The sequence below is a fragment of the Phascolarctos cinereus genome, unplaced genomic scaffold, assembly GCF_003287225.1.
Source record: "Phascolarctos cinereus isolate Bilbo 61053 unplaced genomic scaffold, phaCin_HiC Scaffold_3;HRSCAF=262, whole genome shotgun sequence".
Classification (NCBI taxonomy): Eukaryota; Metazoa; Chordata; class Mammalia; order Diprotodontia; family Phascolarctidae; genus Phascolarctos; species Phascolarctos cinereus.
This window is the reverse complement of record NW_027555736.1, coordinates 30,779,809-30,841,910: the sequence shown is the minus strand read 5'-3', so window position 1 is coordinate 30,841,910 and position 62,102 is coordinate 30,779,809. Positions and strand designations below refer to the sequence as shown.

At 46.1% G+C, this 62,102-nt stretch overlaps 2 protein-coding genes across 3 annotated transcripts; both read right to left on the bottom strand.

Moving 5' to 3' along the window:
- Positions 1 to 1,455: 1,455 nt before the first annotated feature.
- Positions 1,456 to 24,428, bottom strand: SUPV3L1 (Suv3 like RNA helicase). Its single transcript, XM_020975173.2, has 15 exons — positions 24,122 to 24,428; positions 15,417 to 15,494; positions 13,924 to 14,031; positions 13,017 to 13,131; positions 11,316 to 11,484; positions 10,676 to 10,787; positions 9,720 to 9,797; positions 9,420 to 9,511; positions 7,342 to 7,522; positions 6,752 to 6,845; positions 5,966 to 6,185; positions 4,458 to 4,538; positions 3,904 to 4,080; positions 3,411 to 3,559; positions 1,456 to 2,272 (listed from the first exon to the last, which is right to left on the bottom strand). The coding sequence occupies exons 1-15, from the start codon at positions 24,396 to 24,398 to the stop codon at positions 1,864 to 1,866; spliced, it is 2,340 nt and encodes a 779-aa protein (XP_020830832.1). The 5' UTR covers positions 24,399 to 24,428; the 3' UTR covers positions 1,456 to 1,863.
- Positions 24,429 to 32,433: 8,005 nt separating this feature from the next.
- Positions 32,434 to 53,880, bottom strand: VPS26A (VPS26 retromer complex component A). Of its 2 annotated transcripts, none has more exons than XM_020975157.2 (9): positions 53,743 to 53,880; positions 46,679 to 46,828; positions 43,274 to 43,349; positions 41,944 to 42,100; positions 40,535 to 40,699; positions 39,393 to 39,499; positions 38,534 to 38,602; positions 37,209 to 37,351; positions 32,434 to 34,024 (listed from the first exon to the last, which is right to left on the bottom strand). In XM_020975157.2, the coding sequence occupies exons 1-9, from the start codon at positions 53,743 to 53,745 to the stop codon at positions 33,911 to 33,913; spliced, it is 984 nt and encodes a 327-aa protein (XP_020830816.1). In that variant the 5' UTR covers positions 53,746 to 53,880; the 3' UTR covers positions 32,434 to 33,910. The 2 variants fall into 2 exon arrangements, with proteins under 2 accessions (XP_020830816.1, XP_020830815.1); XM_020975156.2 differs by lacking the exon at positions 53,743 to 53,880 and adding an exon at positions 53,558 to 53,732.
- Positions 53,881 to 62,102: the final 8,222 nt, after the last annotated feature.

Below are 62,102 nucleotides of genomic sequence, written 5' to 3'. Positions count from 1 at the left end.
ACCTACTTCAGCAAACTCATGATTTAAGGAGTGGTTCTTTCTCCTTGACTCAAGGGCAACAAAAGAACTATTTCTCCAAGCTTTTTGGCTACCTGTCCAATTGCGTTGAAGCCCTTCCTCATGGCCCCTTCTCCAACTCACACCCTTGACACCCAGGTTTCAGGGACTTCCCCAAGTCACAGTATGAGTCCTCACCTCTAAAACAATTAGTGTGTGGAGTGGGAAGTGGGCTGGAAGAACCCTTACTTCAAAAATGCATTTCATCACAATTAATAAATGCAATAGAGTCATTCTATGGGATGGGGGGTTAATCCCGTTCTAAATATTTTCCAGAGACGAAGAAGATGACTTTCTATTATGCTCCAAAGCAGAGGAAACGCCACATGAACTCCAGAGGCTAAGGAGTTTGGCCAGACACAGAAGGGTAGAACCACACCCCTTCCAAATGTTTCAATGCCATGCAGAGGCATATTCAGCCCTTAGTTCCTCAGAAGGCAAAGGTTAGAAGACTGGTGATTGTCATCTCAGTTAAACATTATATTACCATTCATGACGTACTCTTATCAATGAACTCTGCACTACTGAATGGTATCCATAGGAAGGGAATGGTGTCTACCCCAACCAAGGCCAGTTCAGTTCTAGAGCACATGGAGGCCCATCCCGAAAGCAGAGAACAGCTGACAGGCAGGATTGAGAGCCAGGAGGGGATGATGGCCCACAGAGCTCCTCTAGAGACACCAACATCCAGAAAGGTCAGCTCGCATCTTGCGGCCACAAGGAGCGAGTAACCCAACCAGAAGGTAAGTCTAGCTCTTGTGGACCCAAACCCGCAGGCCTTCCCATCACTTCACCATGTGAAAGGTGAATCCCAGGCGCTGAAGGTCTACCTTGCATCAGACCAGTTTCACCACAGCCTTTCAGTTCTGATTTTAACTAGGGATGAACCCAAGTTTTCTTGGATCCTAGAGGGATACAATACTGCTAATCAGGATTTCATTTTAAAGTATTCAAAGCATAGTCTGAAAACATGGCAGAAAGCTGGGAGAAGAGGTCCCGGAAATGGATCTTTAAACAAGCAATATACCGGGACCCAATGTAATGGTCTTAAGGACTGACCAGTTAATATAATCCTCCAGCTACAGAAATGTTCTTTTACAGTGCTTCAGAGGCTTTCAAATGAAGAAACCCAAGATAAACAACCATGTGAAAAAATGCTCCAAATCATTAATAAACTAGAAATATGCAAATTAAAACAATTCTAAGCCGCCACCTCCCACCCTTCAGACTGGCAAAGAAGGAAAATGACAATCATTGGAAGAGCTGCAGCAAAGCAGGTACACTAAGCTGAACACGGGCCAGACATTGTGAGAACTGGAGCTACGACCCACGAGTCACTGAACTGTGCATACCCTTTGACCCAGAGATACCAAGAAAGACCAAAGCGAAAGAAGAGGATCCGTAGGTATAAAAGTATTTATAGCAGCTCCTTTTGTAGTAGCAAAAAGCTGGACAAGAAGGGGTGCCCATCCATCAGGGGACAGTGAACAAATGATGGTCTAAGAATATAACGGAGCGTCACTGCACTGGAATCGAGGATGAAAGGGAAGGTTTCAGGGAAACGTGGGCAGATTTGTGGGATACGAGAACAGTTCACACGATGGTCTAAAGACAGGGCCGGTGACATACATACCACACATCTCTGTTACTCAGGACAAATCTCATGGTCCAAGACAACGTGGGGTGAAGGGGCCCCATGACCTCTGTCCACAGGCGGGGGCCCACCCACAAGGGAGAGCAGCCAGTACCAAAATCGAACCAGAAAAGGCTTTCAAAACAGACGCTGTTTTTATTTTGTACTAAAACCTAGTGAGCTTTCGGGTTGCTTTTCTTCCTCCTCATGCTCTCTAAGTGGCTGCCGTCCTCGACCCTGGCCTTCTCCTCCTCCATCTGCTGCTTCAGCCACTCTTTCTGCAGCTGCTTCAGCATGTGCGGGGTGAGCCGCCCTTGTCGCACCAGCTTCGAGGCCAGGGACTTTGAAGCCAGACCCTCAGCCTCGGGAGCCTCCACGGCTCCTCCCGAGCTGGGCTGTGCAGCTCCTGGCAGCTGGGCCTGCTTCCCTGCTGGGGAACTGTCCAGGTTCAACATACGCTGGGACTCAGACATGCGAATCAGCCTCGTGATGTTGTGCACACCCTTCTGAATGATGCCATCGAGTTCTTTCTGGAGGTCTCTGATGAGGCTGGCATCGGGGAACATGTCCACAAACCGGTAGCTGAAAGAAAGAAGGCATTACACTGGGGCCCCAACACTGGGTTCAACCAGAGTGACCAGGGTAAAGGTTGCTTCAGTCCTGAGGCCGCTGCCTGCCGCGTGGACACGGCCACGTTCTGTCTTACTTCAAACCCAGGTCTTTGTGCCCACCTAACAGCTATCTAATGGTGGGAAGGCTTCACAAGGACTGCCTCGGAACAGCCAGGGCACCAGGCTGGGCTTGGGGGCCTCCTGGGCTAAGGACAAAAAGCCCCCTGCACATCAGCTCGGGGCACACTAAGCGCTGACTCCTCTTGAGGCCTGTGGTGAAATTCTCAACCACCACGGGGCCTCCAACCTGGCAGAGCAACAATGAAGACTATTCATGATGAAAACCAGGGCAAGGAGAGACATTTTCCCCAGCACTTCATGGAGCACAAGGCGGTTTCTTCTCAAAAGCTCCACGAGGTCCACAGTGTAAGTATCATGACCTCAATCAATAAGCATTTACTTCTTAGACATGAAACCCAGAGCAGCAGCTACTCCTCGAGTGAGGACATTCTAACTCCACTGCACAGGTGAGGACACTCAGGCTCACAGGTGAGGGGGCAGCTGACGCTCGGGGACCCACGTCTGCTCCGTTGTCTCCTAAAGCTCCCACGGAGCCTGCAGTGGCCACCGTCTTACTCTTTCCATCACCATCGCTTCCTCCCTTGTGGCCAGAGGTCAGGCCACGCAGTCTCACTGGCCTCAGGAGCCAGGGACCTGCTCAAAAAGCCCCTCGCTGGGTAGTTGGACATGGGCTGACAGAAGGCCCAGGGGAGGCTGGACTGGGAGACCTCTAAGGGCCTTCCAGTTATAAATCTCTGATCACGTGACCAGGCCTTCACTCGAGTGAAGATGCATGCTGAGTACAGCGCTCAAAGTCGGGCAAGCCAAGGTTGAACACCACCAGCCCCAGTGTCACATAGCTCAGTCACTTAGCCTGGATGGTCCTCAGGCACCTCATACTGAAATAATGACACTTGTTATTAGCTTTCTCTGAGACCAATGTGAAAATAATCACGGTCACCCTTAAAGCACAAGAGATTCCAGCTGTTTCCAAAAGCTTTTCGATTTGCCCCAAACTGGAGAGGCGCTTGCTGCCACACGGCCATTACCTGAACCACAGGTAGAGATCCAGAACGTCGTGGATGGCTTCCAGTTCCACGAGGTCCTTGATGTTTTTTGGCGGCTGTAAGGGCCACCTGGTGTATCGGCGTATCCAGGCAAACGTCAGTGGCTCATTCCGACTGAACTGCCTCGCAAACTAGGAGCACAAAGACAAAGGCTCAAGAGGGGAAGAGGCCGGCTGCACGGCCTTCCTCCCAGGAACCACTGTGCCCACACCCCAACTTGCTCCCCCTCCTCAGTCTCCATCTGCTCTTGCAGCCACCCTCCCTCACTAGCACTGACCTGCCAGGAAGGACCTTGCCGCTTACAGACCTGAGTGGCTCCGCGCCTTTTCCCACTTCACCTCTCCCCCAACCGGACGCTCACTGACCACCTCCATTCTAAGGCTCTAAGTACTCTCGAGGCCACGCCACTCAGACCCAAGGCCGACGCTACTCCCTCCCAAGGACCTGAGGAGCACAGGGGAGGGAGGAGGCTCACCTGTAACAGGGAAGAGCAGACAAACGGCAGCTTCTTGTTGATGGGGGCCGTGCAGAACACGTACCTCACCCGCAGGCTCAGGGGGATGTGCTGGATAAGGTCTGCTGAGAACTTGAAATCATCCATGTTGCAGACAAAATACTGCCCGTCAACCTGGGAGAAGTCCACAAAGATATCCTAGGACAGGACAGAAAAAGACGCGACACCGAGTCAAGGCAAGCAGCGCCCAAACCCTACACTGATGGAGTACCCAGGCCCACACAAGGCACTCGCTACAGCCCCAGGCAATGTGAGCTCTCTGCCCCCCAAATATTCTGAGAGAGGCAGCTCTAGTTCCAAAGTCCCCGATGATTAGTGAAAAAAGAAAAAAACCTAAGGCGATATTTTGAAGACAGAACCTCCAAGCCTGCAACACTAGAAAAAGTTATATAATGAATTAAAGCAAATCCAGCTATCCCAAACACACTCATGATGAGAACCAGTAACTACCATACATTTAACATTATTGTTGAGATGTAACACAAATAAAAAATTAAAAATCAGTGTCGACTTACGATAAGATTGGCAAGAGTCGTATCTGGGAGATGGTAGGCAAACATTTCAATCTGGTCAGCAGTAGGATGAAGGCCAGCTGCCTTTAAGGTGGGTTAAATAAAGAGAGAATTAATGAATCAACCAAAGAACGTGAGAAGCCTCTTCTGTAACAAGGCAGCAGTCACCTAATAAACATTTGCAGAAATGACTCAAGATTTCATATTCAGAGTGGAAACTGCGCCTCCAAATGGCTCCCAACACATCCCTCACACTGCAGTGACTTCTGGGTCACTCCCCCCATTCCTAAGGCCTCTACCACTCTGGCAGACTATCAGAAAATGGTCCAAGAGTAGGAAACGTCTACAAGTCTCACTGCTGACCAGTGACCAGTGACCAATAGTGGGGACGGAAAAATCAGAGGGAAACAGGAAAAGACCACAGCACTGGAGACCAGCAGCCTCTTCAGCCCTTCGCTTGACCCACCGGGCCACGGAATGCCCACGGTCTAAGAAGCAGGAGAAAAGGGAAAAAAAGAAGGGAGGGGAAAATGTAGGAGGCACACCAAGGAAAAGCAGAGCCATGACAGAACAGAAGGATCTCTGGATAAGGACCCAAGGAGCCTCAGACTGTGCCCTGGCCTCGTCACTCACGCCACGTGACCTCTTCTCGGGGCCCCAGCAAGGACGTGGGACTGGCCAGCCTCCAAGGTCCCTTCCAGCTCCTGTGACTCAACAGCAAGAGCTGCCCGCCCTGGCCTTAGGCAAGCAGACGTAAGCTTGCTTCTGTGGCAGCTTCTACCCAATGCAGTAAAGGCTCACGTTACCAAGAAACACGAATGAGGCGCCTGGCCAAGAGGACTTCCCGCGTCACCGACACTCAACAAAACACAAAGCCAGCTCCCATCTCTGAAGCCCATGTTCCTGAACCGCCCTCACACTGAGCCACTCCCTTAGTGAGATGAAGCCCTCTTAAGGTGTCAGTCCGTCCCAAATGGCTCCAGAGAACTACATGAGAACACGGACAGAACTGACCTCTGCTGCCCCTTCTCCAGGTATCATTTCGAGCAGCTCTTGGACCCTGACAGGCCCCCTCTACCTACCTCCTACCTTCAATCACCCCAGTCTCCAGCCTCATCATCGCACTTTTCTCCCACAAGCCTGTGAGATGTGCAGTACAAGTATCATTCATACTGTTTTACACACAAGAAAACTGAGGCCTGTCCAGGGTGACACAGTGAGGACACAGTGAGGACTAGGCAGAGCTAAGAAGGAAGGCTAGGCTTCCTGACCAGAAGCCCAAGGGACTCTCTCCTTTGCTGCAGGATGGACGGCCAAGTGACTGCCAGTCAACAGTCTCTGGCCACAGGAACCTCCTCCTCGAGAGGCCTGCGGTACACGGGCCTGATGATCGCTCCATCTCCACAGCCCAGAGGCCCTCTTGACCGCCTTCATTCTAGGTAGTGTGGCGATGCCCTGGACACCTCACCAAGCAGGGCAGTGAGGACAGGCACACGCTTGGGCCAACTTACCCCTATAGGCTCCACGGGCTTATTCAGAATCTCCTTCAGTAATTTCAAGTCTTCTGGATACATGGTAGTAACCTCCCCTTCCTTAAACTTGGAGCTGAATCTGCCGGCTCTGCCCGAGATCTGCAGAGCCTGCGAGGTGCTGATTGGTTCCATTTCCTTCTCCCCCTTCTCATTGATACTGGGCTTTATGAGAGAGTTAAAAATAATTCTTTTTATGCTCCTGCAACAAAGTCAAACAAGAGAGATCACAGAGTAACCTCAACAGCTCAGGGTGCAGCCACCATCTGCAAGACGAGAACAGGGAGAGAGACCTGGGACCCTTCTGTCCCTTTCAAGGTACAGACTTGGAACACCCAGACTATGAGTGCCCCGTGGATGAGGCTGGTGGCCAGTTGTTACTAAGGAACTCCACAGCCTCTGAATTCAAAAGAAAGCCTTCTGCACCATCCCCGCGAGGCAGACGCACACTGCTATCTCAAGGTGACGCTCATAATGTGGACACGGCCCCCATGATATCAGGGTCCAAAAAGAAAAAAGTTGGCCAACTGACAGAAGATAAGGGACGTGGCTTGTCCACAGCCCCAGTGGATCAGTGGTATATAAGAAGGGGAGCCTCCTTAATAGGAGAGTTCTACCATTCTCTCTGTGCCTGCTAAGAGTCAGCGACAAGCCAGAACACCTCAGGTCTACCTGGTAAGGAGCCTCGTCCCAGAGGACTACAACAGGCTGGCTGCATAGCCCATGGAAAACCATTCACTTCCCCTTTGTTCACAACCAAGTACTCACAAGTTCAGCCCCATGCCAATTGCATCGGTAGCCACCAGGATTTTGCACGGATCATCAGGATCATTAAACTTTTTCGCCTGGGCAAGTTTTGTCCCTAAAACAGCGCCAGTCACAAGACAGTTAGATCGGGCCAGGCCACCTCAAGCACTCCCAGACACCAAGCATTTTCACGTCCCTCAAAGACTTTCCTGGCCCCTTTCCCAGTCATAAACATTTCCCTTCTCCCAAAGGCCTTGATCCTCTCCCTACCCGTCCCAAAGCCCTGGCTCTCTTCCCTTCCAAACAAGCCCTCCTGGCCCTCCCTTTTATGACAAGCCCTCTTTCCTCCTGCTTCTGTGGACAACTTGGGAGGGCTCAGACCAGATCAAAGAAAACTCACCCCATATTTTAAGGGCATTTCTATAATCAATAATGAACATACAGACACACCAACAGCCTCAGCTACCAGAATGAAGTCTGATTCCAGATCATTCCCATGGAGAGACCCCATCTCCCACTCCCCACCACAGAGCATGAGCCAGCACCGTCCCTCCTCCCCATCTCAGACACATGACGAGGCAAACCTCGTGATGACGAAAACCCATCCTTACCAGGGGGGAGACTGCCATATATTACAGCCGACTCCAGGCCCCGAATCTCAATCTGACGACTCACAGAGTAAATGTCATTCTTGCTAAAACAGACGATGCAGTCCCCAGGGCGAAGGTTATCTAAAGACTCCAGAGCCCGATCCAACACGGTGATGGGGGTCAACCGCTTGTAGTTTCGAACCTAGGATCAAGGTGTTAAAGGCGGTAAAGCAACACACATCTTTCTCAAAGTTAACCGAGCTTAACAACAATAAAAAAAGAAAGGCCCCTACTTTTTCATTTCACTTAAAGCAATGCTGGATTTGACACAAACTTTAACAAGTCCTCCTTCTGTGCCAGAATTAGAACCATGGAATCTCAGGGCTGGCAGGGGTGCTTGAGACCATCTGGTCAGCCCTAAGCCCCTCCCAGAAGGAGGGTCCTCCAAGCTGCTGAAGGCAGGGCTGAATCTAACAAGAATGCTCTTTCAGAGACACCTAACGGGTTGGTGCCCGCCCCCCACCCACAGAGGAGCTACATGGCAGACGCCTGCTCAGCTACAGTGGCTCCCTATGAACAACACTTCCCCCTTTTAGGTCAGGTACATTTAGGAAATCTAGAAACCTGTCTGGAATACAAAACACACATTCTGCCTAAGTAACATTAAAAACTGAAGCAATCAGAGGCAAAAATTAAAGCAGTATCATGTCATCCTCTCTGCAGCCAACAGAAACAAAAGGTCGGGGACTAACTGACTGGACCCCAGGGTTTGTCACCAGGAGAGCTGGAGTCAAACAGCATCTGCTGTTCACAAATGGATGAGCTTAGGAGGCGATGGATGTGCAGTTGGGCTGGGGTTCAAACGGAGCTCTGCTTGTCTGGCTCCCATTCTCTTCATCTGTACTAACAGGAGGGGGGAGTGGCCTCCTCCCCTCACCCCAAGGGCTGCCCATCCACCTTCCTATGCTATGGCCCCCCTGTAGCCCCTCTGCTTCCACGGTCTGGTTCCTCCATGAACTCAACTTTCAACAGTCTGCATTCACGGGGAGGGACCGCCAAAGCAGCAGAGTCCCCAAATAAAATTTTAAAGCATGGTTTGAGAATGAAAACATCCTAGTTCTTAGCACTGGATTAATTCTCCTCACTTTTTTGTCTGGTTCAGAACCATCACCATCTCACTTGATCAGTGCCACTTCAGTGTTCTACAAAGACTTGACCGTTTATTCTCTCTTTCACAGACACAAGCATCCCCATCCCTTTTGTGGGCAGAGACAGAAATCGGGAGAAATCCCCACAAGGTGGGTCCCCAGCTCAGGCCTCAGACCACACCCACACCTGTGGGGCAGCATCTACACCTTCTGCGGGGAAGAAGACAGACGGCTCTCATTCTCTTCTTTCCTTCTTACCTCCACCCAAGTCACAAGTCAAGGCAAAAGCCAATCAAAACAACTCTTCTGAGGATGGATTTATCTCACGCCAGCCAACTGGCAAGAGTCAGTATTGGAGAGACTACCCACAGACCGGCATACTGGTCCTTGGCTGGCAGACCTATGGAACGGTCTAGCTACTCTGGAAAGCAAAAGCGTGTAAGGACCCGCCAACCTGGTGCACAACTGCACCGCCAGAAGCAACAGCCACCAACCAGAGCCCATCCTAGAGGCCAGAGTTAGTGAGGAGGGGGTGACCTGGTCAGGCTGCACTCACAGAACACCCAGAGAAGAGAGCAGAAGGGAAGAGACTCAGGAGCTAAGAGGGGCTGAGGGACTAAAGTAACATGGCAGCCATGGGTCAAGAGGCAGGAGACATGCTGTCAGGGTAGGAAGACTGGCAGTGGCCTGGCTCTGTGGGGTGAGGGAGAGGGAGGAGCTGGCAAGAAGGGCAAGTCTACATAGCTGGCAGGCAGGAAGGATGGCACAAGGCAGAAGGCACCAGCCTGGGGCACTGAAAGGCAGAGGTCAGACCTGCCCAAGGGCACAAAGACAGCACTGGAAGCCAGATCTTCCTGACCAAGGATGGCTCTACCCACTGTACCACCCTGCCTCTCCTATACTAATGTGACAAGCCACGTGGAAAGAAGGACCACAGAAGACACCCATTACCTCCACTTCCTCTCCCGTGGTATACATCAGCTCCGTCACAATATCAATAGCAGCAGCTTCTCCACACAAATGGATTTCTTCCGCACAGAGTCCTGGGAGGGTAAAAGGAAAGGGTAACTGGAACACACAGAACAAAACAGCCCAAGTGACTTGGTCTGGAGAGTCAGAGCCTCCAGGATCCCCTGAAAAAGATGGGGAGGGGGAGGGGAGAAGAAAGAGAAGGGAGGAGGAGGAGGAGGGGAGGAGCAGCAGCTCAGGCCCGATGCCCCAAGACCCAAAGGGAAACACTGAAATACCAACCCAGGAGTGCTCTGGTCCAGGCCCATCCTCTGCCCGGATCTTTAATCATCTGAATTTCATCAATCACGGCTACGTCATCTTAAAAGAAGAAGCCACGGTCAGCGTTCAGTGGAGCAGTGAGACATCATCACGTACCAAGGACAATAAATGCACTCCTGCTGCTTTATCGGAGGAAACCTATAGCAAACACTCCCTTCCTCACCTTTTGGGGGCTGCTCCCCCATAACTGACCCAAAGCAATATTTGGTTTCCAATGAGGTCATCCTCTGCTGTCCCCAGGCTGGGTGGCTCAGGGCTTCCCTGAAGAAGCTCTAGTGGAGGCCCCTACAGTCCTAGACATGGGGCAAGTCACCACGGTCCCCCACGAGATGAGGCCTGCGCACCTCCAGCCCGGGTGGGCAGTGATGCCTTCAGAGCACGCCTTGGAGCTCACCCTGCCCCCTACTCATCCAGCAGGGGCGGGGTCCATGCCCCCTGTCCCATTGCACACAGCTCACATCCTCTCCTTCCAAGCTGCCAGGCTTCCTACTTGGGGCATTTCCCTCAAGGTGTTCCCCTGGCAGTTTCACCAAACACACCTTCTTCCTTTAACTAACAACTGACACCAATTTGGCTATGGGGCACTTTAAGGATTATGAAGCACTTTCCTCAGAGTAATCCTGTGGTAGGTTTATAAGTGCTGCTATCCCAATATGCAGATAAATAAACCGAGGCTCAGAGATGAAGTCCCTTCCTGAGACTGCAGGTCAAGCACGTACCAGGGCCAGGACTCAGGCCTCCGGAGGACAGACACCCAACGCAGTGCTCCTTTCACCTCACCACTGAGCCCCAATCCCACGCACAGATTGGAGGGGACAAGTGAAAAAGATCTTACACTCCCAGGGCCTCTAGAGGCAAACTAGAAACCTAGTGCTAGAATCCAAAGCCCCAAGTAAGCCAAACTCACTGGTACCTACAAGGGGACGTGACACTGCACATCTCAACAGTGCAGGCGACGTGGGCAGCTGGTTTTCCATCTGGGTCTGCCACCACCCGTTCTTCCCCCGTTACCAAGTCACATAACACACCCTATGGTAATGAAAAGAAAATTAATTTCTACCTTGAAAACAGCAGCATATACATCTTTAAAAAAAAAAACCAATTACTAAACACATCTGGACTTTTCTCTAACGTGGTAAGATTCACCCTAATGTAACAACGTACAATTGTTAGACAATTGGCTGAGCCAGAGAGGGCTTGAAACGGATTTCCAAACATAGCCCCTCAAGGTGGAGTTTTAGTAAACCCAAGGGATGGAAGAATGAAAAGAGTTAATTTCTCAAATGCCCAGGCCTCTTACCAACAAGCGACCCCAGCCCCTTCAGAACCATGTAATAAGGAGAGGAGGAAGAAGGAGAATTCTAGGGCTTATCTGGACAGCCAAGGCCAACCCAAGTAATGGCAGCTCCACAGGGAGAACCCTAAGCCACCAATCAGTCCGTCCAAGCCAGGCAGTGGCCAAATGCAAAGATGGCGGCCACAGAGGGCTCCCTCCCCTCCTTGCCCCCAGGCATCTCTGTGACAAGAAGGGAAGGGAACAGCTGCTGACATACTGACAGCATTATTACTCTTTTCGAAGATCTCGTGGGCCAGCAGCTTCAAAGGGCCGCAGTAAACCCCTGACTTGGCAGCCAAGTAGCTCTGGATGGCATGGTAGGTTTTCCCACTGTTGGTAGGGCCAGCATGGAACACTATCTTCCGCCGAAACGATCTGGCTTCTGGGTACCTAGAAAAGAAGGAACGGAAACGGTTTAACGCGAGCAACTTTTAACCCCAGCCTGTGACCTGGGAAAATCCCAAACGTGGCAGACTCTGAACATTTACAAGGCAGCTCCTCTGGAAAACGAGACTGCTATTATCCCAAAGTAATAGGTTATGACAAAAACAGCTCTACTTCCTGGCTTCTAGTCAATAAAACCCAATTAATCTACTAACAGGGAGATAAATACTTATAAGGTGCTGCAGATACAAAAGACAAAAACAAACAACAATCAAACCTGATCCCAAGGAATTTTCAGTCTAACAGAGGAGACAACATGTGTACATACACACACACACACACACACACACACTCCCTCTCTCTCTCTCTCTCTCTCTCTCTCTCTCTCTCTCTCTCTCTCTCTCTCTCTCTCTCTCCTTCCACTACAGCTATGGGCTGAGGCTATTGCTGACTCATGGCCCGGGCCTCCAGCCACTGGCTCTGGGCCGCCGGGAGGCTCAGCTCACAACACGCCCCTTCGCTGCTCCCGCCGCTCCCCTACACTCAACCTACCACCTCCATGTTGCTCTTCATGCCCAGTTCGGGACCAGATCTGGGGCCGCCTCCTTCGTCAACAACTTGTCTCCTCACTTGTCCCCAGACAGAATTTACTGAATTCACTCAGCACAACCCACTAAGCGATGCACAGCACCTCACAAAGGTACCAAACAGCGACTCCACCAGACACTGGGGAGAAGATCGAATTTAGACAAGACTCGGCCCCTCCCTCCCTCAATGGACCTTACAGTCTAGTACGGGAGAAAACAGAGACAAAAATAACCTGAGCTCTCCGTGCTATTTTGCTTGGAGCTCTCCTTCACAAAGATCATATTGTAGTGTGTTATCATGACTGCAATCATCGTCATCGTCGTCATCCTGAGTGTCTATTTCTTATCTCCTCTAACACACTAGCTGAGAGGGCACCAAGCCAGCCAGATCACGGACATGCCCTTCCCCAGAAAGCGCCCACCCTCTGCTTCCCAATGATGGCCCAGGTCTCTTCAGCCCCTCGAGTCGCCCACTAGAATCCTGACAGACAGATGGGTGGTCACAGGGCCACGGCAGCTGCCACGGCTGTCACATGCCCGGCATCGGTTCTTCCTAGCACATGGACCGTCTTTCCCCACGAGAAGGAAAGCTCCCCCCATGAGCTCTCTGAGAGCACAGCGTGTCTTGCTTCCTCTCCACATCCCTAGTGCCCAGCACAGAGGCTGCTCATCCCCTCCCTAATTCATTACACCCTCCTTCAGGATGGATTACTCCATCTTTGTATTCCCAGCACCTGGAACACAGGCTGTCAGGGGTAAGAAACATTCTAAAAACTGAACAGAACACAACAAGTTTGCAGGGCCTGAGCATTGTTAGCAGTCCTATAGATGGGTTCACCTTACAGGTTTGTGCTTTTTTGGGAGAAAACAACTGCTAATCTTTAAATCTCAAGACCAAGACACCAGTCACCCTTCACCTCCAGGACTACAAGAGCACATAAAACAACTGACCAGTTGGGTGGAAGGCGTAAGTCGCTGATTTTACGGAGATCATCCTTACAAGCCAGCATCGGGAACATCTTCTTTGCATGTCTCATGAAGAATGGGAAAAGATCGTCCACATGAGCTGTGGGACAAGAATCAAGGTCAGCAAAAGGGTCAAAGCTGACACAGAGACTGCTCCTGACTGTTCTTAGTTAGGGAAAGGTTCTCAGGCAGAAAGAGGAAGGATCTAAGGACGAGAGGCTCCTCGGACCCTGTCTTGCGGTCCCACACTGTTTCTTCTCAAGTGAGTATATGCCAATAGAATCGTTCAGGTACAGAAACTAAGAGATTTAAGGGGATAAGAGTAAAATTAAGTGGTTTTAAGTTATTAGGAGATGCACTATTCAGAGAAAACCTGTGTTTATCTCACTAGAAATGCCAGTGCAAAGAAAGGTAAGTTTACCCAAGACTCTAAGATCAGCAAGAGATCCATCTAAGATCCATCATAAAGACAAATTAATCCCCTGTAAGAAACTACTGCTCTGAGCCTCCAGCCCTGCTGGTGCCCCACCCAAAGGTAAGCTGGCTTTTCTTGTATGCTGGGGGCTGCCCCAAAGGACCAGAGGGGCTAAGCTGGGGAACCTATCTCAGGAATCCTCATTTTCAACTAAGACACAGTGGGGGGTTATTTAGTGACTGCCCCTCAAGGTGGTAATTTTAAAAATTATAGACTCCTCCCAAGTTTAATTTCTAAGCCATTAAGTAAAAATTGAACCATTTCCCGAAGGAGTTATTGATGCCTAAACCAAAACAAACAGGACTCTTGGAGAAAAGTATACAAGGAGCAGGGAAAGGGGGTAGGGGGAGTGCTGGGAGGGAAAGTACAGGCCTGAGCCTGTGCAGAGCTAACTGCCCCTCCCCCCCATCTACTTGCCTGCACTGAAGCAGATATCATTCAGTGTGATGTGAATGTCCACATCCAAGGATTGAGACTGCAAGATATAATTTCTAAAACTGATGAAAGCTTGATGGAAGAGACGGGCTGTGAAACATAGAAATCAAAATAAGGAAGTGAATTTTACATTTAAAAACAAAAAACAAAACACCTTGATCCCGCAAAAAATTTTGTTTGTGCTAAATTCTGATTAAAAAAAACCTGAAGCAATCTCAACTCACATCTCATACCTGCAGATAAACAAAGGATGCTTCATAAGAGAATATGACCCAGAAAACTTAGAAAGTATTTCAGAACTCTTTCCCAAATACAACTGAGACATGGCCAGACCAAAGGACTTAGCTCTTCTTGCAAACTGGCCTCCTCAAGAGCAGAAAACAGTGACAGTCCCATCGGACATAACATGACTTAAAAAGAAATCATTTCAGAAAGTGGAATTTTTTTCAAAGGACAGGTAGAGAAGCCCTGAATGATAGTAATGAGTCTTTGCTATAATTCTGTCACATTTTTATGGATTCTAATACAATCCACTCATATAACGGAATAGAAAGGAAGCCTGCATCTTGAGTCCTGGCATTACTAAATGGATGAGAGTCTAACTCCCAGCCCTGGACAACTGCTTGTTGCCATTTTTTTTCTAGAAACCCATATTTTCTGAAGTTACCTTCTTTTTCAATTGCTTTCAGTCGTGTTTGACTCTTTGTAATCCCATTTGGGATTTTCCTGGCAAAGAGACTGGAGTAGTTTGCCATTTCCTTCTCCAGCTCATTTTATAGATGCAAAAACTGAGGCTAACAGAGTTAGGTGACTTGCCCAGGGTCACCCAAGTAGCACCTGCAACCACATTTGAATTCAAGTCTTCCTAACTCCAGGACCGGTTCTCTGTGCACTCTGGCGCCACCTAGCTGATCTTGGTGCTAACTCACTCCATAAAAATCATGAGTTTAGAGTAGAACCAACCAGCTTATGCTTCCCTTGGTTTATGTAAAACGGAGCATCAGAGAATGTAAGAAGCGAAACAGACCTCAGAAGTCACTTGGTCCAGGGGTCTCATTTCTCAAGTGAGGAAACCGAGGCTCACAAAACCCCAAGAGTTCTGGCAAAGGAGGGAACACGTTTTGCTTGACCCTACATGTTTATAACAGGTTTTGTTTTCCTTGCTTTCTCAATAGAGGGGAGGAGGAAGAAGAGAATTTGGAGCTACAAATAAAATCAAACTGAATTTACAAACAAACAAAGCCTGAGTGCCTGTAAGCCCCACAGCCCACGCTGGTTCCAAGGCTAGGACTCTTCTCACTAACACATGGCTGAGCAGTCCAGCCCCATCAAGGTGACCTCCCCATTTCCTCCCCTTTACTCAATGTGTCCACAGGTCACAAGACTTGTTTATTCAATCCCCCCTGGTGTGGGCTGCTCCAGAAGCAGAAAGGTTTACTCTATGTCTCTATTACACAGTGAGCAGCCTGCCTTACCGTCCAGACCATAATCGGTGCCCAGTTTCTGTATTTCTTTCCTCTTGTAAAATTTGTCTAAGACTTTCCTGACTTCAGCTGCAAGAAAGATAAAAACAGATTAAATTTTGTTATTTACCATTTGACACATTTTCCTTGGGATATACCAATAGATGCCCATACCCTCTGACTCAAGAGATTCCATTACTAGGCCTATAATCCCGAGGGGGTCATTGGTCAAAAGAAAGTTCCTCATACAAGCCAAAATGTTTACAGCTGTGTGGCTCCTAGTAGCAAAGAGCTAGAAACCGAGCCAGTGTCCTTTGGGGAATGGCTGAAGAAACCATGCAACAAGAATGGAACGACATCACTGAGCTGGAAGAGACAAGGAACATGACGAATGTAGGGAGGCAGAGAAAGCGCAGACAGATGGAGAGTGAAGCAGACGGGTCAGATTACTGTGATGAAACAGAGGCAGCCCGCCCAAGCGAAGCACAACTTGGCTTTCAGACTTGGCTCTGCTCACTGTTTTCTCTTTTTTTTCCCCTTAAGAAATTATTTGTCCAATGGGATTGCTATGGGGTGGGGGTGGGGGGCAGAGGGAGGAATATTTGGAGAAACTTTAACAAAAAAACAAAGTTATCTATAAATTAATTTCTTAAAAAGTAAATGATGCAAAATTATAAAAAACAAGCATGGCTGCAAAGAATATGCCTCCTACTCCTTTGTAAAGGACTCCAGAGGTCCACAAGTATGGAATGCTACACATATATATCTTAGATGTTTCTCAAAGTAGTAATTGGTTTTGCTAAGTATTGTTTCTCTACCTCTTTTTCTTTTAAAAAATATATTCTGTTATATGGGATGAGTTTCTGGGAAGGGGTAAGAGAGGATAACAAGGGGAAATTCTGGTAATGTAATGGCCGATGTGGGAATTTGCTTTGCTAGCCTATTGTGAGAGCTTAAAAAAAAAAAACAAAACTATTTGATTGCAGTAAGATAATAAATACTTAGGGGCAGCTAGGTAGGTGGTGCACTGGATAGAGCTCTGGCCTTGGAGTCAGGAGGACCTGTGCTCAAATCCAGCCCCACACAACTTGGGCAAGTTACTTAACACAGACAGCCTCACCAAAAAGAAAAAAAAAAGATAATAAATGCTTGCAAATTTTAAAATATAATTTAGGTAATGTAACAAAATATATCAATAAAACTTAAGACATGGTGAGAAGTAATATGGTCTCAATCCTGAACCAAAAATTGTATTCTATACTGCAAAAATAAATTTATATACTCCTAATTTACAATGTAATTCTTTTTCTCCCAAATATATCAGAAGCACCGCAGTATCCTTAATTAAATGACTGCTAACTCATTTGAGGTACCACTGGTAGCCTCTGCTATCACAAAGGCTTAAAGATACATTAGCCAATCAAGGAGAACTTCTCCATGCCCCCGCTCCGAGGCTACCTACCAGCTTCCCCACTCCGGCTCTCACAGACTGGCAGTAATTGGTCAAGCAGCAACGATATTCTTACACTACCTCTGAGAACTCGGTGGGGTGCCCATTCCCCACGGGATGGCTAAACACATTATGAAATGTGAAAGTAATGGACATCTGTCAGGAGGGTTTTGTTGTTTTTGTTCAATTGAGGGGATACAAAAAATAAATGTCTAATTAAAAAATTAAAAACTACTGTACAAAAGTATTTACACAGCTCTTTCTGTGGTGGCAAAAAACTGGAAACGAGGGGATGCCCATCCATTGGGGAATGGCTGAACAAGTTGTGGTTGGTGTATGACTGTGATGGAATACTACTGTGCTATGAGAAATAGTGAGCAGGACGCTGTCAGAAAAACCTGGAAAGACTTGTATGGACTGATGCTGAGTGAAGTGAGCAGAACCAGGAGAACGAACACCATACACAGCAACAGCCACACTGTGCGATGACTAACATTGACAGACTTAGTTAGCCCTTCTCAGCAATGCAAGGATCTAAGACACCTCCAAAAGGCTCATGATGGAAAATGCTGTCCCCGTCCAGAGAAAGAACTACATGGTCTGAATGCAAATCCAAGCAGACGATTTGCTCTCCTTTTTTCCCCCTTCTTTCTCGTGGTTTCCCCCATTGGTTCTAGTTCTTCTTTACAACATGACTAATGTGAAAATATATTTAATAGGAATGTATAAGTAGAGCCTAGATTAGATTGCACGCTGTCTTGGGGAGGGGAGGAGAGAAAATTTAGAACTCAAAATCTTAAGGAAGTAAATGTTGAAAACTAAAAATAAATAAATAAATTTTAAAATAAAAATAAAAACTATTTTACAAAAACAGCCTTAATATAGGAACATTGTCTCTTCTCAAACTCAAAACATAAACAAGGTTAAGAGGGATTTGATTCTAAAAGAAAGTAGCAGGGCTATTTTTAGCCTCCTCAGCAGTGCCATCTTACAAAAAAGCAATGCCCCTTAACATCAACCAGGAACTTGATTCTGACCCTTTCCTCTCTAACATATATGGCTTTTTCTCTTCCGGGGGGGGTGCTGAGATTTAGCCTTGCTTCTTCATTCTCAGGGTCACTACCTCAGCTCTGCCATACAATTATTACAAGGAAGCACATATATCACGCAGCTCTCCCCCCACACCAACCCTTCCAAGCAACCTGCACAGCTCACACTGGCTATTCTTCCTACCATACTGCCCAGAATGGATCTGGAATGGGCTTAAGAATCTACCTGTGGGCCTTGGAGTCAGGACGACCTGAGTTCAAATCTAGCCTCAGACACGTAACACTCACTTAGTTGCTGACTCTTCCCAAGTCACTTAACCCCACTGCCTAGCAAATCAAAAAAAACAAACAAAAAGAATCTACCTGTGGTGCCTCCCACTCCCTCAAGTCAGAAACCTCTGCCCCTGGCCGAGTCTGTCTGCTTAGTCTGTCTGGCCCTTCCCTCCATCTCCAGCCCATGGATGTCCCCCCTTTCCCCAATTCCTTCAGCCCTCAAAGGGCCACACAGAGAATGTATATGTTCCTCAGCACGTGGTTCGGCTGTTTTCTTCTCTTGCCCGCTGAACATCACGGGATATTTCATTTAGTAATCAAGTGGAAAGAATCACTGAAGAGAGCAAAGGGAGGCTGATGACCAGCCTAAAGGACGATCTCAACTTCTTTACGCTCCACGCTGGGATTCACATTCTTTGGAGGGATGTAACTGATGCTCTGTGAGCTCTAAAGAAAGCGTGTAAGAGAAATGCTAGCACCAAAAAAAACCACCAACGGGGCACACACTCAACAAGCAGACGCACACGCACACAGAGTTTTAACGCTGTTAATTAAAAAAGAAGCTTTGTTTCACTGTTCACATTTGAATGAACTGAATCCAGGACATAATGACCGCTCATTAAAAATAACAAGTGATTAATTCAGACTGAATCCAAACAAGACTGGGCGTCACAGCTACTAACTAGTTATGAACCTTCCTGATGCTGACTTCAGTGGGGGACTGTGGATGTAAGTTCACAACCCATTATTCTGAGGAAGATAAGTTTTCTTAATTTAAGTGGACAAAGAACCCAAAGTGACTTAAAAGTGTCACTTCACTGATTATTCAATCCATCAACAAGGTTTTTAGGAAGTGTGTTTACTCTCGGGTGAAGCAAGGGCCAAAATCACTGGGTGCTCAATGCCCTCAGGGGCGGTCTCAGGGGATCTGAGGTGCGTCTGGAGGGAAGCCAAGAGAAGGGACAGCAGTGCAGGCAGGGGGCACAGCTGGTGAAGAGGCGGGCTGGGAAATGTCACATGAGCTAAAAAGTGGAAGAAGCCAAGGCTCACGTGGAGAACTGCCCCTTGGCAAAGGGAAGCTGACTCACGGAAATTCCTTTGCATGCATTTACTCCTGTGCCCATCTGTGCCCAGCAGCAGTCAGGGCCTGGCAGGCCAGGCATGTGCCAGCAGCTCAGGGAGGGGAGACCTGGGTTCAAACCCCACCCCACCCCCAACTAGGACTACTGGAGAGTCCTGCTCCTATCCAGTGCCCGCCTCAGAATCTAAAGTAGGAAAAGGCAACCTGGTCATCCCCCACAATGGGCCTACAATTGAACCCTCCACATTGGGCCTTCCTTAGGAGATTGCCTCCAATTAACCCAGCATGGATCTTGTCGGTAACAGGGCTGTTTTCAGATCGGCTGTCTCTTACTTTTCTTTTGTATTCCCAATGCTTCCCACAGGGTGCGGCACACAGCAGGTACTTAATAAAGGCCCTTTTTGGTGTTTCTTTTTTTTTAAAGCCAGTAAGCCATCACAATCCTGGGGGTGGGGGCTTCCTCCTGGGTGCCAGAAGCGAAGGCAGCACTAGCCCTAAGGAGTGGCTGGGGTTCCCTGCTCCTCTAACAGAGTACAACTTGCACACGGTTTACCCTGAAGGGGTAAAGAGGCATCAGGTGATAAGACCTCTGTGCTCTCCTGCCGTGACCAACAGGAGCCACTAAGAAGAAATCTAGGTGGAGTCAGAGGGAGCGTGAAGCAGGAGGCACAAGGGCTTGGACGATGCCCTACCCCCAATCACATCCTATTGGATAAGTCATTAAACCTCTCGTGTTTCAGAACCGTGGGGATCGTGAATCTAGGCCCCTTTGACGACTCTCACGTTCTGTTTTTGGATCCCTGGCCCCAAGAGACACAAAGTACGTAAGGCATTTCATGATGCGTGTTCCGCTCCAATGACCACTAAGGACCTACCGTGTGCCCGGCGCTGCGCAAGGGATAAGACAAAAGACAAAACAGAAGCGGTTTACAATTCGGTTGGGGGAAAGGTGAAGTCCTTTGCAGCATCGTGCCTCGCGGGTGCACAGGGCCCCCGAGCTACTTACAAGGGGACCTAAGCTGCAAGCCCCAGCAGCCTTGGGCTGGAACTTGGTCTCCTTGGGGCCTCCCTCCTCTGACCTGCCGGCTCTCCTCCGTCCATAGCACTTGTGCCTACTACATCCCAGGAGCTGTGTTAGGCACTGGGGATACGGACAGAAAATGAACCACGTACACTTAGAAACACAAAGTAAAGATGGTCTTTTTCACCTCAGTGATAATGGTGGAATTGTAGGTGCACCAATCCAGGATTGCAATCATCTCTTATTTCTAGAGTTACACGGGACCTTAGGGAGTCTCCTGGGAACCCTTCACTGGAGTAAGACCCTGCCCCCGGCAAGAAGATGAGGCAATGGAGACTGAGGATGTTTGAGGGTCCACAGCCCTAAGAAGCAGCCCCAACGGTACTCACAGCAAAGTGTGGAGCACCCCAAAGAGGCCAAAGAAGAGACGGACGTGAGTGTGCACAGGGGGAGCGATGGCAGCTCTTTTTGTAGTGGCTGAGAACTGTGCACCACGAGGGTGCCCACGGGAAAAGCCAGTCTCAGAGAACCCTGGAAGGGCTTGTCTGAACCGATTCAGAGAGAAGTGAGCAGAACCAGGACAAAAGAGGACCGATGAGCAGGAGGTTTAGCTCTCTCTGGACAAAGGGGTGAGGGACTGGAGATAAAGAAAGAGGCATACAAGTTTTGGGACAAGGCCAGTCATGGGGTGCTGTGTTTGCATACACTTGTTACAAGGGTTTGGGTTTTCTTTTTGTTCAACTGGGGGGAGGGGAGGTGGGAGAGGAAGAAATTAAAATGCTTGTCAATTGGGAAAAACAGTTTTTAAAAAGTGATGGGCAAAGTCTACTTAGGGTCACAGATGTAGAGCTTGGAAGCGACTTCAGGTCACCAAACCCAACCTTTGCACTTCATAGAGGAAGGTGAGGTCCAAGGGGCCAGTGTCCATAGCCAGATTTGAAGCCAGGTCCCCTGACCCCTGAAGTACTGCTTTTTTCCTCTCTCTTCCTTCTCTTTTTCCCTAATCAAGAACTGTAGCTGTCTTTTGTCCCTCATAACTGATCTCTTGCCTCTTCAGTCCTTCCTAATACCCAGGGGCCAAAGTGGTCTTCCTTAAGCACAGATCTGACCATGTCACTGCCCTACTCAAATTCCAGCAGTTTCTTATCAATCAATAATCATTAAGTGCCTACTAACAACCAGGCACTTTGCTGCTAAGAGCAGAAATAAAAAAAGAAACAAAAGGCAGTCCTGCCCTCAAGGAGCTTACAGTCTAATATTAGGAAGAGAGAACATGCAAACAAATATATACAAACTATATATAGGATAAATAGGAAATAATCAACACAGAGAAGGCACTAGAATTAAGAGGAGCTGGGGAAGGCTTCCTATAGAAGGTAGGATTTTAGTTGAGACTTACAGGAAGCCTGGGAGACCAGGAGTTGGAGCAGAGGAGGGAGAGTGGTCTAGACAAGGGCAAGGGGCAGCCAGAGAGGATGCCCTTGGCTGCCCCAGAATAAAACAAACTCCCAGTGAGCTTTACAGGTTCTTCTCCACCTCACCCCATGGCTCTTTCCATCCTCACTGTGGGTCCCAATCTCACTTTGGCCTCCTCCCTGGCCCCAGAGCATGCTTCCCTCACTTCCTCCAAGAAGCAGCTCAAACACACCCTCTCCTGAGCCACTAAGCTTGTGCCCTCTCTCAGCTGCCTGGTATTAACAACTCATGAGCTGTTACTTTATTTCAAACACTCATATGTCCCCGCTATCTTCCACATTAAGATGTAAGCTGTTGGTGAGAATGGTTTCCATTCATTCCATTTGCATCCCCGGCACACAGTAGGCACTTAAATACTTGATCTTACTGACTGACTGATCTTGGAGAAGAGATGAGGGATGGAGGCCAAGGCTCAGAGGATGCCAAGTACAAGAAGAGGAAAATCTGACCTGCAGGAGCTGGGAGAGAAGTGGCATCTCTGAGGTCACCCAGCCACTCCTAAATAAGGTCCCTACAGGTAAGCTGGGAATGCCTGCATTGGCAGAAACAAGGTGTCGGGAAACAATTCTCTTGTCAGTTCCTCATTTTCTCCCTTAGTAGCATCTAGTGCAACCTCACCTCACGGAGTGCCTGATACCCTCACCATCATGTTCTTCTGGCCAGAAAATCCTAGTCACCTCCCTGACTGAAAAAACAAAAGATGTCACAGAACTAACTTTCCATCACCTCTTGGTCCCCCTGAACCCCCAACTGTCCACCTGAGGGGATAACACAGCATCTCCAGAGGAGGGTCCTATCCTAAGGATAATACATGTTTTGGTTTAGAACTGGAAACGGCCTTCACACTAATCCATGTCAGTATTCCAGTGCAGGATTTCTCCCCTTTCACCTCTCCACACACACATATTTAAAGAGACAGCTGGTGGTGCAATAACCACATGGAAGACTGCCCTTCTGCCTCAGACACTTACTAGCTGTGTGATCCTGGGAAAACCACTTCACTTTTCTCAGCCTCAATTTCCTCATCCATAAAATGGAGATAAAGCCCTTACCTCCTGTGGCTGTTGTAGCAAATAATGCTATTGAAAGAACTTTGCAAACCTTAAAGTGCCATGCAAATGTTTGCTATTATTACTATTCAGAGACACTTTGGTACAGTGGCAAATGCACTGAACTTGAGAGTTACAAGTCCTGGGTTCAAATCTCAGTATTTCCAACTGTGTGACCTGGAGCAAGTAATTTCTTTTGGCCTCAGCTTCCTCATCTGCAAAATGACAGACTGGTCCCTTCTAGATATAAAGCCTGTGAGGTTATTTGGAGGGTGGGAGGGGAATGATGCCGTTCAGAAGAAACTGGGATTCTGAGGGATGAAGTGGAGAGAGACCAAGAGAAACCTAGCCTGGAGCACAGCCCAGTTCTACCAGTATTTCCAAAATCACATTTTCAAGGGGGTGTGTACGCGTAGGTATATGTACACATACATATATATATGCATACACACACCCCTCAATTTTTATACAAAAACTCTGAGATCAATGTTAAGGTTGTGGTTAATTTCCATTTTACATATGGGGGAATAGAAGCTCGGGAAGGAGCTCACCTGCAGAGGCACAGCTTCCTGGTGGGCGTCTCTCCGCGGGTGTTTACCTGGGGAGAGGTGCCCAGCTCCGCCCTGCCCGGGCCTCAGTTTCCCCTGGCATGCTCAGGGTCCCCCCGCCGGGGAGCTCAAGCCCAAGGTCAGACCCCAATGTTCCACTCCCACGCCGAGACTCCGCCACAGGCACAGACGTGGGGGGCTCTGCCCCCTCCCAGCCCCCCGCCCCAGCACCCTCCTGCCCAGCGTTTAAAAGCTCCACAAACGTCCGGCAAGCACCTACTACGTGCCAAGGACGGAGCTAAGAGCCGGGGACACAAAGAGAAGCCACAAAAGCAAACCCCCCGCGGACCCTGCCTTCGAGGGGCTCCCAGTCTAACGGGGAGACAGTGACCCCAACAGCTTAACAAAGAGCCTCACACACAGTAAGGCTTAATGTATGCTCTACCTATCCAACCATCTGGTCCAATCTCTCGCTTTACAATTCGAGAAACTAAGGCCAGACAAATGAAAAACTTGCCCCACACAGCGCGATGGCAGGGGTGGTGGGCGGGGGACAGAAGCAGAACCGGGGGTTGGGGGCGGAAGAGTTTGGAGTCAGAAGACCTGGGCTTATGGGTTCTAGGGTTGTTGCAGGTGGGGAAACTGAGGCCCGGAGCGGTTAAGTAAACGCGACCCCAGAAGGATGGAAAACCGGGTCCCCGTCCCCCGGGAAGACAAGGAAACTGAGGCACCCGGAAAGGCGGGGAAGGCTTGGCGGGCCCGGGACTAACCTTTGTTGAGCGGCCGCGTAAGCTCGGCCCCCACGTCCCCCGCGGCACTGGGTCCGAGCGGCTTCACGGGCAGCGGGACGTAGAGGGACGTGTTCGGAGCCTTGGAGCCGCCCGAGGACGAGGAGGAGGAGGAAGAAGAGGAAGAGGAGGAGGAGGACCAGGCCCCGGCGGCAGCCCGGCCCAGCGCCCGAGGCCCCGGCTCCCGGCCCGGCCGCAGAGCGGCGCCCACCCGGGCCGGGAGCCAGGCCCAGCGGAGCGCGCACCGCTGCAGCGACATGGACACTCAGTCTCGAAAGGAGCCCTCTTCAGGCCCGGCGGGCGCGCGCGCGCGACTGTGACGCAACCGGCCGCGACCAGCCCGAGAAGGACCCAGACCGAGCCCGGCCTGCCCCGGGATGTGCCTGACGCCAGCCGGAGAAAAACGTCCCGCCGAGGTTGCTTCTTCGCGACGAATGAGGACCTTCTGGGAAAGATACGTCCCCAGGCGGAGTCTTTCTCTCCTCTAAGATCCAGCCCTGAGGCGAAGGGCCTTTGGAAAGGAAAACAAGCAGGCGTTTCCAGTGGCCTCCGAGGGCATAGTGCGTGGCCTTGGGACTTCCGAGCACAGCGCGCCGAGGAGTGGAGGGTGCCGTGTCACGTGGTTCGGGCGGGCACACGTGCTGCTGCGCACGTGGGCAGCAAGGACACACTGTCGGGATGGAGATGGGCTGAGACCTCGGTCTGGCCACGGAGACCAGAAGTGCCGCCTGTGTTTGCCCTTCACGGTGACCTTGAACTTTTCCCTTCCCTTGTGACCTCCCCGCCTGCTCCCGGGGAGCACACGGGCCACTCATTGGAGCCGAGGCAGCGGGGGGCACCCCGGGGCACTCCTCCCCCCTCAGCTGCGGCCCTTGGAACCCCCGGAGGAAACTGAGGGCGGGCCGACTTCCCTAAGGTCACTGCCAGAGGAAGGGGGCAAAGCCGGGATTTGAACCCAGGACTCCCAAGTTCAAACTTTCCCACTTTGGGGTTCGGTAAGAGGCAGCAGGGAGCTGGCCTGGGAGTCAGGAAGAGCGGGGTTGAACCCCCGCTTGGCGTGGGGATCACGTCCTGCGTCTGGCCGAGCGCCCCGTCCCCGGCCGGGTGATGGGCTGGTTAAGCCTAAGAATGGTTTTACAAAGTCGACAAGCACTTCTTAATCGCCTATTGTATCTCAATTTCTCCCTCTGTAAAATGGGGATAAGAACGTCCCCTACTTCACAGGCTGGTGATTGTGAGGATCTCAAGGGTTGTGCATAAAGCGGTTTGCAAATCCGGAGGAGCTGTATTTGTTGTTCAGTCGGGCCCAACTCTCCCAGTCCCCATTTGGGGTTTTCTTGGCAGAGATGCTGGAGTGGTGGGCCATTTCCTTCTCCGGTTAATTTTTACAGATGAGAAACTGAGGCAAGCAGGGTGAAGTGACTCACCCAGGGTCACATAGTCAGGAGGTGTTTTTGGATGGATTCGAACTCGGGTCTTTGTGACTCAGGTCCAGTGCTCTATCCATGGCTGTGGTTTGAGAATTTTCAGAGTCCTTGCAGGCCACTGCAGGAATAAACCAGCAAGGGGTGCAGACACGTTCACTGCAGTTTATTTTTCCGTTTAAGCGGGTGACACAGCCCATCACTAGGTGAGGGATATGTGTCTTGCAATTCCACAGATGACGTGGATGGATAGTCTGTTCCTGAGTTTCGTGACCCAGAGATTGGGGTAAGGAAAGGTACATTTTAGGACAAGAAGAAAGGAGGCTTAAACTGTTAGAAAGGCCTTTAGCATAGATAGCTATTTACACTGCATCTTCTTTAACAGTCAGTTAACATTTGGTATGCTTCAACTTTGTACCTTATTTAGTTGAATAATGAGAAATGGATGAGTTCCTGAATTTTGAGGGAAGGGCACTTTCAGTACATTCAGATAAAATAACAACAGTAAGTGCAGCACAAAATGGTGTCAGTTATGTTCTCCTAAAAACCCACTTCCAGCAATTTCTTCCTTTGGCCCTGGATTAAAAATAATAAGTTTTTAAATCACTGGGTCATATAAATATTCACAGAATTGCAAGACACTTAGTTGTACACACCATAGTAAATTTGACAGAGAATATCAAATGGATTAAAAGGGCGGAACAAAACCTCTTAACAAGATCAAAAGGTCAGAATCATTTCCAAAACTTAACCACATGGTATATATCTTCTAGAGCTATTGATTTAAATATCTTTAACTATTTGACAAAATTATCTACATTCAAGAGGATGGGGAACCCAGACTTCAAGAGTAGGATCTTATGGAGAGCTAAGACACTCCCAGTCACAGGCTGAGACAGAATTAACAATTCTCTCCCACAGTCTTTCTGTATATAAGATCCATCTTGTCTCCATTAAGGTACTCAGATTCTTAAAACCTAGCCACTGCTCAGATACCTTAAGAACCTAGCCAATAGCTCACACATGTTCAGATTCCTTAAGAGTCTGGTCAGTATGTCAGATCCTTGATAACACCTTGTCTCTAGCTGAAAGAAGGCTTGGGTCAAATTCTTTCAGGCAGGATCCACGTGTCATGATTTTGGGGTCCTAGCACCCCTAAACCTCTAGACCTTATCAGTACCTGTTATGGGGCTACCACCTTTTTTCTGCAGAGGCATTTGTTACCATAGATAGAACTCTACAGGTTTCAAGCCACTTGTGGATGTTTCCTAGATAAAACTAGCTTAAAACTGCCAGCAATAACAGTAGATTTAATAGGGTCAAAACCTAATCACATCAGCCTTGAAACAAATAGTTCATGTAGTGAAGGCCAGTACATACAGAAGGCTTATGGAGTTAGCTTTATGAACATCAGGGCTAAAGGAAGAATATCAAATGAAGTTACCCATAATCCATCTGGAAATTTGAAGAGTTTCAGTTTTCACATACCATTTGTTTTTTTATCTTTGCTTGAATCCTGTCCATTGTATAAAATAATGTTATCCATAAGCTAGAGGAAGCATCTTTTTAAAAAATCCTTGAGGACCTGACTTTGTAACATTAAGCCCTGTATCTTGATGTTATCAGAGAGACCTCAAACAGAAAAAAATGATTTAAAAGTTTTTGTGCATGAATTAAAGTAATGCTATGTGTAAGAACCTCCATCCAACTTGAGACAATTTAAACCACATCCAAAGCCCAAGTATTTGGGCATTTGTATGGCTAAATATCTATAGATAATCAAATGGCCCTGAAGGAGATTCAGCTCTTGACTCTATTTCTTTTTTTTCAGTCAAGTTTTATATTATCTGCAGGTCAAATTTAAAATATACCATTTACTGTCATCTTTACTTAAACTTTTGTTATTGTTTTTACTGTCACAAAAGCAGAATTTATAAGGCTACTACAGTTACAGTTATCAAAACTCCTTTAAGTATATTGTTTTACCTAATAGAAAACATTTGGTAACCAATCACATATAGAAAGTCTAATCCAATTGTTTTTCTCAAACTAAAGTTTACTAATCCATTCAAATGTAAGTTTTTACATCTTTATCACATGACATCTTTATCATATCCCCCTTTGAGGATATATTTTATCCTATCATTCACCAAAAAAATGTGATATCATATGGACATAATTTTCCAATCGTATAATCGTGTATTAAGTGCCTACTATGTGCCAGTCACTGTGTTAAGCACTGGGGATACAGTTAATAAAGGGAACAGTCTCTGCCCTCAAGGAACTTGCAATCTGATGGAGGGAGACACACAGAAGGAGCCAGGAAAAGGGGAGAGGGAGACACACCAGGGAGCTGAAACACCAGGCAGAGCAGTAGAAGCAGTTTCTACTAAAGGAAGGCATTAGGAGGGCGTTGGTACTCTGCCCTCTAGCCTTCTAATCAGAGAGGAGGAGAGACTAAGGGAGGGACAGGGTGTCAATCAGGACTTGAATTAGCAGCAGGGTGGTGAGTTTAGAAGTGATGAGCTTATCCTGGGAGGGGAATCTCTTTCCTTGGAGTTGAAACCTGGCAGAACAGCAGATGCAAAGTGGAGCAAATATATGACTATATAACAAACCAATAAGCAAGGCGATGCCAAGTCTAAGAACTTATTTTCCCTTGTTGCCTAGATTAGAAAGTTGAGACAAGTCATGGTCAGAAATTCAGAACGGTAAAAATCAAAGCCATAGACTCCTGTGTACTTTTGTCTCAGAGTAGTAGCCCAGAGATGCGTGCACATTGTAACAATAAGATTCGTTTATAAGTGCTCTCAAGTTCTCCTACCATGGTCAGAGAAGAGGAGGATGAGGGACATGGTTATAAAAGACTGAATTTGGGTAGGATCAGATAAGTCCCACAGACAGAAAAAAGAAAAAAAAAGGCTTAAACTGTTACAGTGGCCTTAACATAGACCAGAATAGACCATAGCATTTACACCAGGCCAAAGAAAACAGTATCTTATTTTGTCAGTCATTTTAGTTAACCTTGGAAAGCTCCTACTACACGCCTTATTTAATAAGATAAAGAGAAATAAGTGGGTTCCTGGAACTATTCAAAGTCCTATGAGTTTCCTTTTGTAAATGTGAAGTGACTGTGGGAAGAGAGGTACCCAGGCCTAGATGCCTAAAGTCGAAGACTGACCTGTAGGAAGTACACCAGGAGAAAGCTCCTTTAGCTCTGTTTGATTTCAGGTAAAAGTCATAGGTAACTTTTTTGGAATAGCCAGCCATGCAGCAGAGTTCCAGATTATTCAGAGTATCATAGCTAGGCTCAGAATCAACCAGGTGGCAGAAGCTTTCTTGTTCAGAAAGGAAGTAGCACAGTGGGGAAACTGAGTGAAGAGGATCTTGCCATGACTTTCCTAATGCTGTCTCCTCAGCCTTCCTGGTTATTTATACCCACTAGCAGTGTCTTCCAGAAAAATTGTCTCTGAGCAGCTCTTGGCATTTTGCTTGAATGGTGGAGTACCAGCTCAGCAAGCAGACAGTTATACCTGAGCTAAAAACGCCGAATAAATGAAATGACAGCTCCAGAGTATCCCAGCTCATTCAGCAAGTTACAGTGCAGAGCAGAACATGGTTGGTTTTTCATTTTGCAATAATAATAAATTGTAATAAATAAAAATATCTTTCTTTAGTCCTTATTAAGTATATACAAGGCCTTCCCAAAAGCATTCATCATTTTAATTGTCTTTTTTAGTTCAATCATCTTAATGTAAAAATCAAGAAATTATTCACATTCTGGAGTTTTATACATTAAGTAATTACAGAAAAGGAAGAAAAACAAAACTGGCTACTATTGCATATTAACCCCTAAAGTGGGGAAAAAAATCTTTCAAACTGTGGTCTGTTGATACTCACTTGGCCCAGATAATGTAACTTCAATACGTATTATTCCAGGTTTAGTTCCATAATTTTCATAATCAGTAGCCAGCTAATTCATATAAATTACTTCTATATTATAAGCAAACTAAAAATGTTTGATTTTAAAACTTAAAAACTTAAAATCGCTTTGGATGTGAGTATGTTGAGAGCTGTTCAGTAGCTTTGTAATTATCCTTAGTCTCAGGGTGGAGTTTGTGAAAGACCTGGTCACCTTCTCTTTCCAAGCAGCTCCATTTTTTGGTAAGATGCGGTGCATCTTATCAGGGTAGAAAATTCAGAGGCCGCCAAGGTCTGTAGGGAAGACAACTTCCCAAGGTAACAAGGTAACTTTAATAAACCAGAACATATTCATTTGAATATGAGAAACAGCCTAGGATCAGAAGAGCACTCTGCAAAATTCTCCCAAAAAGTAACAGCTCAAAGTTAGGAAGATAACATTTCTTTTTGTTTTCTTTTATCTTTTTCTTCTTTTTTTTTTTATAATTATTTTTAGTTTTCAACATTTACTTCCATAAGATTTTGAGTTTAAAATTGTCTCCTCCGCCCCCAGATGGCATACAATCTGATATAGGCTCTACATATACATTCATGTTAAGCATGATGTAGTCATGATGTAAAGAACAATTAGAACTAATGGGAGGAACCACAAGAAAGAAGCAATAAAACAAAACAACAAAGGAAAAGGAGAGCAAACAGTCTGCTTCTATCTGCATTCAGACTCCATAGTTCTTTCTCTGGGTGTGGACAGCATTTTCCACAGTATCCTAGAGATCATAAAAAAGGGAAAAGGTCCCACATGTACAAAAATATTTATAGTAGGGCAGTGGATAGAGCTCTGGCCTTGGAGTTAGGAAGACCTGAGTTCAAATCCAGCCTCAGACACTTGACATTTACTAGCTGTGTGACCCTGGGCAAGTCACTTAACCCCATTGCCTAGCCAACAAAAGCAAAAAATATATATATTTATATTTATAACAGCTCTTTTTGTGGTGGCAAATAATTGGAAATTGAGAGGATGCCCATCAATTGGGGAACAGCTGAACAAGTTGTGGCATGTGAATGTAATGGAATACTGTTGTGCTATAAGAAATGATGAGCAGGCAGACTTCAAAAATACTTGGAAAGACTTGCAGGGTCTGATGCTGAGGGAAGTGAGCAGAACCAGGAGAACACTGCACCCAGTAACAGCCACATTATGGGATGACTGACTTTGATAGACTTGGCTCATCACAGCAATGCAAGGATCTAAAGACACCTCCAAAAGCTAACAGCATTTCTTATACAACGGTTTCCCAAAATTACAATCCAAGGACTTAAAAGCATAATAGTAACATAAAACATTATCAAGTCACTTGTTTGCCTGTTTTCTCACCTGTAAAGTGGGGATAATAATGGCATCTACCTCAAGGAACCTCAGGGGGTCACTCATGCTTCAGGCAGGAAGCACCCAAGTCTGAAGGGCAGGAGAGAGAAATAGGGCAGGGAGCTGTGAAAGGACTCGTTCTGGGCACAGGGGTCTCATAATTTATCTTGAATACACATTGAACACGCACAAAAGCGAAATTGGCCATCATAATACACAAGTAGCAAGCGGCAGGGCAGAATCTGAACCCAGGGCCTCTGATTCCAAATCTTGTGCTGTTCCCATTTGGCTATGCTGCCTCCCTTTTAAAGGAATCCTAACCTGACAGTGGAATGCTGGATGGATTTCAAGGATAGAAAGGTTGGGGGCAGGGGGATGGGTGGAAGAGACAAAAGAACTGGCAGACTCTGGACTATGACGACAGAAAGTGGTCAAGATGTCTCCAAGGTGTGGAGCCTGAGAGAATGCTAGCCCTGCTCTCCAGAGACCATTTGGGTGGCGTTTGTTGATAACCATTATATATACACCACGTGAAGGAGTTATGAGTGGGTATTCATAACCTACTGTACAGTCAGGTCACCCCTGAAACCACTTGGATTTTTATCCAGTGGGCTGTAGGGGTGAGGGAGAGGCCCAGCAGTGCTTGCTGACTTCAACCCTTACTGCTGTTTACCAGTGGTGTGACCTTAGGCACATGGCCAAGCTGCCCAACTTCTGAGCCCAAGCTCCTTCCTCTGTGGGATGGAGATGCTAATATTTTCAGGGACCTTCCTTCACCAGGCAGGTGAGGGGGGCAGTGATAATGAGAAGAGAGTTAACAGCAAGAGAAACACAGGATCATTGCAAGGCAAATACCTCCTCCTAAGCCTCACAGCTCTGTATAAATGTTAGGGAGGTCCATATAAAAAAGTAGACTTCGGTATGGACCCCTTCCCTTTACAAACCAACATGAAACAGCCATCAGTCTCGGCCATCTCTTTCGCTGCCAGGGTTCAGTTTAATTAACAGCCCTAATAGCCCAGATCATCCAAGTTTTTATTAAAAATCTTCATTCTTCAAGTTGGTTGTCAAAAGGTAAGTGCCTCATATATAATCCTATGAATTTTAAACAAGCTCATTCATATATGCGTTCAAGTCACAGGGAAACTGAAAGCACCCCAAGAACTCCTACTTTTGTTAGGGTAGGTACTCTTAGAGGTGACAATCCCTCTGGGCCTTCACTGTAGGAGTGGCTGTGGTCAAAAAAGTCACTCGGTCTGTGCCAAGCCTTGCTGATAAGCCCCTCCAAACCTGGCCAGGCTCTGCAGGTCTGATCCCCTCACTTCTAGACTCAAAAGTGAGCACCTGCCACAGCCTGGGGCCTGCCAAAGACCAGCTGAATTAATAGCAGCATTTAAATAAAATTGCTCTTTGTCCCAGAAACAGCCTCCTAACTTGTAGTAAAGTCAGTCCATCTTTACAACGTGACAAACATTCACGGTTCCCATGTAAGACAGTATTGACCAACCCCGCAACGGCTAAGAAAGGAGACCAGGCTTCTTGAGAATACAGCTGTTTTTAATCATTCAAATAGCAGCTCAATATCGGTTTCAAATTCTTTATTATACATGGTTGCACAATTTTAGGCTGGTTAAATACAATCAGTTTTCAAAATCTTTTCAAACAGTTTCTAGATTACTACATGCAAGTGACCATGAAAATATTTGGCATTTTAAATTTTTTTTTTTAATTTCTGAACAGGCACTTACATGAGGAAAAAAAAAATCCATCTGTTTCCACCCCCAGACATCCATGCTGAAAAGAGATGTTCCCAGAGCGCATCTACTGCAGTAAGAGGAGGTGGTCAGGGTGCCACCGGAGGAAAGCAGTTCTCAGACAGCATGAGAAGGGACTGTGTTCAGTCCACGTCTTGGGTTGTGAGCCTCAAGTGCAGGTGGCTTCTGTGGCTCAGACGAGCCCGGTGCCTCTACCACGTGGATCCAAACCAAACCCAGCTCACAACTGCGCCAGCTTTGAGAGTCCTTGAACCAAGGACGACTTGAATTCAGCGTGAAACAGAACGGAGACGAGGACACTGGGTGTGTCTCCTAGAGAGGCTAGTGAGCTTGTCAAATCTGAGTTCGGACTGGCCAAAGCTGCAGCTTAATGGGAGTACGTTTAACCAGACACAAACTGGAGATGATACAAAGTCCACCTACCCCAACAATCGAGAAGTTTGTGAATGGAAGAATTAGTGTTTTCCCACAGCCAAATTTTCCCTAAAACTTAAAAAAATAAAATGCCTTAAAGTATCTGTGGGGAAAAAATTTCATATGAACATTAGAAATTTTAAAACACAAATAGAACACACCACAGGAAAACTACTACTGTGGTGCCAATGCAAGAGCTGAAGACTTAACAGCAAAAAAAGAAATTGTGGGCATAAGACGGCAATCACCCCCTCCCCCCCTCCCCCCGTTATGTGAGAGGTTGTGAGAAGCTCCCCGAGTAGAGCGCCACAGACCCAGAAGGCTCGGGACAACACTGGTCCCGGGCCCCTCCAACACCCGCCAGACTGGATGGAGTCCTCCGGTCAGGGACCGCTGCCGAGCGGGGCGGCCTGCACAGCCTCGCGGCCAAGCTCTCATCTGCTGAACACACAAGTCTCGGGTTCCGCAGAGAAGGAGAGGGAGCCAGTGACATGGAGATGGGGCAGGAAGATTCATGATCTACATCCTAGAGAAAGAGAACAAAATGACACAACGCCAGCCTACACACAGGGACGTGTTTAATGTTTAAGCTTATGCATATCTGAGTGCATGTGATCAAATCAAAGTGTGAAGTTTAAAAGGAGAGAGAGAGAGAGAGAGAGAGAGACGGCAGCTTCAGAAAGCTCCAGTGTTTCAGAGAAAGCACTTTGTAACTGGATGTACACCTTTGAGACCGGTTAGTAGTGCCACAAAACAGGTGAGCGTGGCCAGAGAGAGGGCGAGGCAAGGAGTCTTAGGCCTCGTCCTGCGCAGGCTGTGACTGCTGGAGCCAGAAAGCCTGCCCTTCCCCACCTCCGTTCTCCTCCTGCCTTTACATTTCCGGCTGCTCGGCAGACGCCTGCGGCTCAGGAGGCTCGAAGCGCTGGTGAAAGTTTGTCCTCGGCTTCCTCAGCTTCTCGGGAGCTTTTCTCCATAAGATGATCTCCTGGTAAAAACAAATGCCGGAACATTGATACATTTTGTGGATGGGACTGTGTTTGAGAGTTATGTGTGTGTCTGGAACTTACTTCAATCAACAAGCATTTATGAAGCACCTACTATGTGCCAGGCACTATACAAAGCACTAGGGCAACAAAGACCCAGAATGAAACAATCCCCACTCTCCAGGAGTTGACACTCTACATCTATAAAGATCCCAAACACCCAGGAATAAATCTAAGGCAGTGTTCAGGGAGGGCACTGGCAGGGGGAGCAGCTGTGGCTCTAGGGAAGAGAGCAAGCGCATTCCAGTCATGGGGGATGGAACATGCAAGGGCCCAGAGACAGGAGCCAGGAGCAAAAAGAAAGCCAGCCCCTCCATCTGGGAGGGATGGGAGCATGTGAGAGTAGGAGTAATGCCCACAGAGGCTGCAATGGTAGGCTGGGGCCATCTTTAAAAGCCTAACAGTGGTTTGTAACTGATCCTAGAGGTGGGACACTAGAGCTGAATGAGTGGGGATGATGTGGTCAGATCTGGGCTTAAGGAAAATCTCTCTGGCAGCTAAATGGAGAATGGACTAGAGTAGGGGGGAAACTCGAGGCAGAATGGCCAACAAGAAAATACTGCAACAGCCCAGGAAAAGAGATGCTAAAGGCCCAAGCCTAGCTGGGGGCATAGTAGGAGAAGGGCTTGGATGAAAGAGATAGTGTGGACACAGAATGGAAAGATCTGCCAACTAACTGAACACATGGACCAAGGAAGAGCAAAGGGACAACGATAACAACAAGGTTATAAGCTTGGAAGACAGAAAGAATAGGTGGTCGGGGGAAAGAGACAATGGACTCTGTTCTGGACAGATCGAGTATGAGATGTCTCCAGGCCATTCAATTTGAAATTTCCAAAGGGCAGTTTGGGAGCAAGAGGTTAGTGCTGGATAAACAGATCTGCAGAGAGATGGTAATTAAACCCAAGAGAGCTCATGACAGCCTGAGAAGCTGCTATGGTCAAGAGAAGATTCTTTTTTTTAAAAGCTTGGGGAGACTGAAGTCAAAAGTAGTAGGAAAGAGGTTGAAGATTAGTTGGGGAGAAGCTGATTGAGGAGACAATTTGCCAGAGAAGACAGAAGGGGAGGTCATCTTCAAAACCAATCCTACCGTTAGCTTAAATCTGTCTAAAACAAAACTAAACTTTTCCCAAATGTCAACAGGCATTTTTTTTACTTCTTCCTATCCCTTGCCCTCATATCCAGTCTGTCACCAAGCCTTGTCTATTCTTCCTCTGAAATAACTGTAAAGTCTGTCCCTTCCGAAACATCCTAATTCAACGTCTATCGAGTGTCCCCCAACCCCAAGTACAAGGTTCTGCAGAATTGTCCTAGTGACTTCAACCACCTTAATAAACTCCTACCTCCACCTTCTTACCCACAGCACCCTCTCTATCTATCCTGCATACAATGTTAGTTTTCCTAAAACGTGTCTTTGTCATGTACTCTCTGAGAAACCTTCATTGGCTCCACAATACCCACAGAATAAAGACAACACAACTTCCTTTGCCCAGGACTCAAGCGCTTGGTCCTAGAGAAGAGCTGAGAAAACAGACTTCCCACTCTCTTCTTTGCAGAAGCCATCAAGGTACTATGGTTGGGTAATACTATATGTACTGTCAACACGTCAGGTGACATGTTAATTTATTTTACTATAAGTTTTTCTTTAATTTCTTGTTATAAGAAATAAACTTACTGGATAAAAGAGGAAGGAGACAGCCAGAAAAGAAAGGGACACGCAACCATAAAGAATCCATTTTTCACATGGCCCTCTATAACCTAGTCCCTGGCTGCCGTTTCAGCATTGCCTCCTTCCCACTCCCCTACACTAACCCTCCCCTTTAGTCAATCTGGTTTACTCACTATCCCCTAAATTGACCTGTACTTTCTTACCTCCCGGCCTCTTTCCTCATCTAAATCCTTCCAGATCCTCCAAGGGATGAAATCCTACCTCATCCATAAAATCTCAGATTACATGCTGGACTGTGCTGATTTTTCTTTCCTCTGAACTCTAAAACAAATAAGTGGTTCACAAGGCCCATCTCCCCGAGGGTTGGCCTTCAAAGCCACACAAGGACTCCCTCCAGTGACACTGCTACTACACAAACATTCCTGGAGCTGCTGCTACGTTAGAACTGATTTCAGCTCAAAAGCCACCCACAAGAAAACCAGTTTGGCCACTTTATGGTCACTGCTAATTCGGAGCCTGCCACACTTGGCCACACTGCTTCCTGACTAACTTGCCTGTTTCTCCAAGTCCAATCCGTCCCTCAGAAGATAAAAACGGGTGACCATTGAGGCTATTAATGCTCTGAAGGCAATTCCCAAAGAGCAGCTTCAACAAAGCCTCCCGTCTGGGGTGTTGTCATATGACTCAATGGCCTCAAGGCCTCTGGTTGCTTTTTTTTCCCCTTCGGGGTTAAGTGACTTGCCCACAGTCACACAGCTAGTAAGTGTTATGTGTCTGAGGCCGGATTTGAACTCAGGTCCTCCTAACTCCACTGTGCCACCCAGCTGCCCTGAGTCCTCAGGTTCCTTTGGGAACTGGTCATCCAGGCAACACCTCCCAACTTCTCTGGTGTTCTCAGGCAGAAGCCAATTCACCTGGTCAGACATCTGCCTCGCCTTTCCCATTCCATTGCAGGCTCCCACACTTCCACTTCCTCTTATCCCCCGCAAATTCATGCATACTTGTTCATTTTGTCTTCATAAAAGGCCACCAGTCTCTTACCTCCCTTCAGTTTTCACTATTGAAAGTCTGGAGAAAGTCTACTTAGGGTTCAGACTGAAAACCAATTCATCTGTGAAATTACCCTAGTTAGAGCTGAAATAAAAGCCCAGGAATCAGACTGTGCCTGACGGCTGAAAGACGCACCGGATGGACACTTCCACCACTCGAACTCACTGCAGCTGAGTACAAGCCACACACATTCAACAACTTCACTGAAGCCTTGGAAACCCGAGTCGCTGATTTAGGGGGCAGAGTCTAAATCAAAGTGTTTTCAGTAGTTCTGTGGAATGGATGGATGGATGGCACCTGAGCTGCTCTGAATGAAGTGGGCAGCTCTGCTCGCCTCACCCCATCTGCCCACGACCCCCTACCTCCACAGTGACCGAGAACGAGACATCAGCCAGCAACGCACGTACCTGCTGCTTGAAGTACCGTCTGTCTTCCTCATCCACGAGGACTAGGTTCAAAAAATAGCGTACTGAGAATTTCTTGTTCACGTCTCTCATTGTTGGAGTTGGGTCATATCCCGCTAGAAAGAGTCTTATGGGGATTGATTCACCTTAAGAAAAAGATAATTATTTTTGCTGGGGAAAAATAATCCTACAATGTCACTAGAGAAAGCCACATGTCACCCAGGACTGCGGCCCTGGCCAACAATTCTGGAGGTACTTCCCGCAGTACTAGCTCACACCAAGGGAATCACATGTGCAGGCTGAGACTGTTCCTATCAATTAAATTTACTTTAAACATTAGGACCAAAATATGCCATGTATCCCTCTTTACTGATGTGGAGGCTCCACTGACCCTTATAAAAAACCAGGAGAGAAGAGAAGAGCAGCATCTGCTCGCCTCCAGCAGGAGAGGCTGTCACCCAAACCCTTCTTCACACAGTTCTCGTTCTACTCCCAAAGCATGTTAGACCCTGACTTTACTCAAGCACAAGCTGCCATGGTCAGAAGCACCAGAGATAAGGTGGCAAATGTGGCCGCTCCATCGTTGCGCAACATGCCGCCCCAGGCAGCCGCCCTGCACCAATGCCCTCCTCAGGCGACTCCCACTGGTAGGGGTCAGCCTCTCATGAGCTCGCACAGGCACGCTGCCTGGCCGGCTGCAGGGAGAGGGAGCCTTGGCCATCTCTAATGTGAGCCTCAACCTGACCGAAGCGGTTAGTGAAGTGTGTTACAGCTCAGAAAGGTAGCCAAGATGACCTATCATAACCCTGTAATTGTGACAGACTGAGGGAGGGAAACACCTCCCCAAAGCTGATCAATCAGCCACAGAAAAGAAACTCCCTTGCTAAGGAATCTCCATCTCTCCCTACCCTCAAGTCCTACAGCCCCGTCTCGATACCTCTGGCTCAGACCCAGGGCTGCCCGGGACATCTGCAGACTTGTCTGATCACCTTTGTCTGCTTGAGGAAGCTCCAGGGCGACGGGGGTATCTTATGCCTACCATAAGGTCTTGTACACAGCCACCTAAGCAAGACTGCTGAGCAGAAAGCCAGCCCCCCAAAATGCCAACCCTCTTCTTCTCTTAGAGATAGGCATGGAATTAGGCTCCAATATGGGGCTGGCTCTCAGTAGATTTGTGCCAATGGATTTTATGTAAAAACAAAGATTAGTTCAAAATCCAGGTTTGAGGCAGAGAGCAAACAAATATTTTCAGGTTAAAATCATAATAAAATCATAACCATTCCTCATTTGTAACAAAAGAAAATGAAGAAAAAGGAAGAGTAAGTTACCTTTGACTGGGGCCCCATCCATGATTTCATACTTGGCAATGGTCTCTGTTTCTGTCGTGGTGCTGGGTCCTGGTCACACAAGCGCAATGGCATTAATTTAAAACATCTCCAGAACATCCCGCCTCCTGCCTCACCCTTTTCCATTGCTTTTATTAATTCTGGCGAGTCAGCACTCTCATTCGACAGGGTTCCGGCCACGCTTGGACAACAACCATATTGGGCCTGTAATTAATAGGCTATCTGTGCTGTTCAGGTTTTGCTCCCTTCTTCCCCAGGTCTTTTTCCTTCCTATAACCATCACCACCATTTCTTGTCTCTATGCAAGCAGACACAATTCATACAAGGAAATGCTAAGAACAATTGTAAAATTTCCTTTCTATACACAAAGTTATCTTATCTCAGATTTCCAATGAGCTAGATATCTACTCTGGCAAAGAAAACTATCCTGCTGCAGACTGAACACTCGGTTCCTTTTGGTTTATGCCAACCTCTCCACCCCTTTCCTACACCTCCAAAAAGATGAGTTCCTCACCTTTGACATTAGACTATAAGGACCAAGACTTGCAACACTAAAGATGGAAGCCTAGGAGAAGCATAGAATTCAATTCTAAAGTCTGACCTGGAATTACAAGGAGAGCTCTTAAGGTCTTGAAAAATGTGACAAGGTTACCTCCCATCCAAGCACAACAAACTAGAGAGAAGTACCACTGGATCTAAACAGAGGGGCCTAACTGGGGTTCTTCTATTTTACACTTCAGGCCAAATTTGTTCAGATTTCAAATGAACCACATTAAGAAATCTGAACTGTGCTCCAATCCGATCCGGTGGGACACTTGACTGACGAGTGTTTTCAACTTACCAATCCCTGTGATCTCTTTCTTTATCAGCTGTAATTCCATATGCTGAATTTTTATTCTCACTAATAAGAAATAAATTTTTCCAACAATCACATCTTTTAAATGATACCTTCGGGGGGAAAAAAGGACATATTTTTATTATTTATTTATTTAATTATTTGATTTATTTAATTAAGATATTAGGTTTAAGTGTAACATGCTGTTTTTCTACAGTATATGTTCATTATACCAATGAAGAACTGTCTCGACAAATTCAAGCTTGGAAATTTCAGTCATCATCACTCTACTGCAAGCAAGACTATATGGTTAGATGTAGCCACATATTAAAACACAAAGTAATCTATACATAAGAGTAGCAAAGGGAGAGCATTTCGTTTCATTTTATCTCCAAGAGGCCAACTGCTAACTGGTCAATTTCTGATGCTTATTTACAAGGCTGCTTTAACAGAAGGCAACAAGGGTAGCACATCCAGGACAATGGACTTGGGAGTCAGAAAAATCTGGTTCCAATCTGGTTCCCATCAGCTAGCTCCACTGGCCGGCTGTGTGACCCTGAAGAAGCACTCTGTCTCTGGGCCTCATTTCCCTTACCAATAAAGCACAGGAGTAGCCTCAATTTTCCAGCTCCAAATCTATCCTCAAATTACTTTTACTTCAGAAAACTTAAAAACTGAAGAAAAACAGAGAGCCAAGGTGGGCAGAAGATTTCTCTTTCTGCAGTGTTTATTTAGTAACTAATAAAGTACCACACTAGGAATGCCCAATTATTGAATCTATTAGGGGTTTTTTTGTGTGTATGTTTTTGTTGTTGTTTTTTTTTTAAACAATCCAGGATCAGAAACTCGGCTCCGCTGGGCTCTTCTCTGTATCTTCATTACTATTTTTCCTTCAAGTAATTCCAATATCCCAAGCACTTTCATGGCTGGATTAAAACAATGTCTCTGCCTGAAAAGGAGCACCGGGACTCTAAGCCTCCTCTTTACTATTTCTGAACATCGACATTTTTATGCCACCAGAGTCTGAGTTGCTTTCTAGTAGCCCCCACCCAGTAAACTAATTTATTTCACACTCTGAGTAACTGAGGTGGCCTAATTATCTTTCTTTGAATTCTGGGGTGGCTTCCTTTTTGGGAAAAGACACTCACTTGGATTTATTATACTCAAACTCTATGTGCAGACAGTCTTCGATGCCCACCTCCATCTTAATGGAGTTGTTGACGTCGGGGTAGGTGGCCAGCTGGTGAACAATAAGATCGTACTCTTTTACCAAGTCTGACAGTCGTCTGACTATTGTCACTTTAAGAAAATACCTACAAAGTAAACGGGGAAGAGGAGTTAAATCTTCTAGCATTAATTTAAATATTTTGACTCAAAAAAACCATTAACTGGACTTCAGCCTTTATGCCCAACTCTTGCCAGAATTATTTTAGAATCAAGTGTCATTTAATAAAACTTCTAATTTGAGAATTTATTCAAAATAACGTGTTAACGACTCAAAAAACTGAGTTACAGGAGCCTCTCTGTAGCCCACCCAGCCCTCCCCTTACCTCAGGTTTCTGTCACTTTGGATGAACTTGAGGAAGGAACAATTGCGGATAAAAAATGAAAAGGTTTAAAATTCAAATCAGAAACAAGACTGGGAAGCTAAAACCAAAACGGTCAAACAAAAGATGAGTGACTTTTCATTTTATGGTATCTCATGGGGGAGGAACGACACAAAGAAAAAACATCTGAGAAGTTACCAGACAAGAATACGAAACAGCAAACACCATGAAACAGGTGAGATGGAAGGTAATGTGAGAACCCAGGCAATACTAGGCTCCCCACCTCCAGCCTGTTTCAGGATGGCCCCAAAAGGATGCCAAAGGATGCAGAAAGCATGGCAGCTCCTCTCTGTGACATGGTCCTTGGAGATCCAGGAGGCAACTCCCCAATCTCCAACTCCTTCTCTAAACCTTTCTTCAATCTACCTGGCTTTCTGGCCTGCACAAATTCTTGGGAAAACAAGTTCCATAAGTTACTTTAAGCACAGCATAATACAAAAAGAGTTGGTCTTAAGAGTCACAAGACCCCAGTTTGCATCCTGGCCATCCCATTTACTACATGTATGACCTTGGCCAAGTCACCATACTTCTGTGGATCCCAATTTTCTCCACTGTAAGAGGAAGACGCTGGACTAGCTGACTGCCATGGTCCAATCAGCTCTAAATCAACGCTCTCAGAGGAGCTAACTCACTATGGAATGGAATACAATGTCCAAAAGGTCCTAAGACTTCCTTCCTCATGTTCCAAGGAGGACAACCCAACCCAAACTGCCAAAGAGCTGGACTATAATTTGACAGGCTAGGCTTGTGATTCTCAGAGCTTTCAGTGAGAACAAGTTCCTGCTTCCCAGAGCTGTATTAGCTACAAAAATGATGGGGCCGATGTTCTAACATCATTCTGTTTAATTTCCGCAGAAAGAGAAAGACAAGTAAAAGACTGGCCTCAGACAACTTTCTGGTTTTGCCTTTTTGTTATCAAGGTAAGCTCAGGCGTGCAGTGACATCCATACCTCAACCGGACATTGGCACCAATGTAGGATTCATAGGGCTTTTCAACCTGCATAAATTCAAAGTCATAACTTCTGCTTTGTGTCAATTCTCCAGGTAAGGCCAATTCTTTCACTAGGTTTACAAATTCATGGGTATTACTCTTGTCATTGAAGAGTTCTAAGAAATTAAGAGAAACAGAAATCGACCAAATTATTTTAAACACTGACTTCATAAAGATTACAAGTGCTACCTCCAATCAGTCCATTGGGCTTTCCCCATTTTAACAAAAACCTGAATCAAATTCTTCCTCACTATAATAGTTGCCTAACTAAAAAAGTTATTTATATTGCACAAATTTTAGTGACCCATGCTACATAAAAATACCTCTAGGGATCTCATATTTTGATAATGTGAAAACATTAATTACCAGCAGTCACCTGAAGTTATCCTTTAAGGTCAAAAATGCTGTTACTCAGGAAGACAGACAATCTTAATAAATCTACTATATATTCAATACCAAGAACAAAGTGCCACTGAGGTCAGGAATGTGTTTTTTCTCCTGTAGTAAAACACCAAGTGGGGAGGAAAATAATCTCTAACTTTTATACTTAAGAACTAGCAGTATAAAAGGCCTGTTACATTGTGAACTTATAACTTAAAAATGAGGGGCTTTACCAAATCAAATTTCACAAACCCCTCTATACTGTACTTTTACACAACGCCAGTGGGATATGGGTGTGCATAGGGCTGGTAAGACGACAACTACCACCACCATCATCAATATAAGGATTCAGTAATGATAAAAATAAGAAATTCAGAAGGGAAAACATGAAAAAATGTCTTCAAGATACAAAAGTTAAGATGCTAGTTTCAGACACAGCTTTTAAAGAAATGCGGCTGATGCCAAAAGCTCTTCCTCTGAATCGTGCTGATCAGATTTTGCGTTGCTGGGTGAAACTCTGGGTATCTGTGAGTCCAGGCAAACGTGAGGCGATGAGCTTGACCAGCACAGGGAGCAAGTGTGAGGAGAGGCTAATGCCAACTTGTAGTAAGCTACTCAACGGATCACTTTCAAAGCTGGTGGTTGGAACACCTCTTAGCTCATTTTCACGTTCAGTAAGGAAAAACCAAAGAGTTAATCTCCGAGTCAAAGACCAGGATTAGGAAGACTGGTTATTCTCACGAGGTCACTTAGCACATTTACCAACTGTGTCTTCTCTCCCCAACATCAATTCTCCCATTCCTCTCGGAGAAGCAGGAAGTCAATCACTCCAACACAAGCCTTCCTCTCACTCTTGAATTACCAAAAACCAAACAAAAACAAACAAAAAATAATGTTTTAAAACTCACCAATTTGGCCTACAAATTCAATCCTAATTCCTTGGTGTTCTAGCCTCTTTCCAGGTTGTTTAAAGGCTAGGTTTACCTGCCAAGACATAATGTTTTAACAAATGTTAAGGGAATGCCATCACAACCAGCTTTTTCTGGGGCAAGTACATATTTATTTTCATTTCTCTTAATACCATTTTCATTTCTGTGCCTACAGCAGATGTTGTGCCTATTCATAATATATAACTAGGTATTTTCAGGAACATACAACCTTGCTTTTGCATCATGTTTCCTCCTGTCTCAGAGAAAGAGCAGATGACCCCTATAGTCCTTGCCCAAATGAAGTAATTAAGCACTTTGATTTAAAAGGTTTTTACCTAATCTACACAGGGATGGGGGAGATAATATTGTCAACACAGAACTTCATGATCAACAATTCTGGTATTATTTTTTTTTGTTAGGCAGAATTTGCCACATTGGATCGATATGTAAAATATAGTCACTGCTCTAACAAATCAGGAAAAGAGCTCATTTCTTAGCATACTATTTATGAAAGACCTCATACAGAATCAGGGATTTAAAGCCAGAAGGGGCCTCAAAGGTCATCTAGTGCCGGCCAGAGGTAGCATGACTTGCCCAAGGTCACACATCATAAATGACAGAGCCAATATCTGAACCCAGGATCTACTGCTGTCTAAGGCACGTGCAATCCTTGGGTTTCATGCCAAGAGAAAGGTCGCTCTGGAAGGTCATTGAGAACAAATACATAATACCAAATCCTACAGAAGGCTGTCACTCCCCTCCTCCCCATTCAATAAACTCTAGTGGCTCCTAACTACCCTCAGGATCAAAGATGAAATCCTATGAGTGCAGCTCCTCCCCCAGCAGTCTCACACCTTCCTCGGCCCTACGGGCGACCCTGGCCTCCTGGCCCTTCCTCACACACCAGACTCTACCTCCCAGCTCTGATGCCTCAAATGCTTTCCCCTCCTGGCCCCTCTTAGGTCTCACCTAAAGGCCCACCTTGCGCAGGAAGCCCTTCCCAGTCCTCCCTAGTCTTGGCCCTCCTTCTGAGACCACCTCTAATTTACGCTCTACGGAGCTCGAATGTGCACAGTTGTCCATATCGTGTCTCCTTCATCAGACTGGGAGCGCCTGGAGGGCAGGGAGAGTCTTGGACCTTTCTCTGCCTCCCCCGCACTCAGCACAGTGCCTGGCACCCAGCTGGCACTTAAATGCTTGCTGGCGGATGCTTCAGGATCCCCAAACTAAGCTTCCTCCCTGATCTTGCTAACAAAGGAGCCGCTGAAATTCCTCCTTGCTTTGGTGCAGAGCCGAACTCCATCACCACCACCTGCCCAGTGTCTATTCCTCTGGGCCACACCAGGTCATGACAAAGACTCTGACAAAATAGGAACCATCTTGAAGAGAAGAAAACGACCGTGGCCACGTGAAGACGCTCCAAATCTCAGAGAAGTACAATTAACTAAAAGAATGCAGCGGTTTTCCTCATACTGTACCCTGAGAATCAGCTAAGATGACCCAAGAAATGGTGGATGGGCTGAGGGGAGAGGAGCTGGGCACACCATGCCCTGCCGGGGACCATGAACTGGTCCAACTACTCCAAAAAGCCCTCAGGAAGGGAGCGAAGGCCACTGAACTCCTCAAACCCCCTCCATTTTAAAATGTTTTTTTTCCCACTTGCATGTAAAAACAATTTTTTACATTTCACTTTTTAAAATTGAATTCCAGATTCTCTCCCTCCTCCCCAAGACTACAAGCAATTCGATATAGGTTATACATGTGCAATCACGCAAAACGTATTTCCATGTTAGTCATGTTGTGTCCACACCCTCTGACCAAGGGGTCTCACTCCTGGACACTCAGAACAACAATGATGGTTTGCTATGTGCCAAGATCTAGCAGTATACTGTTGAGGAGCCAAAGCACTGAAAACAAAATGTGTGCCCAACAACTGGGAAACAGCTAGAAATATGATGGCACATGAAGGGAACAGGGTATCATTGGTACAGTAAGAAAAGATCAGTCCCAGAAATCTGGAGAAACATGGCAAGAGATGTATGGGCTGATACAGAATGAAGACAGCAGGTCTTGAAGAACAGCTTTACCTAGAACAATGAAAATGAAAAGATCACTGAACAAGGAAGCTGAGTTCCGAATCAGTCAAACATCAAACGGTCCTGGAGAACAGACCACAGGAAAGGGGGAAGGCACAGTGGCTCGTGGTCACTGGGACGCTGCTGCTGCTGGTACATCATTGTTACAAGGGAAGTGTCAACCAATGGACGGTATTCAGAATGACAGTGAGAAAAAAAGATAAGGCATCAAAGTAAAGAATTTTAAAATAAAACCTATTGGAACAAGTAAAGAACCTGACCAGAATCATAATCATAAAAGATTCTGTATGAATACGTGGGAAGATAGAAAGAGAAAACTCACACTCCATATAGTACTAACACCATTCCCTTCCCCCTTCATCCACAAGGATCTGTCGAACGCCAGGCAACCTGGTCTCTTCTGAAGAGAAGACAGACAACAGGACACTCATTGAGCCACAGCCCTTCGCTGAGCCTGAGTTTTCTCATTTGTGGACTAAAGATAGCAACACGGTTTTGCAGTCTTCACTTAGTGCCTTCTATAAGCTTGGCGAGAGGCTAGGTTGTGCAGGAGCTGGGCCGCCTCTTCTAGGTAGGGAAACAAGATGACTTCTCTGCCAGTCACCTGTTGGGGTGGGACCTCCGCTGGGTTGACTTCCGGTCGCCTTGGCTTTCCTTTCCTCCCTAGGTCAAGCAGCCCTCCGGGCTTCTCAGCTCTGTGACTATTTTAGCTGCTGTTCTACAGATCCCTCCTATTTCTTAAATGTGGGGTTGGAGGGCAGGGGCTAGAAAAGGCCATGATGATTATCTGTGCTCGACCACTCCTCTCCTATTACCACAGATTAGAAGTGACTCTCTTTCTGAACACTAAGGTAACTCTGCAGACAGGAGGGTGGGAAGGAGGGGAATCTCAAACACCTGGCCACAATCCCATGACACAGGAAAAGAAAATGAAATACCAAGAGAAACAGTGCAGAGAGTAACACAACAGGAAATAAGGGACAATGGATCAGGTTCTGAAGCCAGATGACCTGGGTTCAAATCCTGCTTCAGCAGCTTGTATGACCTTGGAAAAGTCCTTTAACTATAAAGGCGTCAGTTTTTTCATCTGCCAAATAAGGCTGTTAGACTAGATAACCTATCTTTTTCCTCTGAGCCTCTCCCCCCTCCAACTATTCTACCCTAAATAATTTAGTCATAAGAGGATAAAAGACCTCAAACATACTTCAAAAATAAACCATTTTAAAATCTTTTATGGTCAACATGGAACTACAAATACTAATGTTCTAGTCCCATACAAAGAGTTTACCTTTCCTGAAACAGATTCACCATCATAGAAGAGATAATGTTTTTCTATTTTGCCATCTTCGGTCTTCATTTCTGCCATCTTCCGTGACTCCCCATCATTAAGGACAACATCAATCTCGCAGATGGGACCAAAAAAACCTCCAAGAAAACTCTGAAATTAAAAACAAAAACATTCTAATCACTAACAAATGAATATTTTTTTTCTTTAGCATACTTCATAATTCAAATTGAACTAAGTTATCTACCACTTCCATTTACCACAAAGACTAAGGAAATTTATGCTGATGAGCTTAAGGAAGTGGTAAGAAATAGAACTACATCTGTAGTTAAATAAAATACACTGTAACCGAAACTTTTAAATAAAATTTATCTATATGTCAGTCTTTTCTCATTGAGGGAACATAAAGTAAACAAAACTGGCTCTTGAATAAGTAGGACTAATTCCATTTTAATGGGTTAATTTTTTTAAAAGATACTTACAGAGGGCTGTAAGTTTATATACTTTATGACCAATGTCAGAAATTGATGCTCATGGGTGTCAAAATTCATTGGTGGGAAACAAAAACAACATCTGGGCTACACATATCATTTTTGATTGGGCCTTCAGTTGGGATTTAAAACCCAGGCCCCTCCACTGTCTGTAAATGTTTTTGTTTGTTTGTCTGCTTACCTGTTTGTTTGTTTTTTGGCTAGGCAATGGGGTTAAGTGACTTGCCCAGGTTCACACAGTTAGTGAGTGTTTTGTGTCTGAGGCCACATTTGAACTCAGGTCCTCCTGAGTCCAGGGCTGGTACTCTATCCACTTTGCCACCTAGCTGCCCCTATAGATGTTTGTTTGTTTTTTAAATTGGTAAAGAATATTTTGTCCTAATAATAGAAAAATCAACGAACCGTACATAAAGACAACCATCAAGAGGAATACTCTTCATAGGAAGTGCTACAGCACAGTGGGAAAAGCCTGGGGTTGGGAGACAGGAAATCTGCATTCTAGTCCCAGAAACTAGTTCTGTGACCTGAAGCAAGTCACCTGTTTGCTCATAGTGAGAAATGGTGAGAATCCCCTCCTCATCTGACCTCATAAAAGACGTGTGAGCCAAATCCGCAGACAGGCACTCTCTAGCAAAGTAGGTAAGGATCAAAAAGGTCAAATGCTGGTCTCATGGCATTATTTCTGCTGACATATTCCAGGTACACAGATAACCAGGTTTCCCTGTATCAGCCCTAGCTGACAGCATTATGTCCAAATAATGAGCTAGCTTTATTTTAATGTGGAAATCTGAAGGCCAGTTGTAGGAGGCAGATTCTAGGAGGCAAGCTGACAGAATTCCACCAGAATTCTGTGATGCTAGCTACATATCGCCTGTCTAGATAACATCAACATTCCAAGATAGCATTTTAAAGTTAGAAACCATATGTGAATTCTCATGAAAATTGGGCTTTGTTACCCAAGAATTAGAGAATGGAATATTTTTAACAACCATTAACCAGAAAACATTTCTGGAATGCAAAGCATATGTCCAGTCCTGGGGTAATAAAAGCTCCATCAGCTTCTGCTTTCAAGGAGCAGACAATCTAAACAAGAAATCAGGGCATAGATGCAGAAAAATATAAGGCAACATCTAAATGCAAGAGTTCCCTCCCTCCATCAGACGGACCAATGAACTGGACTAAAATTCTTTGTTGTTATATATTGCAGAAGACCCCAGATCTCGCACGCACGCACATATAAGCTCTCAAACTCTCTCCTGCGGTATTCTGAAAGACTTCCAAGGTGATGTCTTCCAACAGCCTCCAAAACCATATATACAGATGCCAATAGTTGTTTCTTTTACACTAATTTTACAAACACATCCTCCAAATAAGAGATATTCCTCTCTTTAAACAACTTTTCCTTCAAAACCAACCACCAATGTGAACTGTTCATTTACTGACCAAATAAATACACATATCTCCAAATATTCTTGGTATTTAAAATACTGTAACCTGTACTTTTTAACATCTTGGCTTTGGTTAGTGCAAGGGAGCTGAGATTACAATCACCTTTTCTTTTTTTTGGGGGGGGAGCAATTGGGGTTAAGTGACTTGCCCCAATCACACAGCTAGTGTTATGTGTCTGAGGCAAAATTTGAACTCAGGTCCTCTTGACTCCAAGGCTGGTGCTCTCTCCCCTGCACCACCTAGCTGCCCCACTTTTTCTTGATAAACCTAAACTACGCTTGGTAAATAAAGTTTCAAACTGGTGGGGGGGGGATTAATTCCCCCTTTATTAAGATTTTTGTAGCTGGATATATAATTTCAAAGTTCACTAAGTACTCAATTAGCAAAAGTAAAAAAATCAAATTTACTTAAAATTAAACTAACCATGAATCAAGATGACACTTTACAAACCTCAAGAGCCCCACCAACTTTCTAATTAGTTAAGATGTTGATGCCAATATACTCCACCCCCACAACGTTCTTTCTGGAGGAATTTTCCTCCGCCTCCTCAAATGTAAAATTCTAGAGCAGTAAAAAGCACGAAAACAGACAACCTCATGAACATGACCAGAGCCTTTGCCCAGGGCTGCACATATGCCAGGGCCTCCCTACAGTGCAGAACAAGGCCTCAGAGAACACAGATTTTAATGCTAATCCCTACGAGGAAGAGAAGAGGCAACAGTATAAGAATTTGCCATCTGCAAAATGCCAAATGTTGCTATTTGCATTTCTGTTCTAATTCCAAAACATGCACTGAAGGATTTAGTCTTGCTTGTTTATTCCTAAGGTGCCACATCCAGGAGTACAGAAGGTGCTGATGACTTGGGCACTTCAGGAAACAGAGGTGTGATTTTCATTAGTTGGGTGATCCTGGGCAAGGAACTTAATCACTCGGTTTCTTCATCTGAAAAATGGGGGTATCCTACTACTTATGCTGCTTGGCTCATAGCTTAGTTGTTACAAAAGCACTCTGCAGACCTTCAAAGCTTCTTTTCTTTCTTTCTTTTTTTTTTTTTAGGCAATTGGGGTTAAGTGACTTGCCCAGGGTCACACAGCTAGTAAGTGTGAAGTGTTTGGTCTGAGGCTGGATTTGAACTCAGGTCCTCCTGACTTCAGGGCCGGTGCTCTGCCTAACGCACCAAGGCCTGGACTTGAAGCCAGCCTCTCCAACTCCAAGGCACTAGCTTTTCACACACGTCAGGTTCTTTTATTCACAGCTCTTCTAAGAGAAATTAAGAGGAAAAAAAAGAACCTAAAACATAGGTTATTTATTATTACAGATCATTTCAAAGATCAGTACTCCTTCTGCCTCCTCCCTCATGTTTTCTTGCTATCCAAAGAGCTCTGAGTTAAAAGAAAAAATTCCTGATCAAAGGAAACACATCTTTTCACTGAGCTTTTCCTAGAACTCCATTCAAGATGCAGCTCTCCAAAAACAGGACCATGGGATTCTGAGCTGGAAGGAACCTTAAAGTTCATTCTAACTCCAATCATAGCCAATGGACGGCCTGACTAACTAAACCTTCCTGTGAAAGCCTAATTTTGGTAGACAGATGAAAAGCTAATCTCATCTCTCCAGAGATGTAAACAGACCATAAAAGAACAGATAAACAAAATGGTCTGGGCTGGTAAGGAACTGAGGAAGGAAACTAAGTGGAAATCGAGCTTGCTAAAAGGGCTCGGGTGCTTCACGCACACCTATTAGAGGCTAACAGACGACTGCTGAAATTACAGAAGGCTATTTTGAGATCCCGTTTGAAGCTCAAAGAAACTAAACAAAGGCCACAGACTACACCAGCTCTTTCCCAGTCAGTCCGAGGTCCTAAGCACGCCTGTCAGCCACAGAGGAGGAGGCGGCTTTCAGAAGCAAGTCCATACTTGAAGACAGAGTAACTCATACAGCAGAGAGAAGGAGATCAGGGACAGGAAGTATGGTGAACCACTGAAGTATTAAATAAATGCAAAGTATTATGACATGGAGTACCTGGATAGGAACCACTTTTACAAGTCTCCTCCCAAATGTACACCCAGATCACTGACAACTGACATGAACCTCATTTTGAACCCCATGTCCAGTACAATTTTACAGACACCATCCTAGCCTCAATGTTATGTTAGCTATCTGAATTTGTGAGCCTGCAGAACTCCATCCAATGGAGAACAACAATCAGGAAAACTCTCAAAGCCACAGAGTGGACTAGATTTACTTAGTAAAACAAACAGGCTGATCTTGTTCAGGTTTACAAAGTTGAGTTTTTTAAAGGAAGCTATAAGAAGGGATTCAAAAAGAAGGAAAGCTGGGCCAAAGAGAAAAACATTCCACGACTCTAACAGTGCAAATAAAGTCGACAAGGAAAGGTACTGACACCCTTGCAAATACTCAGGGGCCAAGAGGCTCAGGGCAATAGTACTGAGACATCTGGGATGTCCCCTACAAATCACTGTTGGAACCATCCAGTAATCCAATCGTTTTTTTTCAGGGAATGTACCTCATTAAAGGGGTACGTGTGTCAGACATGTGCATGCATGTGCTCATGTGAGAGAGAGAGTGTGTGTGTGTGTGTGTGTGTAATTCTTGTATAAAAACAAGATTACTAGTTTAAAAAAAAAGGATTCTAGGCATTACCTTTCTATTATTTTCAATATTTTAAAGGGAAAAGGGAACAAGCATGTTTTCTTGCTATTCAGTCATTTTCAGTCATGTCTGACTCTTCGTGACCCTATCTAGGGTTTTCTTGGTGGTTTGCCACTTCCTTCTTCAGCTCATTTTTCAGATGAGGAAACTGAGGCAAACAGGATTAAGTGACTTGCGCAGTGTCACACAGTAAGTGTCTGAGGCTGGATTTGAACTCAGGTCTTCCTGACTCAAGACCCAGCGATCTTTCCACTGCACCACCAAGCATGTCCATTGTGCTTAGTAAGTTCAGGATAAGCGCTTTAAAACTATTTATCTCATTTGATGCTCACAACAACCCTGGCTGGTGAGAGCTATTGTTATTCTCATTTTACAGCTAGACACTGAGGCAGAGACGAAGTGAGCTGCCCAGGTTCACACAGCTAATAAGTGTCTTATTTGAACTCAGGTCTTCCTCACTTCATGCCCGGGGCTCTATCCACTGAGACACCAGCTGCCCAATAAGTCATTCTAAAATTAAAAACCTACCACTTTCAATTATTCTATTAAAAGTAATATTACAGAAAAATCCCAACCTTCTACAGGAAGCTTTTCCCAATTCCCCTCAATTCGAGTGTCTTCCTTCTGTTGATAATTTCCAACTGTGTATTTAGTTTGCACCTCGATGTTTACACATTGTTTCCCCCACTAGACTGTGAGTCCCCTGAGAGCAGGGACAGGGATGGTGTTTTACCTTCCTTTGCCTCCCTTTAATTAATGTTTACTGACTGCCAAACAGAATGAAGACGTGCGGAAGGGCCTTCTTAACACAAAGAAGAAAACACAAAATGCCAAATTAAGGAACAAGGAGAAAAAATCGGCACACAGCGGCAGATGGGTACAATAGGAAGCACCCTAGCTCTGGTGTAAGAGGACCAGAATTCAAATTCCACCTGTGTGTGACTTTGAGGAAGTCATTTAACATCCCTAGGCTTCAATTTCTCATCTGTAGGAGGGTTTGGACTAGCCAGCCTCCAAGGTCGCTTGCCGCTCTCAATCTGTGATTTCTGAAATAGTTCAAACAGTGAACAATTATGTTATCTTAGTTTTTGCAGAAAAATTCAAGCAGTCACATTATGAACTGAGGTCATTTACAGAAAGCTAAACTTAAAAAAATAATGAATCTAAACTTGAATTAACAGACTGTTAAGTCCCTTTTTGCTGCCCACTGATACAAAAACCAAGCCCTAGGATAATAACCCCAAGTGAAATTCAGCCTAGCAGAGGCAGCTGACAAGCCCCAAGCTCAGCAGAGACACAATCTAGTAAGCTTTCCCCTTCGAAGGACACGGAGTACTCTGATTTCTTTGTCTGTCTGCCTTTTGAGCCATTTCCTCATTTCAAAGACTTAAGTTTACACAAGTGAGCAACGGTGATTTGTTTAGAAAAAGAAACACCAAACTCGGTTTTCCCCGTCAAGTGTAAAGTTTCTGCTTCCCATTTTTACAGTATTTCCCCTCCATTTCTTCAATTGTCAATACCTCCCAGCTCTGAAGGATCAAGACATGTCAGGAAATCTCCATATACATGGAAGCTGCAGTCAGAAGACTTGGCCAGTTACTGTTACCTATGTGACCCTGGCCATTTTCCTTCACTTCTCTGGGCCTCAGTTTCCTTCTCTGATCCCAATACCTGGAATGCACTCCTTCCTCACCTTTGCCTTTTTTTTTAACTCTAGTTTCTTTCAAAGACCCCCTACAGGGACTTTCCTGATCCTTTCTTCCAGCTGCTAGCACCTTGCTCAAAGGATTTATTTTGCAAATTATTTTACATACACAGGGTGTCCCAAAAGCGTTAGTGCAGTTCTACTTCTGGAACATCCTGTACGCGCACACATACCTACACCCATTACGTACACACGCCAGACACACAGTAGGTGCTCCTGGGACCTACCCACCAGCTCCGAAGCCTCGGAGCCCAGGATCCCTGCTCCCGCCGCCCCGGACCCCGTCCAGACGCAGGGTCCTAGGGTCCCTCCCAGCTCAGGGCCCTCCAAGAGCCACGGCCCCAAGCACCTGCAGCTCGGGAGCCCCCGAGTGCTGCCAAGCCGGGCAGCACGTATTAAGCGCCTGCTGTGTGCCCGCTCTGACCGCCAGCCCAGGTCCCTTCCAGCTCGCCCGCCCCCCCCCCCGAGAGCGCTCCCGTCCCTCCCCGGGCGCTGCCCAGCCACGAAGCACTTATGAGGCGCCCACGGCGTGCCGGGGGGGGCCCTCCCCGCCCCGGGGCTACCTTCGAGGGGGCGGCGGCGGCGGCCAGGAGGGCCCGCAGAGGCGGCGAGCCCGGGGGCAGCCAGGGGGCCCACAGGCGGCCGGGGTAGGGCAGCGGGGGCCCGGCCATGGGCAGCTCCGCTTCGGGCAGGGCTCCGGCCGTTGGGCTCGCGCGCCCCGCGCCCAGCGACGCCTTCCTTCACTCACCATGGTGAAGCCCGCCACCGCTCCGCACGCGCCCCGCACGGAAACCCCGAGCCCCGGCTCCCTCCGCCCAGCGGCGCCCCCGTCATGTGACCGCCGGCCGCCCACCCCCCCCGCCAGCACGTGACCCCTCCGGAGAGGGCTGCGCGGGGGCGGGGCCTTGGGCTCCTCCTCCCGCGGGCGGGGGCGGGGCCAGGACCGCGGCTTACGTTCGCAGGGCCGGGGGCGGGGCCTCGGCTGGCGTAGGCCCGCCTCCCTCCAGCTCCGCCCCGGGGGGAAATGTTGCTTCCTCCTCCCTTCTCTTTCCCCCTGCTCCCTGCCCCACCCTGGGAAGACAGTTGGTACCCCTCCCCGCCTCCCCACCTTGGTCTCCTTCCCTTGGGAGGAGGCGTCGGTCATCTCTCCCCAACCCTGAAGATAAGATCAGTCCTGCTCCCCCTTTCCCTCCTCCCCCCGAGAAAGTTCTGTGCCCCCAAAAGCCACCCCACCGCTGTTGTCCTCACCCCACCTCTTCCACCCTCCCTCCCCCTCTCCTGGGGGCTTGCGAGTCCTGGGAAGCCCCCTCCCCCAGGAAAGTGGTTTCCCTCTGCCCCCAAGGTAGATGACCACAGATTCTAGAGCCAGGAGGGACCTCTGAGGCCAATCCCTGCTTTTACAGATAGGGAAACTGAGTTCCAGGGAGAAGAGACTGGCTAAAAGTCACAGGATTCGAACGTAGCTCCTCTGACACCAGAGCCAGTGTTCTTCTCCTCCTCCTTGGGAAAATGTTAGTCCTCTCCCGCGAGTCCCCGTGCCTCCCTCTCCTCCTCTGGGGAGGGAACTGGTTCCCCCTCCCCTCTCTTCTTTTCTTTGGGGTAGACATTGGCTCTCACTCTCAATGCAATAGGATTCCATTCCAACCCATTAGACTAAACAAACGTTTATTAAACACCTACTCCGTGCAAAGCTCAGTGCTAGGCACTAGGGGCACGTTAAAAAATGAAACTCCCTACCTGGCTCCCCACCTAAAGAATTCACCTTCTGTTGAAGGTGTACAACAGTGTAGTGACCATTCCCCTGAGGGGATGCTGCAGAGAAAGGTGTGATGGAGTGAAGGAGAGAGCAGACATCTGAAATAGTAGAGAGGGTAAGTCCCATGGACAGAAGTCTGTCTTCCTAATGTGTTGTCCTCCAGTTAACAGTTGTGAGTCCTGTGTCCACTTCTGGACAATATGACTTAAAAGGACATTAATAAATATGAAAAAATCATCTAAGTCATTATTGATAAGAGAAATGCGAATTAAGACAACCTTGAGATATCATTTTACACCTATCAGATTGGCTAAAATGATAGAAGGGGAAAGCAACAAATGTTGGAGGGGATGTGGAAGAATTGTGACACTAATTCATCCTTGGTGGAATTGTGAACTGATCCAACCATTTTGGAGAGCAATCTGCACAATTATGTCCAAAGAGTTATTAAACTGCCTATACCCTTTGGTCCAGCAATACCACTACTGGGTCTGTTTCCAAAGATGAGTAGGGAAAAAGGGAAAGAACCTAGTGTTCTAAAATGTTTATAGTAGCTCTCTTTGTGGTGGCAATGAACTGGAAATTTCGGGGGTTGCCAATCAATTTTGGAATGACTGAACAAGTTGTGATATATGATTGTGATAGAATACTACTGTGCTGTAAGAAAAGATGAGCTCAAGGATCTTAGAAAAACATGGAAAGACTTGCACGAAATAATGAAGAGCAAAATGAGCAGAACTAAGAGAATGTTGTATACAGTAAGAGCAATATTGTTTTAAGAATGACTGAGCAAATAAGTCATTTTGACTATTATAAATACCCAATTAAACTATAAAGGACATGTGCAGAAAGAAAAAAAAGGAGATGAATGAACTGGAGTCCATGACATAAGGATGGGCTGAGGAGCTTGCCTTCAAGAACAGAAAGCCTGTGGGCTTGAGGAGGTACTTTATCTGTTCAGTTTGGCCCCAGAGAGCAGAACCAGGACCTCATTGCAGGTTCACTGTTAGGTTGTTGCCAAAAAAAGCTTTTAATCATCAGAGCTGTTCAAAAGTCCAGTGGACAACCACAAGAGGTAATTGGGTCTCACTTCTAGGAGGACTTCAAGCAGAGGCTGGCAGACCACGTATTGGCAGTATTACAGCAGGGATTCCTTTCACATCTGGGCTGGGCCAGATAGCTGCCAAGGTGTCTTCTCACTCTCAGATTCTTCAGTTCTCTAACTGGTGAAACAAAATGGTGCTCAGTCCCCAGGCTTCCCAGTGACAGCAGCAGAGTGACTGAAAAGGATGCAAATCAATTAGGAAGCATTTATTAAGTAACAGACACGGTTCTAGACACTCTGGATGCAGAGGCAAACACAGAACATTTCCCAAGCATTAATTTTATCTGTGAAATGACATTCATGAGCAATGACTGTGCTCTAGTTCTCTCACACAGAGCCAGGATGCTACATCTGCCCCCCAGGATTCCGAGGGTAACCTGGAGGCATTGGGGTATCTTTGCCAGCATTGGCTAGAGCCTCTGCCCGATGTGTCCCCTTACTGTTCCAATTCCATTTAACCACTTAACATTGTTTGACTTTTACAAAGAAGTATTCACTCCTACGATAGGGCAAGAACAAATGTCCAACCATTTCCCCCAACACTCTTTCCTGCACTGCCTCCATCTCTAGGCAGTAATTTAGCGGAGTTCCTGCAGAGTTTTGGTCTCACCAAGTTTTGTTCAGATAGATGGATGACTGCTGGATCAACCCATGCCTCAGCTACCACTGGCCAGGGCCTCGATTGTCACTTCTCTGGAACCCAGACTCTGGCTTGCCCATATCCTGGAGCAGCTTCTAACCCACAGGGTCCTGGAGGCTCCACTTCATTCACAGAGAATGAAAAAGGGCAAAGCCAGACACCAAGGACCAAAGCCCTCCCGTGAGACCATAGGCCTCTCCCCTTACAGCTGAAGCTGTCCCCCAAAAAAGAAAGCAGCCAGTGCTGGCAGGCCTTTTTTCAATCAATCAATAAAGATTTGTTAAATGTCTACCGTGTGCCAGGCACTGTGCTAAGCACTGGGGATGCTACCTAAAAAAAAAGGCAAAAGACAGTCTTTATCTTCAAGAAGCTAATGGAGGGGATAACATTGAAACAAATCTATACAAAGCAAGATCTATACAGGCTAAATATGAAATCATTAACAGAGGGCGGACACTAGAATTAAGAAGGGTTGTGGAAGGCTTCCTGTAACATAGGAGATTTCAGCTGAGCCCTAAAGGAAGCCAGGGAGGTCAGTAGTCAGCCCAGAGCGGGGAGAGTGTTCCAGGATGAAGCGTCTTGTTCAACGTCTCCATGGCCCATCAGCTCTTGGCCAGGTCATTACCGTCCATGCAGGCTCCACAGTAGAGAAAAGATGCTTCCATCATGGGAACTCTCACGGAAGCAGAGGGGAGCTGCTGGGCGCTGTGCAAGCACCAGTCCCCAGTTATATACATCTGTGCACATATTCAGAATAAGTGCAAGGTCGTTTCTTGAGGGAAGGAACTAATAGCTGTGGGGTGGGGTAGGACAGTGGGGATAGATCTGGAAAGTTCTCACACAGGAAGTGGCCATTGAGCTGAATGTTGAAGAAAATACGAGAATCTGTACTCAAAATCTCAATAATTGTTGACTATCAATAGTAACTTAACTGTCTTAATTAACAAGCATTTATTAAGTACCTACTATATGCCAGGTGCCATGTTAGGCTCTGGAGCTAAAAGAAAGGAAAGAAAGGAAAGAAGGAAGGAAAGAAGGAAATTAAGAAGGAAGGAAGGAAGGAAAGAAGGAAGAAATCTTGCTCTGTAAGTCCATGATCCAATGACCACTGAATGGAAATGCTGTTAGAAAAATCAAATCCACCAAGATGGATATTCTCATAATTACTGGATAAAGAGATGGCTTCAGAGTCAGGAAGACTTGGGTTCATGTGTCACCTCTGACACGTAAAGGCCTTGTGATCCTGGCAAGTCAGGAAGACTTGAGTCAAATATGGCCTCAGGCACTTTCCTGTATGATCCTGGGCAAGTCACTTCACCCTATTTGTCTCAGTTTCCTCATCTGTAAAATGAGCTGGACAAGGAAATGGCAAACCATTCCAGTATCTCTGCCAAGAAAACCCCAAATGGAGTCAGGAAGAGTCAGAAACGACTGAAAAAGGACTCAACAGAAAACCAATCTACATTAGTAGCATGAGTTCCTCAACTATTCCTATGAAATCACACATCTGCCACCACCACTCCCCAAAAAAGAATCCAAAATACAAAAATAAGTTGTAGCAAAATAGAAGGATGGCATATGGGTTCTTCTTGGATATTCAAGGAAAAGAGTTGGCAGAGTGGATTTCATTGTGCACCCAAAAGTAACATGAAACATTAGGTCATGGGAAATGTGGGTATTTTGTGAAATGTCTGCAAAATATGTGGGGAAAGATCAACGTGAAGATGATTACAGTTTCTGGACAAACTTCTGCGGAAGAGGACGAAGCTAGGTGGTACAATGGATAGTTGGAGTTGGGAAGACATGAGTTCAAATTCAGCATTAGACTCTTTCTAGCTGTGTGACCCTGGACAGTTCACTTCACCTGTCAAATTCAGTTCACTCCTCTGTAAAATGAGGATAATAATAATACTTACCGACCAGCATTGTTGTGGGGATAAAATGAGAAAATATTTGTAAAGCAAATATTGAAGTACTACAGAAATGCTAGCTGCTGTTACTATTACTGTTGTTATTATTATTGAAAAACAGAGAAATGCTACAGCGTCCTTGACAAGATCCTCTAAAAAAAGGTCAACATATACTTGGTTGGTGGCTTCAACAGGAAGGTAAACACAGAGGTTGATGGTGAATAACATCTGGGAAAATACATTTCCGGTTTGAGAAGTGAAAGATGTCAAAGGATTCATGGATTACTTGAAAACCTTGGGTCTAGATGTCATAGATATTTTTCTTCTGGAAGAGAATTGAAGGGCCCCAAACATAGTAAACACTGAATACGCGCACACACACACACACACACACACACACACACACACACACACACACACAAGGTAAGGGGAGGTAGTGTGATGATACGATGGAAGATAGGTGGATTTGGATTCAGAGGACATGGTTCAAATTCTAACTCTGTTCCTTTCTCCCTTTGTGACCCTGGGCCAGTCCCTTAACCTCTCAGGGTCTCAGTTCCTTATCTTTAAAAATGAGGTGGCTGGACAGTCTGGAAATCATTTTGGAATTCTGCAAAATAAGTGACTAAAATGGCCATACCCTTTGACCCAGAGATAGGCATATGCCCCAAGGAGGTCAAGGACAAAAAGAAAGGCCCCACATACACCAGACTAGTGCTTTTTGTTGTAGTAAGAAACTACAGAGTAGATGCCCATCAGTTGAGGAATGCTAAACAAGGTGTGGTACATAAGTATGGTGGAATATTACTTCAACTGTAAGAAATGAGGCATATAATCACTACAGAGAGGCATGGGAAGACTTATATGACCTGATGCAGAATAAAGTCAGCAGAACCAGGAAAGCAATATCCATAATGATGACAACAATGTAAATGGAAAGAACAATGACACAACCCGACAACTGAAATTGAATGTTGTAAAATGAAAATAAGTAGACTTGGCCCCGAAGAAGAGAAATGAGAAAGTGCCCTCCCCTCCCTTTTTTTTTTTGTAGAGGTGGGGGCCTATGGGTATAGAACATTGCCTGTATTTCAACATGTTAATTCTGCTGAATTTTCTTTTTTCCCTCTTTAAAAAAAGGAGGGATGACTCTCAAAGAGGGAGAGGGAAGGGATACATTGGGAAATGCAGGTGATATAAAAACAAAAGATATCAATAAAATTTTATTTTAAAAAAATGAAATGAGGGAGTCGGGCCAGGTGGCCTCTGTGGTCCCTCTATAGTTATGATCTTGTGATCCCTTGACTGTGTCTTAAAGGACAGGAAATGACTGATTACTAATGTGAGAAGTCCTATCACAATCAGCTGTTTGCATGCCAGCAGGCCACCTCCATTAGAGCAAGGACAAAGTTAAAATCAAACTGGAATAAAGAAGAGAAAGGAAGAGACGCAATTCCAGCCCTTGAATAATGGCAACACTTCTACTGTGACCCATTCAAATTAGCAATTGATGCCCCAAATTAGGAAATGGAAAAAAACCCCAAAGATCTTGACTTTGCTTGGTGCATTTCCTGTAAAAGTTTAACCACTGTAAAATAGTCACCACAACCAAGATGCTAAAAGAGTCCAGAAAGTCAATTCAATAAGTATTTATTAAGCACTTACTGTTTGGTGCCAGGCACTGTACTGGAGAACACACCAAGACAAAAGAGAAAAAAAGTCATTGTCCTCAAGAAACTTATATGTTACTGGAGAGAAATAATGTTCACATAGATATGTAAATATTAAATATTTGCAAAGTAATTTTGGGAGGTAAGGGTTTCAGGAGAAATAGGAATAACTGGGCAATCAGTAGGAAGGGGCACATGAGCTGCATCCTGAAGGGAGCGAAGGATTACAGGAGGCAGAGGTGAGGAGAGAGTATATTCTAGACATGGAGGACCAGCTCTAAAGTCATGAAGTCAGGAAATGGAAAGTTACCTACAAAGGCAGATATGCCTGGAGTCAGGAAGATCTGAGTTCAAATGTGGCCTCAGACACATACACATACTAGCTGTGTTATCTTGGGTAAGTCATGTAACCTCTCTTTGCCTCAGTTTCCTTATCTGTAAAATGGGGATAATAATAGCACCTACCTGGCAGGGTTGTTGTGAGGATCAAATGAGATAATAATTATAAGGTGCTTAGCAAATGCCCTCATATAGTAGGTGCTATATAAATGCTAGCTATGATGATAATAAGGATGATGGTGATGTTGGAGAGCATGAAGGGGAGATGTGCATAAAGCCTGGAAAAGTTGATTGGAGCCAGACTGTGAAGGGCTTTAAATACTAAATAGAGGAATTGGTATTTTATCCTAGAGGGATCAGGGAGTGGCTGGAGTTTCTGGAGACAGGCCAAGGGTTATGGTTTTAGGAATGGCAGTTTGGTGGAGGATGATCATAGAAGGGAGAAACTGGAGTCTAGGAAACCAATTAAAAGACTATTGCTGTAATCCAGGTAAAAGGTGATAAAAATATGACCTAGAGTGGTGGCTGTATGAATGGAGAAAAGGAGAAGATGAGAGACGTATGGTGGAAATAAAATGGAAAGAATCTGGTAACTAATTAGGTAGGGTGGGAGTGGGAGTAAAGGAGAGGGATGACCCTAAGGTTGAAAACCTCGTGACTAAAGAGATGGTGGTTCCATCCTAGGGGAGTAACTTTCTTAGCCAGCAAACACTAAATGTCCTTGCTGGGGAAGAAAGAGGGCAGTCATTGGTTTGCAATACAAACTCATCTATAGAATCCTGGAATCCTGGATCACAGGTTCAAAGCTGGAAGCAACCTCACTAACCATGTGGTCAAACCCTCTCATTTTATAGGTGATGAAAAGTGATTTGCTGAAAGTCACGTGGTTACCAAGTGCCTGAGGTGGGATTCGAATCCAACTCTTCCTGACTCAGAGTCAGAGAAGGAACATCATGGGAGACTATGAATGGCATCACCTTTGAGAACTATGAAAAACAATGAAATTGAAGCTTAGCTCTGGAGCCAAATGAGCTACATCATTCTGAGATCGGTCATGCCTGAAATTCACAGAAGGGTACCAAACAGATGTAACATTAGAACACATGGGCCGGTATTTCTACTTTTGTAACCAGCAACAGAGGGTAACCAGCCACATTTGGACTCTAAACCCCTCAGCCCATCATGTGCCATGCAAAGAAGGAGAACCGATACCTGATAAGATAACATTGGGGAAAACAGGCAAAATCCATACTGAAGAGATTAGTGCTAGGGATGGCCCCATCTTGAAAGCAGTTAAGGGACCACTTTGTAAGATATCTCCTGGATGGGAAGGCATCACTTTAATTAAACAATCCCAAACCATTTATTATGCACTTATGTGCAAGGCAGTGACCTACACTCTGCATTTGCAAAGACAAAAATGAAACATTCAGGGAGTTTACATTCTTTTTTAAATTCTTTTTTTTTCTCCTTAGGCAATCAGGGTTAAGTGACTTGCCCAGACTCCAAGACAGTATCTCTGTCTACTGCACCACCTAGCTGCCTCTCCCCACCCCCTTTTTTTTTTTTTTTGCTTTATGGTGAGGCAATTGAGGTTAAGTGACTTGCCCAGGGTCAACAGCTAGTAAGTGTCATGTGTCTGAGGCCAGATTTGAACTCAGGTCCTCCTGACTCCAAGGTGGGAGCTC

What these genes read in the sequence shown, in the direction of transcription:
- VPS26A (XM_020975156.2), bottom strand. Translation starts at nt 53,665, where the DNA reads ATGGCCGGGCCCCCGCTGCCCTACCCCGGCCGCCTGTGGGCCCCCTGG. An exon ending in CCGCCGCCGCCCCCTCGAAG is followed by an intron (nt 46,829 to 53,557) that starts GTAGCCCCGGGG and finishes TTTTAATTTCAG; the next exon opens with AGTTTTCTTGGAGGTTTTTT. An exon ending in GGTGCCAATGTCCGGTTGAG is followed by an intron (nt 40,700 to 41,943) that starts GTATGGATGTCA and finishes TTTACTTTGTAG; the next exon opens with GTATTTTCTTAAAGTGACAA.
- SUPV3L1 (XM_020975173.2), bottom strand. Translation starts at nt 24,398, where the DNA reads ATGTCGCTGCAGCGGTGCGCGCTCCGCTGGGCCTGGCTCCCGGCCCGG. An exon ending in TCGAAAAGAGTAATAATGCT is followed by an intron (nt 10,788 to 11,315) that starts GTCAGTATGTCA and finishes TCATTACCATAG; the next exon opens with GGTGTGTTATGTGACTTGGT. An exon ending in CTGGACCAGAGCACTCCTGG is followed by an intron (nt 9,512 to 9,719) that starts GTTGGTATTTCA and finishes TTACCCTCCCAG; the next exon opens with GACTCTGTGCGGAAGAAATC.